This window comes from Cupressus sempervirens, chromosome 3 (genome assembly GCF_028749045.1).
Source record: "Cupressus sempervirens isolate cs-2001-9-10 chromosome 3, ASM2874904v1, whole genome shotgun sequence".
NCBI lineage: Eukaryota > Viridiplantae > Streptophyta > Pinopsida > Cupressales > Cupressaceae > Cupressus > Cupressus sempervirens.
Window position 1 is genome coordinate 838,107,350 of NC_143120.1, and position 72,089 is coordinate 838,179,438.

The 72,089-nt window shown below is 32.6% G+C and overlaps 1 protein-coding gene across 1 annotated transcript; it reads right to left on the bottom strand.

Annotated features, from left to right (window-relative positions):
* Window positions 1-30,974: 30,974 nt before the first annotated feature.
* On the bottom strand, window positions 30,975-37,442 carry LOC149569391 (cytochrome P450 720B2-like). The gene is made up of 9 exons (XM_089822111.1): window positions 37,083-37,442; window positions 36,381-36,708; window positions 33,292-33,441; window positions 32,964-33,200; window positions 31,929-32,012; window positions 31,741-31,819; window positions 31,518-31,639; window positions 31,288-31,406; window positions 30,975-31,163 (listed from the first exon to the last, which is right to left on the bottom strand). The coding sequence occupies exons 1-9, from the start codon at window positions 37,313-37,315 to the stop codon at window positions 31,076-31,078; spliced, it is 1,440 nt and encodes a 479-aa protein (XP_089678237.1). The 5' UTR covers window positions 37,316-37,442; the 3' UTR covers window positions 30,975-31,075.
* Window positions 37,443-72,089: the final 34,647 nt, after the last annotated feature.

Genomic DNA, 72,089 nt, shown 5'->3' on the forward strand with positions numbered 1-72,089 from the left:
TATCAAGACTGTTAGACTTCTCTATATTCCCTCTGCAATGCTCGAGATCCTATTGTAACATCTCTCTTTGGTATAACCCAATCACGGTCTACTCAAAAATTCTAAATCTCTAGTTGGCACTCCTTTAAGTAACTCTAGAGCCCTTTGATAACCTCCATCATCTATACCTTTGACTCTATATGCCTTGTCTATACTGGCACTGGCATCCCCTCTGCACCATCCAATATATCCTCCTCTATATCCATCATCAGGGCATCCCCACCTTTGTCATCATCTCCTTTTGACTCCTCTCCATCATCACTATCATCCTCATCATCATCCCCACCCCCATCATCTCCACCCTCCTCTTTATCATCCCCACCTTAACTATCTCCACCCTCCTCATCATCATCTCCCTCCTCCTCATCTCCCCCCTCCTCATGACCCTCATCATTCTTGTTATCCCCTTCCTCTGCATTTGTCCCATCCTCACCATCCTACTCCTGATCCTCCTTCTCCCCTACTTGGTCTGCTTGTGGATTCACCTACAGTACTGGCACTCTTGGATTTGTCAACGGCCTTGGTCAATGCTAAGCAAGCCACCTATCAAATGCCAATGTAGTACCTACATCCACCACATCTACTATTTCCCACAATCTAGGCTATAGCTCCTCCAACTATACATAGGCTACATGTGTCCTAACAGGTGCCCCCCACTCTCTAACCTCTTCTCTTGATTAGGATAATAGTGTGAGACTTGTAGGCACATCCTACCTATCTCAAAACTACCAATTTACTCTCTTAGGAAAATACATCTCAATGACCAAGTGTTCAATGATAGTCTTCCTAATCAAGTATCACTCCTATTTATAGTAGGAATGGTAGATTTCATCATCCTCCTACCCCAAAAAATCTCTATAGTGCCTCCATATGAATTGCCTCATGGTGTCTAGTTAATCTCTGAAGAACAAGGTGTATCCCAAAGGTCCTCTAAAGCTATATGCATATGGCATATCCTCTACCAACTCTCTCTCCATAAGAGTTCTAAAATAAGACTATGTGCTCATAAGCCCAGATTTGTAGCAATATGGCTTTGGTACAGAAGGACAACCTACCTCTATAAGAAACCTAGTGGAGTTAATAGTATAACATCGTTAGCATGCAAGGCCCTCATGCAAACATTGTCCTATTCATCATTATCTACTCTAAGAATTTACCACATTCAATGGGGAATCTGTGTCCTCTCCTATCTAGAATCATTAAGCCACCCACCTCCCAATATATCACTACAATTAGGTGTCATGTACTAGGACCTCCCATCCAATCTCATAATCCTTGATGCCTAGCTCCTCATTAGCACATCCAAATATTTGATGTAGGGAAGCCGACCCTATTGTGGGGTCATAGACAACTAAATCCCCATGTATCAGAATCTGCAGGATGCTCCATACATCCTCCAAGGTCATAGTAACCTTCCTCATTAGTAGATTGAAGGAATTTGTCTCTGAGTGCCATTTCTCTATCAATGTTGTCAGCAAGCCCCTATTACCCCTAATCTCAGGCATAAAGGTAATGTGGTATAGGCCAAGCTTAGATAATATTTTCTGCTTGTCTTAAATCATGCTATGATGCAATGATAGGCTTTGGAACCTATGTCCCCTTGTCCATAGTAGAAAAAGGTCCTCTTACATGATCATATAATGTCTATCAACTTTTCATGGCCTTCTACCAAGTTTGTCCTAAGTTTGACCTAGGTTTGATCTCAGTTTAACAGAGTTTGACTATATTTGACCATTTTTGACTAGGCTAACCTTTGATTTGAACTCTTTTTAAGGTTTGAGTGTGAACATCAAATTTTGGGCCATTTGGGTCTATTTGCATTGATTTCGGCCCCCGAAACATCTTGGGGTGCAGTTGGGCTTAACAATTGCACCTATGACACACTTGGTTGTGTCAAGTGTGCCAGTGGAATAGATGGTCATGCCAAGTGTTCCCTAGGCACACTTGGGTGCATTTTGGGTGCACTTAAGGTATTTGGATGCCTGAAATAGCCCCTTGGGCCTTATTTGACCCCAACCTAACCTAGAAATGCATAAAATTCATTATCTACACATATGGGCCTCGATGTACTCCGAGTGGTCCTATGTCTACCTATCATTGATGGGTACACACTCATTCTCTATGATGTTGCTCCCTGGGTAGCCCGTCCATCTTCCCTATTCTAGAGATCTTTTCTTCCAAATGTGAGGATGAAAATGACCTCCAAATGCCTCTAGAGCCAAGCTCTTTTATAGCTTTTTTTTTTGCCTAGGTGGATGTGCAAGAGGTATTTTCAAAGTTGGTCACCATGTTTTTTGCACTCTAGTCCTAATAACTTTTGCATTTGAGCTATAATTTTTGATTTGTCAGTTGTTATGGATATGTCTCTTTTTTTTTGACAACTTGATCTATCATATGCATTTTTTTGGTCAATTTCTCGAGGGGGCACGCATATATACCACCCCTACTTGAGCATATTTTTATGGCTTTTTTGTCAATTATTCTTTGACACAATACTCTAAATCACATTGTATCAAAGAGGGAAAAAATGTAGATGCTAAAAAATGGTTCATGTCTACTACTTAATCACATTCACATACTAACGTGTCCCATTTTCTCATTTGACTAATTCCAATCTTTTGGCAAACTTGATTATCATTCAAGCACATTTCAACAATATCCTTCATCACTCACTCTCCATTTTCAAATCAACTGTATATCATTTCAAAATCTATTCCTATTTGATCTAAATTTTTCATAACTAACTCTAAATAATTTAAACATTATCAAAATCTTGTCTGATCAACTCTCAACCATTTCTATATCATCAAAACCATCTCAAATCAACCCAAAATTGTCCCAAATCAACCCAAAACCATCCCAAACAACCCAAAATGATTTTGAATCAACCCTAAATGACCTAAAACATCACTAATTAATCATTAATATCCAATCCTAGATATTGTTGTGTCCATTAGTACCTTGTCAATCTATCAAACCTATCAAATATGAACTTGGCACTTCCATGTCCCTCAATGCTAGGTTGATGTAGTGCCTCTCCCATTTGACTTCTATAAGTCATTCTGATGGATGCAACCTTGTTGATATTTTGTTGTGATGGATCATGATTGTGACCATGAGTGGTCTACACCATTAAGGTGTTTGGATTTATGTTTCTATATTAGTTGCTTTGATTATGCTTTTGACTGATCTATGAGATTATGATATGATTTATGGTTCATTGAGGTTTGTGCCAATTCTTACTAGGATTGATGTGGTATCATGAGGTTGTTTCATGATTACTCTAAGATGTGTGTAGAGATTGCACTGTGTACTATTACCATGCTACATTGGACTAGGTTCCTGTAGCAGTGGATAGTCATGTTTATGACTGTGTTCACTTATGTTGTTCTTTAATCAATCATTATTAAATGCTTAAGTAATTAGAAATGGATTGTTCATGTTGGATTATTTGGTTATGTGCTGTGGATATTTACCTTGTTATATTTTGATCTGAGAGTTATGTGTTACTTCTGTGATGTTTTACATTTGAGAGGACCTGAGGGTTAGATGTTATACTTTGATTTTAGTATCATAGATGTTAGAATACTATGCTGTTCAGTTGATCATTTTGCATGATGATGCCATTTTGAGATGACAATGTGTTTTTTGATGATGTCTGGTAATCTGGTATTTGGACATACCTCTGATTATTTTAGGTGATGGATTTAATGCTATGGTTATTTACTTCATTCTTGTGTTGTTATGCTTTATGCGAATGTGAGTGATGTAAATAGATTATTTTAATATAATTAAATAAATGGTTAAATTAGGTGATTTAATGCATTTATTTCTTTGGCTATATTATTATATGCAATTGCACTTGATCTTGTTGTTTAGTGTGCAAGATTTATATCCCTGGCAGTGGCACATGGAGTTAGTGATTCAACCATTCATATTTTACCAATGTTGTCCTTGTATGGTCGATGTATCCTTATTTTAATTATTTTATTAAACCTTTTGGTGATTATTAAATCTAAACTCATTTGAATTATGTGATTAGACCCATAAGCGTGTCTGTGCATTTAGAGGTTCGCATTGTCGCGAAAGTTATTAAGAAAATTTATGTGTTTTTTTATTTTTCAAGCTTTTTAAATTGATTTATTTTAATTTTTGGTAGCTTTTCCATAGATGAATTCTTATTTATAGGAATAGCCTGTTTTCATTTGGGTGGATTCGGGGTTTAACTAGGTTGGCTGGTTATTTGCCCTAATCGATTATTTACTCAAAAAGTGAATAAATATCCAAAAAGGAATTTAAATTCCTCACTTCTCACTTTTATATTAGAAAGTTTGAGAGTAAAACCCAAAGTCCTCTTCATGAGGATTTACTGTTTTGTTCGTTGTGGGAGCTACGGGTGTGGGATCATGATGAGGTTGGGCTCGTTGGATCCAGCTCGAGAAAACCTTGGATTGTTGTGATTTTCAGCTACTTTTGCGAGCTATTTATTTTATGGTTTAGATTCTCATTTTTCCCTTTTGGCTGTGAGATATGGCTTTCCTATTTTATTGTTTCTGCTCCATTTTTTCTTCTATTTTTGGTAGCCGTTTGTTTGGAGGTTGAGAACTAGTGTTCCCCTCCATTTCTGTATGCTAGTTCTACCTAGTTGGGCAGGTATGAACATTTCCCTATTTTTCAAGATGAGGGTTTGGAGTTTTATGTCATTATGCTAGCCATTTTTGCATACAGTGTCCAAACTTGATTATTTTTGGATTTTTGGAGTTTTTGTACCCAAAGGCCAAATGGGTTTTAATTTTGAAGTTTTCCAAAATTTTGGGATTTTTACCTCGTTTTGCATGCTACCCTATTTTCTTAGGTTTTCTTGGCACAATGTGGGTTGTGGACCTTGATGATCTATTTGGATATCAGTAAGACCAATATTAAACTTTTATGTTGCATTGGGGTACATGTCGCATCCATACTCTTGACACTATGGTTGGTTGAGTGATTTTATACCTAGTTTTATGGTTTCTTTTGGACCTTTATTTTTGTTTTGTTGACACTAGGATTCATGTAGAATCCATACTCTCAAATTGAGGCCAGTTGAGTGAGTTCATGATGTTTGGTTTTGTTGCATCATTGGGATTCGTGTAGAATCCGTACTCCTAGATTAAGGCTAGTTGAGTGATTTGATGATGTATGGTTTTATTGGCTTTGGGATTTGTGTAGAATCTGTCCTTCCCATGTTGCTTTTAGTTGGGTGTTATCTTTTGCATTGTGTTCTCATCCTGTCCTTGTGTTTTGATCTTCATGATGGTGGTGCGCCACACATGAGTATGTGTGTGTACATTTTTCGGGTGACTTGCAAGGCCTGATCTTCCATGGTACTTTTGGAAGTTATGATCATTGGGGTTAGGATGGGAGTATGCATGTCCATAGGTACTTGTCATAGGATGAGCATGGGTAGGGTAGGGTAGCATATGGAGGGGGCTTCTATCTCGTAGCCTGGTGACCTCAGTCCCATAGGGTTGGCAGAGGAAGTTTTAATCAAGTGATAATTGAAAAAATTAAAAAAAATGTGTGACTGGTAATAAAACTTAAGATAATAAAATGTATGTGTGGGGCCCTCCGTTGAGGAGTTGAAACACACGATTTGAGCTTGGGATTTTCGATGCCAAGCAACTCTCCATGATGTCAGCCCCTACTTAATAGCCTATTGAGTGTTTGACCAGGACTTGTACTCCTTGCATTGTCTTAGGTTCTTTGTTATAGCCATCATACTGTCTGGCATGAGTGTTAGCCATGGATGTTGTTTTATGTGTTTGTGGTTGGATATTTATCTCCATTAGGATGACAGGTGTGGACCTATGGGTTCCACATGGTTAAGACGCATAGCTACCTTCACCATTGCTAGGGACTGGTGTATAGAGATGATCTCTTATCCTAGTGTGACCATTGCTGGATGTTTTCACTTGATGCTTCAGGTTCCAGAGTATGCTTTCTTGTGATTTATGCTTTCATTGGAATGCTTGGATATCATGTTTAGCTGATGTTAGTTTATTTGATGCATTCCCATATTATGATGTTTAGCATATGACTAGATGATGTGAATTGTTGTATTGGATTATCTATTGTTTATTGGTTAGCATGTTAGATTTCCTTATTATGCTGATTAGCATGCGATAGGTGATGTTATCTACTTGCAGATTTATCTTCTGTTGTACTACTAGCATGTTAGATTTCCTTATGCTTTTGGTTATTAACATGTTTAGTAGTGACGTCTCTATTATGATAGTACTAACAATTTGATCAGTGTCTTGGGATGTTATGTGTGGGGGATGGCTAGGATCCATGATGGTCTTATGATGCTATTGATAATTGAGAGGAACCACGTACTTAGTTTGGTTGTTTAGTTATTGTGATGTTATTTCTATAGATTACGATGCTATTTATGTTCACTGTGATGTTTCTTTCAGTACATTCTATTTTTCCTATGTTTTAGATGGATAGATGTTCCTCCTTCTTGATTCCTTGGCATATTGTTTATTATGCACTTGAGTGTTCGCTCCTCAATCTATGTGGATCTGGTACTCCCCAGTGTAGAGGTTCTAAACTCAGTTTTTCTCTATTTTTCCCCTTTTGTGTTTTCCTTAAGTGTTTTTGTGTGTCTATGGGCGACATTTTATCAGCATGGTGCGACACAAAAATGTATCGCACGCCCATTGAAACTTTTTTGTGTGTCCCCTGATTCTATGGCATGCCTCTTGGAGAAATATCGTGCAATATTGGAAAGTATCACACCTACTTATGAGAAATGTTGTACAACACCCTTAAAGTGTCACATGCCTTTGGGATAAGTATTGCCCAGTCCCTGAAAGTGTCACCCTCCTTCTTTACAAATGTCACACGATAATTTTCTATGCTATATTAAAGTATCGCCTGGTTTTTGTAAAAACCTACGCGAGCGGGCAGCGGGCACTTTTCGGTCTAGTTCAAACTTTTTGAGAGTTAATTTGGATACCCTCTTCAGTATTCTTCAACCCTATGGTGTTGTCCTTTTTTGATTTCTATTGTGTCTGTTTCAGTAGTCTGTCTCTTGGGGTTTAAAATATATTGTTTAAGTATATTGGTTTAAAATATTTTTAATTCCTTATACTTAAGATATATTTTAATATATGTGAAAAATATTTTGAGATAGGTTTCAGACCTCTCGGAGATGAGATAAAGATTCTAGGAAATTTCAGGGCTTCAGAAATTCAGACTTAGCCAAATTTCAAGATTCTGCATTCTACCCCAGCTTGGTGTTTTGTTGATGTGTGGTTGTTTCTTCGAGCCCTCATCTTGTGCATGGTTGTTGTTGGCTTTTGTTTGCTTGTGTCAGTTTGGTAGTGGCATTTAGAGATCCATTGGTTGCTAGGATTGTGGCGAAGTCTTTTGTTGCGATCTTTGTGATCCCTGTATGATGTTGTCATGTGCAATCATACTTCTAAAAAAAATAAAATCTTGGCTTGTTTTGAATCCTTGTTTTGAGGATTTCTGAGCAGGGCATTACAGTTGATATGTCATCTTTATTATCCAATCATTGACATTTTTGAGTGCTTCAGTGTCAGATCTTGACTTTATCCAATCAATTTAATAACATTGACAATGTCCATCAATGTTATTATGATCAATCTTATCAATCAATTTTGATCTTGTGGCATTTACAATGTCTATTAAATGTCACACGTCCTTAATCCATGTCATATGTCCTTGAAATGTTATCAATCCTAATCATCCAATCAATTTGATCATGGCTTTGATTTACTCACCATCATCCTAGTCGATCTACATAATCACCACACTTCATCAAAAGATTAATCGTACATTTATTTCTTCTAATTTCTCAATCACTTACGAATTTTTCCTATAAGATTAGTTAATCCATAATCTATGCCTTTATCATTATAATCATTTTCATCCCACTTTATCCCACTTTACCAATTATTCTTATCAACCAATATTCTTAATTAATTAATATTTATTGATTAATTATTTTCCCATTTTAATTTCTAATTTACTAATTTCCATTTGTGTAGAATTATTAATTTTAGTTTAAGATTCCACCCAGTCCTAACACACGACCATAATTGATCATAGACCCTCTTTCTGCACTTGGCTAATATGTGTTATATTTGGCATACATTATTTCTTACACATGACTATAATAAGCCACATCCATCATAGATTCTCTTCCACTTTTAGCCATGTTGACTTGTATGTGTCATAGAATCCTATATGTGGCATGTTGCATCATATTTGTCATAGATATTCCAAGGAATATTGTTCCATGTTGCACACTTGAATTGACAAATGTCCATTTCCTCATTCATGTCTAACCTCTTGCATCTTGGCTAGAAATTGAGCCATCTTGCACTCATTTTCTCCTTAGAACCTTTTAAGAATCTATTATGCCAAACCACACTTCTAGTATTCTTGATAACATCCATCCCATCAATTTTTCATTAGTCTTTTTCTTTCAATTGTGTGTGCATTATATGCGATTGGAGCTACATCAACAATGGAGAAGAAAGAAGGACATGGGAATTACAATTGAAAAGGGGGTTTTGTCATTTTCAATCTCCTTATTTTCAATAAGTTTCATGGCAGATTAGAATAGATTAGAATATGTTGATTGAGTTTGTGGTTGTTTAGAGCATGCTATCCCACCTATTTTCTTGTCCTACACCTTGATTAAAGGATTTATACATTACAATAAAGTGAGTACTCTTTTAGGATATTTATAATAGGCCTGATAAGACTACTTTTTAAAGAGATTTTCCCTAATACACCTGTTAGAATATAACAAAACCTTGATCCTTTGGTTTTCACTTGAATGTGGATGATATATCTCCTCGATCCAAATTGATATAACCTAAATTTGATTGATATGCAATATTCTCCTTCAACATCGCATTCATACATTCATCATGCACACAATAAGAACTTTTGGCTTGAAACCCTTCTTTTATAGACATCTAAAACATCTTCTAGATTTAGATCAATGATTAGGATCCATCCTTTATGCTGCTTAGTCATTCCTATTTTCTAATTGGTCCATCTCTTTATATAGGGATTAATGATGCATTATTATAGGCAAAATTACCTCCTTGATTAGCACCTTAAACTTAGAAACACATTTCTAGCTCGACAAAAATGGTTTACATTTGATTTTGTGCCATTCCAAACTCAAATTCAAAACTATGAAACTTGACATATATGGCTTTTGGCACTCAATTATGCTCATTCATCATGTTGTCCCTCGACATGAACTTGTCTTGGCAAAAGCTGATTGACTTTCTTAATTGTTTGACATATGTTACATCCTAAATCACTTGGGAACAACTGAAATCCTTGGTGATTATAGATTGCTTAGTGACTCTTATGTGAACTTGGCAACTACATCCACCTCATTACATACTAAACTTATTTACTTCTTCATATTATAGCTTGGCCTATATGGTGGCTTGCTCGTAGTGGTGATCGACCAACCCTACTTAGTAAATGACTAAGTGTTTTTCACTTATACATAATGGCCTTTAAGGTCAATAATTGTATTTATGTGCACACTTATTTATTTCAGAATTATAAGTTATTATGGTGATTAAAGTTTTAAATTGCAAAATTAATATTATATTGGTTCACTCCCCTCTCAATATAATTGTGTGCTCTTTGGAAAGAAGTTAAGTTTGATGTCGGAGACATAGTCATGGTTACGTTGAACAAGGATAAATTCAAAAAGGTATATTGAGAAAGGTGCAAATGAGAGGATAGTCCTGATAAGACTCAAAATTGCATTCCCATTTTGAGTTCCATTCCAAAATTTTGAGTCAAATTGAGCCCTATAAGCGCATTTTAATGCTTGTGTACCCGGTTGTCCTTTTAAGGCCTATAAGGTGTTTTATGTTTCTAACACCTTACATTAAATATATCCATACATCCTCTAATGATAAAGTTCCATTCTGAGTCATTCCACAAAGTTTCATTTTGAGTATTGCTTAAATCTGCATTTTTGCCTAAGTGTCAAACACTGACAAGAGACCTAGTTTGTATTTGAATATCTTGCACCTAGTTAAGTTTCATGACTCGCCGGTTTGGGAGTGTTTAGGATGGATATCAAAAAAACCTATGTTTCAATTTTTAAGTCATTCCAATATGTTTTGACTAGGTTTTGAATCCCTCAAAGTTGGTTGTTTACTGTTGTCATGCTGATGCAAATTGCCCTAAATTCTAGGAGGCCATGTTTGACTAGTTATAACTTTGACCTTTGACCAAAATAAAAAATTTCCTTTTGAATTGTATTCTAGAAGTCAGACACTTTCTATGTTCTAGATTTGAGCATTTGATGAATCTCTTTGACTAGTTTGCAAATGTGATTCCAAATGCAATTTGTGAAGTTTTACTAGTGTCTTAAAATGTAGATTGATCAGTATCTCTATTTGGGATGTTGTAACTTTAAATCCATGATAGATGAGATCAAATAGATTGTACCACTATGTTCTACTCAAAAAATTCTTTAAGTGTGCTAGTTTTTGAGCCTTGACCAATCCATCTGCACACTTTCCCAAGTCCATTCCATTTGATAAAATCAATGTCCAACTAGTATTCCCAGTTCTATGAATCCAAGTTTGCCACTTTGAATGCTCGCCAAATTCATCTAGTTATTCATCATGAGCCCAAATCATAGATCTATATTCTCTGAAAATGAGATAGTTCCCCTATTTTTGTGCCCCCAAGTATCTGTTAGACCTCTTTTTGAGGCCAAACCAAATGCATTTTATGGTTTTCTAACATGTTTGTTTGCAAGTAATTTTTAACTAAGAAAATTTGATAGTGAATATCTTCTGAACCAGATGTCATCATGAGATGAGATCTGATAGGGTGTGAGAATGTGGAACAAACAATCAACATGTCAGTTTTCAAAGCCTAGTTAGGTGTTTTGGTAAGTTTTTAAAGCTATCCTATAGTGCACCTGGGCAGAAGATCATGGTTTGCTAAAATGTTAAAATAAATTTTGAATAATTAGTTAATGATCATTTCTAATCCAGATCAAATCCAATCAGTTCAAGAGGTCAAATCATTTGGTTCTAGGAATCGGGTGTTTTAGTTTGATTTTTTTTTTTTAGCTGGACCCACTTTGGTGCCTAACTAATTCCATCAGATCAACTAGGATATTTTTTAGTGGTGAATGTTTGTAATTTAGTGAATATTGAGATTTCTTGGTGTTGATTTTGGTGATTTTTGAGCCATTACATGGTGGCCCAATCGCCTAACATTATCAGGGTTAGTGGGTCATTACTCCTTTCAATCAGCAAGCATAGATTCCCATTTGACTTCTTCGGTAAAATTATTCACCTTTCATGTAGCTAACCTGGTTATTCTAATCGATGAGATGTTCACTATCCCTTAATCCATTAGATTTGCATGTGCATGGGTAGTTTGCCCAATGTATTTAATTTTAATTCCCTCCAGTTAGCCCATTTTGCCAATAATTTTCCATTTTGCATTAGATTCATTGGCACATTTCACCTCTTGGAATTCAGAAGCAACTGCTATAAATTCCATTTTGCCTCATTTTTTTCTATCCCTAATTAGTGATTGGAATCTTGATATAAACTTCCATAATCCTGACACATGATAATAATTAATCTTGACTTTGGCCTCTTATAAAAAAAATGAATATTTATGTTTTAGGACCATATCTAGGTAAGTAAATAGATAGGAATGATATAATTTTTTTAATTTATTTATTTTGTAAGAATTTATTTTATTGTAATATTATTATAAGATTTAACCATATAATTGTAATGTATATATTTTATGTTTAATATAATGAATCAATTCGCCCACAAAATTAATGTTTAATTTTGAAAAAACTATTATTTGTCAATATATATATTTTATGTCTAGTACAATGAAATAATTCATCCACAAAATTAATATTTTAATATAAAATAATTTTTATTCGCCAATGCATATATTTTTGCAGTTTTAAAAATAACATAGTTTGTCCATATTTTACACATTGTTTGAGAGACTATGAATGATTCGCCAATAGAGTTTATTATTTTTTCTTTGTACATTGATATTTTTCACCAAAAATTTAATTTTTTTGTTGAGTGTTTTACACCTTTCCCAAAGGGAGGGTTTCTTAAAGAATACCCTGAGATCAACAATATGCTATGGAGTATGAAATGCCTCAAAAGGTTATAATGACTATCATCACCAGGTTTGCATTCATTTTACACATATTGTCATTAATCAGAATCCAATGAGTATGTGGAATGAGTTACAAGGAAGTCCAAAGAAATATTGATTATTAATATGCTATTGTTAGTGTGGAAGTAGGTATTTTCAAAATGAGTTTTAGATCAAGGAAATGTAGCTTACAGTTTTATAAATACTTTGAGCCTATTGAGCAGATGAAAGTTAGAAGAGATGTAAGGAATATTCTACATTATTGCTTATGTTGATCATGAAAAGACAAACTTGGTTGATGTAATAACTCAAGCAAGAAAAGGTGTTTCATGAAAACCAGTTTGTTCAAGTAAGAATCATGAATTCTAATGATCTAAAAGGGGAGTGTGGGATAACTATATTCAGCTACATGATATCAAGAAGCATAGATATTTTATTTTGACTACAACAAGAGAAAACATTGAAGAACAAACATGAGTTATAAGAACCAATTGTATTGCACTAATGTTACTCAGAGTATGCTTGGAAGAAAATCTTTGGAAACCTAACTTCACCAGACTGAAGTATTACAAAAAAATCAAAATATAAGCCAATACACAAGTTTTGAAAATCTTTTCAAAATCTTGTGGGCAAACCATGAAAATGAGATAAGCATCCAATATTTAGGAACACTTGAATTGAAAGATGATTTTGTAAGGCATTCATACAATGTTACAAGGGGAGCTAATCTAGATAGAAATGTTGCAAATTTTGATGAAAGTGAACAAATTTTGGAGGGAAAGGGCAATAGACAAGATCTTGAGGATATGTTGAATATAATGAAAGCTCGTAGCTATCATATGTGTGAAAGCCACAACATGAAGTGGATGCAGGGCTGTCGACTTCATCACGTCATAAAATTCTAGATCATATATATATATATATATATATATATATAGATATATATAGTTATGCCCAAATTAACAATGGCAATAGATGCTTGGGATCCTCGTGGAAAGAGAAATAGAATAGACATGACAAGGGAAGGCGAGAGTAGAGGTCCATGTGGGAGGATATAGCCAAGGGAGAATCTTTGCCTTACGATTAAAACTGATGGAAAAAACCATAGTTTTCACATGGGAGAATGATGGAGGAATGGCTACATAGAGGTGAGGAAACTTGTTTCTAAATCTATTGTTTTTCGAGGATGTGGATCAAGTGGTTAATGAAGAATGAGGCACCTTCATTCCTTGGTGACTGGGTGAAGTGAATGCAGAGCAGTCCATAGGTTTTGCAAAGTAGCCCACGAAAGAAGGTAGGAGCAACCCTCACTCCAATCCCCCATATCAATGAGATGATAATTGCATCTACAACAGCTGAAGGCCCGAGCTGAGAAGTAGCACTTTGCATACGGTGATGGGTGTGGAGGTCCTATTGGACCAATCTTATTTTGACACTGTAAAAACATCTCAATCGCATCTAGGTGGTACAAATTCGTAGTGTGGCAGGGAGGAGAGTGTTCTTTATGAACTCCTGATTTCTTATTTTGATCAAGCCATGGTGAGGGAACCCCTCACAAGGGGACACATGAGAAACTGCAAAAGGATGCGAGATATTTTGTCCCACATGCAATAGACATGGGGTTATAAAGTGTTGTTTTTACAACGAAGACACAAAATATGGGTTTCTTGAAGACAACACTTTGGAGATAGATAGAGTTTGCATCGATGGGATCCCCCGACCAACTGGAGGAAACTCGAAGTCAATGAGAGGTGTCAACCTGGGCAACTCAAACAAGTTTACAAATGTTTGAAATTCATCCACAATTTTGACTAATTAGGTGCAAAGTGATATGTGAAACATGGCATCATTCTGTAGGGGATATGTGACATGTGGCAATGTTCAGTAGGCTGTCGTGTGATCAAGGAGGAAGTGAAATTAGAGTTACGATGATACGACCATGTCGTGAGATCAGAAGAAGCAAATATGAGAGGTAAGATGTTAAGACATTGGCATATGATCGTAGAATGAAAATTTGAAAGTTAAGATCCCACAAAATCCACAAATCGTATAGTTGGAGGCCATAATCAGAAAGGGAAAAGTAGAAAAGCGTGGAGGCTAAGATGCTACAGGAGAGGAGAAATGGGAGGTTAAGATGTTATGGGAGAGGAGAAATGGTGAGATCATATGTTTGAAACTTTAATGATGAGATGATGAGGGGAAGACTACAAAATTTTAAATGTTGTATAAGTGACTTGAGTTCTGCTTGGACAATTCACCTGTGACAAGAGGATTGGTAGAATGCAAATTCTATGAGAGAGGAGAAATCATGAGATCATATGTTTGAAAATTTAATGATGAGATGATACAATTCGGGAGGGGAAGATTAACAAATTTTAAATGTTGCATAAGTGATGTAGGTCTTGCATGGGCAATTCAATGAATGATAAATGGACAAGTGACACCTGTGACAAGAGGACAGGTAGAATGCAAATTCTACGGGAGAGGAGAAATTGTGAGATCATATGTTTGAAAATTTAATGATGAGATGATATGATTGGGGAGGGGAAGATTAAAAAAATTCAAATGTTGCATAAGTGATGTAGGTCCTGCCTGGGAAATTCAATGAATGACAAATGGACAAGTGACACTTGTGATAGGAGGACAAGTAGAATGCAAATTCTATAGGAGAGGAGAAATCATGAGATCATATGTTTGAAAATTTAATGATGAGATGATACAATCGGGGAGGGGAAGATTAAAAAATTCAAATGTTGCATAAGTGATGTAGGTCTCGCTTGGGCAATTCAATGAATGACAAATGAACGAGTGACACTTATGATAGGAGGACAGGTAGAATGCAAATTCTATAGGAGAGGAGAAATCGTGAGATCACATGTTTGAAAATTTAATGATGAGATGATATGATTTGGGAGGGGAAGATTAAAAAAATTCAAATGTTGCATAAGTGATGTGGGTCCCGCCTGGGCAATTCAATGAATGACAAATGGACAAGTGACACTTGTGACTAGAGGACAGGTAGAATGCAAATTCTATAATATTTAAAGTAATATATTTTCAAAATGAGTGCACATCTGAGGTTGAAGTTGAAAATTTAAATGAATTTGATGATATTATATAGTTTTGACAATATAGTTTTTCAATTTTTTCAATTTTAATGTTAGTTCATGGCCCAGGGCTTGGTTTTTCAAACCAGCTTTAGGGTCACGATTTCTATTATAAATATACAGTATAATATACTGCCGAATTGGGAGAACCTAAATTTTGCATTTCTATAATCAGATTTTGCATAGGTCTTGAATGAAAGAAGCTTCAGGTAGTTTTGTGATTTTGGGGCATTCTCAACAATAATGTAGATTTGATGTTTTTAGATGGGAAACAATCAGGTTATGATCAGATTTGAATAGGATCAGATTCACTGGTGACCATCAAGAAAGAATTGAATACTTTAAGAGAAGTAGATGTAGAGGATAAATTTTTGTTAGCAGAGGTAGTTTAGTTTGACGATTGAGGGTAGTAGAGGACAAACAAGATCAGATTGAAACATCTGTATAATATTGGGTATGTATTTGATATCCCATCAAGAAGGGGGTTTTCCCATTACTTTATGGAAGATATTGCAAACATTCTATAATAGTTGTAATGAGATTTGATTGCTGGTAGATGAGACAGAAGATCAATTCTATAGTAGAAGAAGGAAGAGTTTTCAAGGGACACTTGGCAAGATTAGATCATATCCAAGCATCTCTTCCTGTCTATATATCTCTTTTCTTTTCTCATCGTAAGGGTTCCAATTTTTGACATTTTTCACTGTTGTGTGATCACTTCATTGGATCCAGTTTTTGTTGAAAAATCCTTTCAACTATTGTGATACCATAGTTGGTTCTAGTTTTATGATTGTGATATCATTCTCAATATTTCTTTGTTATGAACAACAATGTAGTTTCTTGTAAGCATCTAGTTAATATAGTTGTCCATTATGTATTCTCTAAGTCTCTGTAGACATTTGATGTGTTGATTTCAAGGAACTTAATATAAAGCTTCATTTTGGAATTTGTCTCCTTTTTGTGGGTTTGTAGTTTTCTACGATATATGCCCAAAGTGATTATTGTCCATTTGTAGTTTGTTTTTTGAAGATGTATGCCATTGTGTATCTTTCTGTTGGGTCAAGGACTCGAGTACATTGCTTGATATGCATTGACAAAATTACACAGATCATAGGAGGATCTAATAAGTATGAATTTCATTGAAAGATAAATGTCTATTTTCAAAGTGAATAGATAAATTAGATATCTAATTATATGAGTATATTTTGGGTATCAATGTGTATGTTTCTAACTTAGTTTATGCTCGATGGATAAGGAACTGATCAGCTTGGAGATTGCATGTTCTTGTTGTTGCATACCTGGGTTATGCTGATATCCAAATCTTTAATCAAAGTATTTTCCCTTTCATGTTGAGGAGTTGAAAATAATTTTCCCTCACTTAGTTTATCACATTCGTAGGTTATGTCATTAGCTATTTCATATCCATGATTGTTTGCATAAAACTAGAAGATTCAGGGGTTTTTATCTGTTTTTATAGATTTAGTTATATGCTTTGATACTGATACCATATAAAGAATTTGAGGTCCACCTACCTACGTCTTGCAGAGCCTGAAGAAGAAGAGAGTAAATAGCCTTATAGTTGGCCCTAGTATTTGAATAGGTACATTAAACTAGGTGTATGTGTTTTTATCACTAGGTTATTCAAAAACTATTAATTCAGGAGCCAACAAATCCCTTCCAAGAAACTCGCCAAGTATGGTATAAATGCCTATAAGATAGATTTACTAGAAGAATTGGAACTTACCCCCATTTTCAATGTGTAATAATTGGTCAAGTATAAGGGTCCTATTATAGAGAAATATAAGTAAGTTTTTGAAGTTGCAGAGGTAGTGACTAACATTCATTTTCCTCGCAAAATAACACCACAAGAAAAAATTTCCTTGATTCAAGGGTGAAGAAAAAGACTAGGAATGGTACATGTATGGAACATATAAATAAATGTAAGAACCTACCTGAAGAAAAGGCTACCTAGATTGCTGAAAATTATTTTGAGAAGTTTTAGATTGATGTTGCATTACTATCACCTGATGTAACCTAACTATCTTCTTATAGGGGGAGAATGGTGCAGGAGCACCTATGGTTTAGTGCCTAACACAAATAAATTTTGGTTTGTAATGACCTTATCTAGGTCATAATTGAAATAAGTACCATAGGAAGGTCCAATATATGGTTTTGAGTAATTTTAGAGGTGAATATGTGAGTGATGCAACTTGGGCAAAAGGTTGTCAACATGTAGCCAAAATGTTGGTATGTAGGAAAAATTGGGCACAATAGGTGTAATGGCCCAAAAATTCTTAGAATAGGTTGAAATTATGTTAGAAATGTTCTAGAGATGGTTCTAAGCCATTTTTTACAAGTTGGAGTCAATTTTGTATAAGGGAAGGAAATTTTGCTAAAATTATCATGACAATATTTGTAGTTTTGCAAGGTTGCATGAAATTTTTTGTATAGAAGTTGCATCTTGTGGAGGAACAATTACCTAACCAGATAAACTTGGAAACATGTGATAAAAAAATATTTAAGCCTCTCCAAAACTCATTGTAAATGGTGTGTTGAGTTTTTGGTGTGGAATTAATAATGAATAGGGTATATCTTCTGATAAAACTATCATTGGCACCTTTGCAAGTGGCACAACTCATATTGCATGAATTGAAACTTCAAAATTTTCATAGTAGACAGATAGAATAAATGTTTTTATTTGTTCTGATGTTTTTGTGTGAGCAATTGTACAACATAGCTAGGTTATATGATTTTGCTATCTACCAATTTTCAAGCCTGTATAGAGTTGTGTGCAATAAAATGAGTCTAGCTTGAATCCTCATCATAGGAATTTTTATGGCCTTTTGATATCAGCTTGTAGACTCAATAATATTTCTTTTTCCCCTTTTAGAGATTCAAAAAATGGACTTTGATAATTTTTATACCTTTCCATAAGCAAGTCTAGCAGTGACTTGGCTAGGTGAACAACGTAATAGCTAGGTGAAAAATGCAATGCTAGATTGGTAAATGCAATCTAGTGGCATGGAAGTGTTGAATGGAGAAAAAATAATCTCTATGTGTGAAGTACAACTCAATTGAATAAATTTGGAGGATTAACCCACTAAAAAATTGAAGATATCCTAGTTCCTTTGTACTTTGACCCAAATTTGGAAATAAATTGGTGGTTAGCTTGTTGGCTCTTTTGGTAAGTTTTTAAATTATTGGGCCAAAACCTAATTAGGAGGGCTAATTTAGCCTAATAGGGCTACAAGACCTAAAACTAGTGAATTTGGAGATTGGTAAGAGGAACTTGTTAAGCTCTTACAAAATGGAATCAAAGGTGATTGGAATAGCTAGTCTAGAAGCCAAAATCTCTTGCAAGATGGTGGTGAGTGGCCAAGATAGTTGTAGAGTGAAACTATCTCAATGAATTCAAAGAAGTAGATGCAGGTAGAATAAGTAGAGATACTCTAGTTTGTATGGGAAAATGAATAGGATTTACTAAGGAAATAGACCTAAAGAGAGAGAAAAATCTAAAAGGTCTAGGTGTAGCCTTAGTGAGGAGTTCAAAGGAACTTAGTATGGGAGACTCCCTATCAGTCTCCTCTATGAGCTACCACTGAAAATGGTATTTTATTGATCCATGAGTTAGTGGATATGATTCAAAATATTATGTAATGACTTGAATGCATTATTCCACTTATACCCATGTTGTAGGTTTCTTGGGAACCTTTAGAAGTGATGTTAATACTTATGGTTGTGTGTGAGCATGTAATATTCGTGATGTCATCTTTGACATTTTTTTAATTGTATATGATTTGGTTGAGTGATGCACTTGATTACATATTGTTTATGTTTTTTTCATTTACATTTCAAATTTTATTTATTAAGTGGACACTTTACCCTTTGGTTCCAGTGGTTCCCCAGTGGGACATTACAAAGATTACCTAATAACTATCATTTTTTTTAAAGATAAGGACTAAATAATACAATTAGACCAATTTTTAAATTGAAATATTGAGATTGAATAACTACAAAAAAATATTCACATTGAACTATTTTGTCATTCCGTAAGCTCATATTGCCCAAGGTTTGTGATAGGATGCTTTTTCCATAAACAAACTATTTAAAAAATGATGCACAAATAACACTAATAAAATATGAAATCCCACATAAAAACTTAAGATGAATTTTATGGGGTTTATTCCCATTCAATATAAATTAATAAAAAGTGTTGGAAACTACAATTGGAACAATTGTTATGTTGTCATTGATGTCAAACCTAATGGTAAGATAGAGTATCAAACTAGTGGAGAGACATTTACTAACAATGTAGAGCACCATATCTATTGATTGATGGAGAGGATTTGAAAAGAAGAGAAGAAAGGAAAGTTAGTGATATTGATGAGTGATGTGAAGTTAAGTATTATAGAATTATAATGGGCACTTGATAAGTTAGTCACTAACAAGATAATGTGTTGTTTAACAAATGCATAGAGTGAAGAAGATATTTTAAATTGATGTATAAGTGAAATGACAAGAGTTGAGTTAAACTCTAAGCATGTTTGAGTGTCAGTGTTGGTCAATCAATGAAGGAAATGGAATAGAAGATTGAGTAAATTAAGCATAAGTTGAATAAACAATTCAAGTCGAGAAATAGTTATTGCTAAGAAAGTTGATGAAGGAATGTTAGTAGTGATTGAGTGAGCTAGTGAATGCTGAAAAAAAAGAAGAGAATGTCGAGCTACACAGTGATCAACAAGAAGAAGAACATAGTGATTTCTAAGTGACAAAAAAAGGTAAAATTTGTGAAAGAATCAAGTTTGAGGCCAACACGGTTGATTTTTTGGATGAGTCAAAGAACGTGGATGATAAGTATTGATGAGTTGGGTATTTAATGCACAAAGAGAGTATTTTATATGATCAAAGGAAATGATTTGATCATAAGTTTCTAAAAAGCACCAAGAAGGATGAAGGAGAACAAAATGATGGAAGAATTTGATGAATCTAATCTAACCCTAAGATTTATGATGATGTTTAAGTGGAAAAAGATCAAAATTAAATATTTAAGAAGGCATAAGAGATATTTTCTAATGCTAGTTCATTGTTTATTGGCGATCTTAAGGAAAAGTTGTGAGGAGCAGAGCAGTAGACGAGAAGTGTGAAGTGATTAGTGAGTGATGATTACTTGAACGGATACCAATAAAATGAGTGATGGAGATGATAATGGAGGCTAGTCAATGAACCAATAGATAAGTGAATGGAGATCTAAATTTGTAACGTGAGTTGTATGTTTTACACATCAAACCTATTGTTACATTCTAATCATTATGAAAGTCAAAATCCTTTAATCAAGGTTGACTAAACAGTCAATTTGTAAATCCTTTGATCAAGGTGACATTCTAATGGAATGATCCAAAGTCCTCTAACTAGGCTACTCCTAATTGGTAGCATGTTACTTGGTGGTTTTTCCCAAATTGGGTTTCCTTATTAAATCCTGGTGTCAAATTAATCTTTACATGTGTGGATATTTTTTTATGCATGTTATTTTTATAGTTATTTATTTTACTGGCAGTCGACACATATAGGAAACAAAGAGTTAAGTAATTGCATGAAAAGTTGATTTTCTGATGATACGATATATGGATAGAGATGTTTAATGAGATTGTTTAAAGCTATCAAAAGTTGAATTGTTACATCTAGACCTAAGAATAATTGATAGACCCCTCTCTCAGTTATTCTAAATCATTCTAACAATTTGCATTAGAGCATAAGTACTTGTAAGGAAAGTTTGAAGAGACTTATAGCTAAAGATCAAGATGCACAAAAGAGAGATACCCTAGCTGAAAAAGGAGAACTTCCAAGCATCACAAAGACTAATGAGATTGCACTTATTTGGTATTGGATATTCCACATCACACTACCTAAAAAATGAATACATTGAGGTACCAAGACCTATCATAGTTGAACAAATGAAAGAGAAGCAGGAGCACAATAAAATGATGATTGAATTTGCAAAAGCCCTAAGTTATGATGAATTTGATAATGTGAAGGTTTGAATTACTTAAAGAAAATTTGACATAATTTGGAAAAAATCCTTGGAGGAAATTAAAATTTGTTGAGAGCTAAAGCATAAAGATTGAGAGGAAAATTTGATGACATGAGAATGAAAGAAGGTGAAATTGTTGCACATTGTTGTGGCCAAATCAAAGAGTTGATGAATGCTATCAGATGAGATGGAGGAGACATATTTGATGAGGCTATGATAAGTAATGTATTAAGGAATTTACTTCCCATCTATGCAATTAGATTATTTTCAATTCAAGAACTAAGATGTACAGTTGGTAATGATATGATCTTGGATAGTCTAATTGGTAGAATCACTACATTTGAACTATTAAATTTTGGTAATTATTCCCCTACTAGTGTTGAATTTTCATTTAAGGCACAAATAACCCTTAATGGATCTAAGAAAAATAAGAAGAGAAAGTATGTAGAAATAGATAATGGATCTGATGATGATCTTGATGAGATTGACACATTATCGGCCAGAAGATTACCTAAAGGAAAAGGAAAACACAAAGAAAAACTCCCTATTATTATTTTTACATGTGACAAAGTTGGTCATATTGTTTCCAGATGTCTTGACAGAGATGAGAAAGAGGAAATGAAAGAAATCAAGTACAGAGGAATGAGAGATAATTGAGAAAACCAAGGTAACAAAGGCTACAAAGATAAAGGTAAGAAATCTTGCTACAATTATGAATAAGATGGTTCTAATATTAATTTAGATGATCATGATGAAGAAAATATTCATGTTGCAATGAAAGATGATTCTGACGAAGATGAGAAAACTACACTCATTTCACATGTGAGTAAGAATGATAGATGGATAATTATCTAATGGTTGCTCACATCATATGACTGGTGATACGAGTATGCTTGAGAGGCTAGAATACTATAATGGAAGTAGTGTTAAGTTTTGAAATGATGCACCATGTTATATGAAAAGTAAAGGATCAGTTATATTGAATGATAATATTAGGTGTGATAATGCATATTGGGTTGATGGTTTGAAATATAGCTTTTTGAGTGTGGCCCAGTTAATTACTTCAGGCTATAGAGTTGATTTCCAAAAAAAAGAGGCAAAGATCTATGATGTTACTGGTGAACTAATTGGAAGTGGAGAGAAAGCAAGAGGTAATTTGTTCTATCTAGACCTATCTGAAGATACTTTTCTATTTTTACAATGTGAAGATGTTTGGTTATGGCATAAGAGGCTATGTCATGTGAACTTTGATAATTTGGTAAGAATTAGTAATATGAAAAGAGTTAGAGGGTTACCAAGATTAAGAAAACTTGATAAGTTGATGTGAAAATAGTGTCAAATGGGTAAAATCACAAAAGAGAAAGACTTATTATTTTGATGATATTTTGGAGTTGGTTTATATTGATTTATGTGGTCCTATTGGAGTGCAAAGCTATTATGGTGAAAATATTTCATTTTTTTGTAGATTACTTTTCTAGAATGATGATTGTGATGTTTCTTAAAGAAAAATCTCATGAATATCAAATGTTTAAGTGATATTTGGCTAGAGTTGAAAAAGAAATAGTAAAGAGTTTGAAGTGTTTGAGATCAAATAGAGGAGGTGAATTCATATTAGATGAGTTCAACATATTTTACAATGAAAAATGAATCACGAGACAGATGAGTACACCTAGGGATCCACCAAAAATGGTATAGCTAAAAGAAGGAATAGATCAATTATGGATTGTGCAAGAACTTTAATGATGGAGAAGAATGTTTCATAGAAATATTGGAGAGAAGCTGATGAGAGCCAATTATAACCTATTTAATTCCATATTTTAATCCATTTCATGCACTTTCCTACTCACTTTCCTATTACATTTCCATTCCATTCCATCTCATTATTACCATTTTATGTTGCATATGGTTTAATATAAATAAGTAGTATTTAATATTTTTTTAGGATTAAAATATGGAAATTACATTAATTGATTTCTTTTACTAATCTTTATTATTGCAACATGTTCACTAATGGGTGTAGATGTTCCTGTCACCTATTTCACACTTTCTTCTTGTTACTTGTTGAATAAGAACCAATAACACTCTCTACCATTCACTATTTTCTAATCATTGGAGGATACAATGCAATATGGAACCTTCTTGATATGTGCCACTAAATTATACCATTTCTTGGTAGATGTCATTATGAAAAAATGACTTCTCACATAATACGTGAGCCTAATATTCTTTTATGGACTCCATATCTCCCTCTCCACCAACTATATTGTAAGCAATATTATCAAGCCAACCATGAATAGCGTAATACCTTAATGGCAGAATCTCCACATATAATATTTGTATGATGATTAAAATAGACAAACTCATTTTAGAGATGTAACAAAAATAACCAAACTCATGCTACAGGAAACTAAGCAGTTATTGCTACTAAGGAGGTGAACTCACCATTTCCAAGTCTCATGTGAAAACAAATTGCATTAATATGATTCTTGCAAAACCATTTAAAATCCATAATAGATGCCGACAACGATACTGGCTTTGTGCATCAGTTTCTGGATTAGATTGTGTGACAATTTTTACCATCAACGTTTCAAATCACACTACGTGATCCATCATCAGGATGAGAGAGCAAGAGATGTCAAACAAAATAATGATAACAAACCATTGTCTACTCTTGGCACATATTTGATTTCTGGTATTATTTGTATGGTGATTAAAATGGAGGACTTCATACATGGTAGGAACCAAAATTTTTATTTCCTATTCTCCACTACAACTGCCTACAACCTGTAAATATTCTTCTACATTTGGTATTGTTTGGTTTTCATTATCTCTATTCTGCTCTAAATTATTATAAGCTGCATCTATATAAGCAACAGGAGATAGAAGTAGGGATATAGGTATAGTCCTATAGAACACACATCATTGTACATAGACTGTTATTATTATTTTGAAATATACATTTCATATTTGCATGATTTTGGAGGTGCAAAACTATTATTTTTATTCACCAGTTAGCTAAGGAGGAAGGGCCCACTCTAAAGTTACTCGGTGATTATTTTCTATTAGTTATGTTTGGAGTGCATTAAAATTAGTTTTCATTTGTATGTTAATTAGCTTAGCATTACATAGTATGGATTTAACTGCAATATATTAGTTTATGTGTTTAATATCGTTATTTGATTATATAATCATATTTCATATGAAATAGATTATGAGTTGATAATTTCTTAAGAGTTGTAGTTATGTTTATTACAGATTAGTTTTGTTGAGTTATTTCCATTTCTAATGTTCCTATTGCCAAGAAGTGACAGTTCTTGTTGCTGAGATTTCTTTAGTTTTCCATAGATTCAATTTTGTGTGTTTTAGCTGGATTCATAATCCATCATTTCAAAATTATCATCCCTTGATGGTATACTACTCGGACACCTTTCACAAGCTTATGCTCTCGGTTTGACACATATAGACCAACTGAACTTCATCATAAAATTGCTAATTGTTTATTATTATTTGCCCTAGTGTTTGGCCTATCAGAAGCTATAAGTAGTATAGTTTATACTGTGAACTGAGTACAAGTGAAGAAAGGTACAAAAAAAACACCTTTTGAAATTTGGTATGGATATGCACCTAATGTGAACTATTTCAAAGTTTTTAGACACAAGTATTACATATTGAAAAATGAAAGAAAAGGTAAACTTGATGCAAAAAGTGATGAAGGAATATTTCTAGGTTATTCCACTAAAAGAAAAGCTTATAAGTGTTTGAATTCTAACACTAACAAGATTGTGGAAAGTGCAAATGTTAGAGTTGATGAATTTTCAGAAAAGAATGAAGAAGAATGTAAGAAAGAATCTAAAGACTACATAGATTTTGTCTATATCTATGACAATGAACCTAGTACGTTACTTGAACTAGAAAAGATGTCAAGCATCAACAACCAGACACTATTGAGGATCAACATAAGAGTTTTATTGAGCATCAACAGGCTGTTGAGCATCAAGCTATAGTATTTGAGTCATAGATAGACACTTTTGACCATTAGATAGAGGAACCTAAGTTGTATCAAGAGATAATTGAAGAAGAAAAGCCTGCTGAATCAAGTAAACAATAACAAGAAGAAATAAAACCTGAACCTATTTTGGGAAAGTATGTAAGAAAACATCATGTACTAGATCAAATATTTGGAGACAAATATTTAGGAGTCATGACAAGAAGAAGACTAAAGAATGATACATGCTTAGTGTGTGAGTTTGAACCTAAATCAGTCAAAGATGCTTTGGAAAATGAAGACTAGATCAAGGAAATGAATGGGGAAATTGAGAAAAACAAGATATTGACATTGGTACCTAGACCAAAGGATAAGAACATGTTTGAAACTAAGTGGGTTTTCAGAAACAACCTAAATGAGAAAGGTGAGGTCACAAGGAACAAGGCAAGACTAATTTTTAAGGGATGTGCACAAGGAGTTGACTATGGTGAATTTTTTTTCCTAGTTATAAGGTTGGAAGGAGTGAGAACTCTTCTTGCATATTTTTCTTATAAAGGGTTCAAAGTGTATCAAATGGATGTCAAATCTGCATTTCCAAATGGAAATTTGGAGGATACAATAAAGAGGATACTGAGATACTTGAAAAATAACATAAGAATATGGAATATGGTAAAAGAAGATTGAAAAGTTTGAGTTGAAGGTGTACACAGATGCTATCTAGGAAGGAAATGTTGATGACAGAAAAAGTATGAGTGGAGGATCTTTCTTTCTAATAAAGAGATTGATTTCATGGACAATGAAGGAGCAAAACTGTCTTTCACAATCTATAGCTCAGAGGTTGAGTATATTGTTGCAACACTAAATTGTTCAAACACAGTGTAGATCAAGGAATTGTTAAAAGGTATGAAGGAAGAGATCATTGAACTTGGACTTTTATTTATTGTGATAACACAACTACTAAAAACATATCAAAGAACCTTGTGATGCACACAATGACTAAACATATTGATATCAAGTATCATTACTTGAGAGAGTTGGTATAAGACAAAGAAGTGAGATTGGAGTATGTGAACACAAAAGAGAAGAAAACTGACATATTCACAAAGGTATTACCTAAGGATGATTTTGAGTATCTAAGAGGTAAGTTAGGGTTCATTCCCCTACTTGAAGAAAATTGAGAAGAGATGGTGCATTGCATCAATTGTTATGAACAAAATACTTTGCAAGATTGATGTAGGAGCTCACACTTTAGGCACTACCTAAAGGTGTGAAAAGAAAGACACTGAACTATGAACAAACAAAGCTATAAGGAGTTTTGAAATGACATCTCTATATTATTCAGAATAGTGACATGAAGATGTTATGTATGCGAAGAGCAAAAAGATGAGATGCATGTGAATGGTTGATGTCTTTGGCATTGTTGTTATCAAAGAGGGTGATGTGTGGTAGTTACCATTCATATATTGAGGGAGATGTGTAGTTACTATTCAGAGGGAAAATCTATATGAAGTGATTACTTTCAAGAGGAAGATATGATAGAGACATAGTATGGGCTAAAATGATAGAGGGAGAATCATATAGTTGATACTACTACAAATTATGTTAAAGGGCGCATCCAAAGAATGCATTGAATGAGAATCAGAATGAAACTAAGAAAGAGAGAACAAACAAAGAGGGAGATGACTATATGAAGATTTTGGATTGCATGGTAACTAGAGGTGTTCCCATCAATACCAAAGAAGGATATTATTGGAAACTACAATTGGAACAATCGTTATGTTGTGATTGATGTCAAATCTAATGGTAAGACAAAGTTTAAAACCACATGATAGATATTAACTAACAATGTAGAGTGTCATATCTATTGATTGATAAAGAGGATTTGAAAAGAAGAGATAGCAAGGTGAGCTAGTGATGTTCATGAGTAATATGAATTTAAGTCTTATGCAATTACAATGGGCACTTAATAAGTTAGTCATTGACAAGATAATGTATTGTTTAATTAATACATGGAGTAAAGAATAAAACTGAAATTGATGTATAAGTGAAATGACAAGAGTTGAGTTAAACTCTAAGCATGATCGATTATCAGTGTTGGTCAATCAATGAAGGAGCTAGAATAGAATAATAATGAACTTAAGACAAAGCCGACCAAGTAGTTCAAGCTAAGAAATAGTTATTGCTGAGAAAGTTGATAAATGAAGGTTAGTAGCGATCGAGCATAGTAATGACTGAGCTAGCTAGTGAATGATGAGCAAAATAGAGTAGTGAATGTTGAGCTACATAGTGATGAGTGAGCATAAGGAAATAGTGATTTCTGAGTGAGAACAAAAGTTATAGTTTGTGAAAGAATCAAGTTTGAGGCCAACATAGTTGATTTTTTGGATGACTCAAAGAATGTGGATGATAAGAATTGACGAGCTAGAGTATTTAATGCACAAAGAGATTTTGTTATATGATCAAAGGAAAAAAATTGATCATAAGTTTCTAGAAGTATCAAGAAAGATGAAGGAGAACAAAATGATGGAAGGATTCCGTGAATATGACCTAACCCTAAGATCTATGGTGATGTTTAAGTGACAAAAGATTGGAATTACCTATTTAAGGAGGGATAAGATATATTTTGTAAGGTTGGTTCATTGTTGATTGGTGATCTTAAGGAGAAGTTGTGAGGAGCATAGCAACATAGGAGAAGTGTGAAGAGATTAGCGAGTTATGATTTCTTGAAGGGATGCCAAGTGGATCAGTGATGGAGATGATGATGGAGGCTAGTCAATGAACTAGTAGATGAGCTAATGGAGATCTGAATTTGCAAAGTGAGTTGTATGTTTTACAGATCAAACCTTTTGTTACATTCTAACCATTATGACAATCAAAATTATTTAATTAAGGTTGACCTAACAATCATTTTGTAAATTCTGTAATCAAGGTGAAATTCTAATGGAATGATTAAAACTCCTCTAACCAGGCCACTCCTAATAGGGTGATTAAATACTTGAAAGGGATGACAAAAGAATAAAAAATTAGTAGCATGTTATTTGGAAATTTTTCCCAAACTAGGTTTCCACATTAAATCCTTGTGTCAAAGTGTTATTTACATGTGTAGATGTTGTTTTATGCATGTTATTCTTACAGTTCTTTATTTTACTGGTATACGACACATATATGAAACAGACAGTTAAGTAGTTGCATGAAAATTTTATTTTCTTATGATATACTATATGGAAAGAGATGTTTAATGAGATCTCTTTAAGCTATTAAAAGTTAAATTGGTACATTTGGACCTAAGGATAACTAATTCACCCCCCTCTCCCAATTATTCTAAATCATTCTAACAAAAAGTTTCTCATGATTAAATTCAAACCAAAAGAAAAGTGTCTTAATATCTCTTTAAAAGGAAGTCTATGTGGATAATATTTCCATTAAATCACCCACTAATGTGTATTAGTAATAGGTTCCATGATTTTGACCTCTTCTATAAAGGAGACATTGCGCAATGATAGGATTTCCAATGTAAAAAACAAAAAATACTATAGTGATGTAGACATTAAAGCATCCATAAAAATATTATATTTTAAAATTCATAATAATTTCAAACATAATCTTTTAATTACAAAATGGTGACCATCAAACTATACCATGAGATTTCTATATACTACAATTAGTGTTGCATTAAAAGGAGTGTTATTTCATGGCAAAGTGTTATATCAAATATTATTGTAATGTTGATAAATACTCCAACCACACTATCACTATAACAAACCATTCTATCAACTCTTATATAATTGAAAATTCCATATAGATGCAAATTAAATGCAAGTGAATCTTGATCTTGCAATGATACATTATTACAAGATATAAGTTTATATTGTATATATCGAATATCTATATCTTGTGTATTATATAAATGACAAGATCTTAATGGATTTTCAATGGAATCATTGGTACGATATTAAGCCCCTTGCTAGTAACATAATGAATTGGACATTTAATTCTAATTGGATGTAGTATCAACATGTATCAAATAATAAGATGACAAAGAAATAACCACATGAATAAAATAGAGCCCAATAAAATGTTAACTATTAAGGATAAGTGTAAATAACAATATTTGATAATATGCTATTTTCTACAAAATGTATTATATCCTATGAATCAAATGACCATCATTGAGAAAATGTCATCAATTTGTATAATGCACTCTCACACATATGATCACTAAAGGCAAATCAAATGCACTATCACACTGAATCTACACATATCAATTGAGTACCATATCAAATGATAGCACACCAACTAAATACATGTATTATATAATGTTTTCTGTCTTTGACATGAAGGAAAACAACTAGGGGCAATATATCCTAATCCCATGAACTATACCATCAATTTATGCATGTGAAAGAGGGGTCTATATGAAGAGATTTACAAAAAACTTTTATCTTAATTCTAATTAGTTAGACAATCCCTACACAATACATCATTATTACTTTAGAACTAAGTTGCAATAAAAAATCTTACTTCTAAATTTAACCAAATGGATTTTTTATTAGCTCCATATACAAATTGGCACCATATTGTCAAACACATCAATATAGATGCAATTATCTTCATTCTCCCCATAATAATAAAATCAGAGTGAAAACATTAATCTTTAAAAAATAAATAAACCACTTTCATTATCATTTCTCAACATTTATAGAAATTATAATGTGTAGATGTTTCAAAAATAATAATTATATTATATGTAAAGTTTAATAGATCTTAGTATCTATGTAATACAAAATAAAAATAACACTCAATATTGCATTCCTTGTAGAAATTAAAACATAATCTTGATGATTTAATCTCTTTATCAAGTCACAACTTAGTTAATTATCGTTTCTCAATCTTTATAAATATTAGATTGTGTAAGAATAAGAAATTATTGAAAAGAAACTCAATAGAACGTAACATCTAATAGATATGTAATATGTGTAACACTAAATAAAATTAAAAATAATGCCATGTCTTCTAGGTCTCCTAGATAATAAAATCCAAGTTTAATATTAATCTCTATATGAAGTCACAACTTGGTTCAATATCATTTCTCATTCTTTATGAAGATTAGAATGTGCAGATGTTTCAAAAAGGAAAAAAACATGTTATATAAATTATTTAAAAAGATTAATAGAGCTTGATATTTTACAATAATTTTTTAAAAAAAAAATGATACGTTTTTTCAATTAATATCATATAATAAAATAATTATATTAGTTGTTTATTCTAATATTTTCATACTTAGGATGAAAGTAATAAATATTTCTTTCTTGAATTTTCTTTACTATATATAGAGGAATGCTCTAACTAGAATTTTTCTGTATTTTCAATTTTATTAGCCTAATTATAATTAATAAAATCACTTATTGATATACGACTCAATTTTCCTCAAAATATAAAATAAAGGACCATATCTAAAAGTTAATATTCATTGCAATTCTTCGTGCTTAGTAGAAATGTAAACATTTTTTGGTGGTTAAATAAAATAAACCTAGAAACCTAGTTAAAACCATGATTTCAACTAGAGCACGACCATTGCATGCGATTACAAATATTATAATTGGTGTCTATAATCAACATTATAATTTATTATTTTATATATTTATATCTAACAAAAATTTAAATCTTATGTCTTAATGTCATCCACTTATAATCACATAATTAATGATCATATAAACGAATTGGAAGGTGTTTTACTAAGGCAGGGGCTGGAAAGTAACAAATTCGATCATCTTCAACTTGTTCCCACCTACATGCACATACCATCACAACTCAAAGTTAGTCATTCCTTCGAATTTTACTTTAAAGAAGATGGCTTTTCTCAATAATGTTCATATACCACGTGTATTTTTAAAAAGAATAAATAACTTCACCTAAATTTAGTGACAAAGATATGTAGGAATAAAGCAATTTCAAATCTAGCCAAATGGAACCCTGGACATAATCGAGCACCTCTCCCAAATGGCATAAACCATGGATTCTCAGACAAAACCTACAAATTAATCAAACATTTTAAACCAAATTAACATTATACAATATATAATACTATCTATAATTTTCAAAAATTCATAATTAAACAAATGAGATTGACTCCTTGACGTACTAGGGGAGATTCATTTTGCCAACGCCATGGATTGAAAATGAGAGGTTCAGGATAGTATTTCGCATCCAAATGTGTGCCAACTAGGAGGACAAACACTGTCCAACCTCTGGGAATGAAAATATCTACATTTGCACTCAAATAATTTATAATCGTATAATATTAAATGTTTCAAATTGCAATTGAAGAAATATCAAAATTAGATTAAGATTGTCTTAAAAGGTACCTTTAAATTTGATATCATTTTTAGCTTCTCTATAAACCCCTAATCCAGCATTACCCAGTCGAAGAGTTTCTTTTATCACCTACAGAGAAAACCAAATTATATACATTGAAGCAACTTTACTTGTCTAAGAAAACAAAATGTTATGAAAAAATAAGAACATAAGAAAGAATATTGAATTATTTACTCACACAATGAGTGAATTTCATTGCTTGATAGTCATCCCATGTCAACTTTCTATTCCCCTTCTCCTTCAATAAAGAGTCATGTTCAACCTGTACAATGCAAACTTGAATTAGGTATCTTACAACATGACCTATTTCATGAGAATGAAAATATGATCAAAATTATAGGAGTGAGAAGAGTACATAATTTATAGTTTAGGTGCACTAAATTCTAAGACATGTACAATCTTTCATAACGACATATTTTCATGAAAATATGATCAAAATTATATTAGAGTGAAAAAAGCATACATTTTATATTCTAGGTACATTGAATTCTAAGACATGTAAGATCTTTCATAATGGTCTATTTTCTATAAAAAATGATCAAAATGATTAGGAGTAGTCTATTATATTGAATTCTAAGACATAAGTTGTGTGCCCTATATTTACCATCTAAACTAGCATCCAATGCATGCCTATTTTCTAAAAATTATTTTTAATACTTTTTGGAAAACTTAGATACATCAAAATAATTCCCATCTCAAAATAAATATTAGAATAAAAAAATTATCATGTTAAATGTAATATATTTTATTTTGCGATGTTGCTATCAGGAATCAACTTTTGTAGTTTTTGAGTCAACTCTTTGACCCATGTTTCATGACTAGTTGCTCACAAGAACCCATCTCTCATGATAATGAATGGAACACTTAGCACTCATTGCATCTTGGTGATTCTTATAGAGGTTAAGCATTGGACCTTCATGGGACCTCACCCATCCCATTGCAACTCCAAATCAAGTATACTTAACCACATAGTGTTCTCCAAGGTTAAAGTCACTTATCTTGCTACCCCATTTTCAAAACCTTCAACAAGTGTTATGTCTTATGAGCCATTCATATAGGGATCCTTTAGCTCATCAACTAAAGAAAAAACTGCACGCCGTATCTATTTAAGCTCTTTTTTTAATGTTACAACCCATCTTAGTACACTAATTATTCTTAGGCCTACCAAGTATTAGTTTCTATAGTTTAATCTTTAACTAGAAGTGTTACTCACCCTTAGTTCCTCCAATGCTTGTGGATTGTCTGTAAGAAATTTTATTGCAAACGCCATACTTGTGGAAGAAGTCTCATAACCAGCAAACATTATAAATAATAAAAGATCAACAATAATTTCATTTGACCATGATTCTTCTTTCAAAAGTTTGGTTAAGAAATCGTTACGAATCACTTGAGGATTTTGTTTCCTTTCCTCTATACATTCTTCAATCTTTCTTTTGATTGTTTCTCTTCCCTGCATTCATCAAAACCCAACAATAACATCAATATTATATCTAAATACATTTCTATTCATCAAACAAACATCAATGAAATAAGCTAGACACCTCAATTCCTTTTGCATAAGTAGATCCCGGGAATTTGATTGGGATAGCAATAATAGCCGCCACATATGCCTCAAAAGCCTTGAAGATTTCTTCTGTCCCTTTAGAAGGAGATAAGTCCAACAACTTTTTGCCCATTATTTTGAGAAGAACCTATATATTTAAGAAGAGATTATTAATGTCAAACAAGTTCTAATAATAAAATAATTTATATAATTGTAAATTTGAAGAAAATACATGAGAAACTATAAAAGTATTTACAAAGATAAAGTAGAATTAATTACTAATTATAGTAACTCATAAATAATAATATATTATATAACTACAAATTAACAAAATCATATAAATGCTTAAGAATTAGGAAGAGCCCAAATGAAATCTTACTTAAAATTATAGTATATAAAAAATAAATAAATAGACCAAAATTCAAATATAAGAAAATTTCATTTTCGTGAAGTATAAGTATTTAATATTTAATATTTATTAAATGTATGTAAGTTGTTGCGTTGTTATCCTTGCCATCCAGGTTCAAATCTCATGGGGATGAGGTCCCTCGTTTGTGGCCTCATTGGTTCATAGCTCCAGGTCAAAGCGTTGGTGGTACTGGTGGGTGTGTCGCGCCAGTGCTACCGGTCACGTTAAAAAGTTTACCAGGCGCATTTTAAAAAAAATTAAAAAAAATTTCAATTATCATTTTATATGTCAGAAAGAATAATATATTTTGAATATTTTATCACAAATGATGGTATAAGAATCATATTTTTTTGCCTCATTTTGTGATTGTCTTTTGTATTTTATTGAGAAGTTATAATATTTGGTCAATAGTTATAGCATTTTTTATAATAAAAAATAAGCACACTATAAAATTTGTATAAATATGCAATCTTATATGGGATCTTTTTTAAGAACAAGAAGATTCCCACAATCCACAAGATAAAAAAGTAAGAGAAGTACCAGACTCAACCATGTAAAAGAGTCGAGAGAGAGAAATGAGAGAGAGGGGAACGCCAAGTGGCATTGAAAGGACAAAAGTGCCAAAAGGAGCACATGAAAAATAAAAATAGAAAGGTCAAAGAGAGAATTTAAAAAAAAAAAAAAAAAATGAATGTGTGTATGTGTGTGCGCATGTGTGTATCATAGTAACAAGGGGACACACCCCCCCACGTCCCAGAGATGGGGACATCTAGGGACTTCGTTCCCTCATCCCTAATAACTCCACCAAATTTCACCACCTCTGCCAAGGATGAGGGATGTCCCAATGTTGACTATTTGTTGATTTGATAATTTATGTTCAATGTTTGATGATCCAATTCAATTCAGTGTTCAAATATTTACTCTTTTATATCTTTATATCTTATAATGCAATACATCTTTTCATAACTAGCATTTTAAGTACCATATCTATAGTATATACAACCCCTCCTCTCCCTGCCACTATACCCCCATCGTCCCCAAATTAAGGCCCCTCTATCCCCTTGTTCTGGAAACTTGTCCCCCCATCCCCCAAGGCAATGTTACTATATATATATATATATATATATATATATAATTTGATTTACTTTTTATTTTTAATATAGTTTGTTGTTCTTTTTTACGTTCTCTCTTTTTTTTTTTTATGTATTTCTTTCGGCTCTATGTCCTTGCCCTTTCTTTACCACTTGACAGTCCCCCTTATTCTCTCTTTCTCACTCTTTCCTCTTTTACCTTGTTGAGTCTACTACTTCTCTCACTTTCTAAACTTTTTATTTTCAATAATTTTATTTGAAAAAGCTACCAGAGATAATATCTATTAAATTATAAAATAAATTATTTATTTATATTATTATAATTAATATTTCTTAACTTTTTATTTTTTAATGATCATAACTAACTATTGCTATTTCAAAATTATTCAAAGCTAAAATGTCTCGAAGGGTAATTGATCAGCCAACCAAATTCTTAATTTATCATTTCCAAATAATAATCATCATGAGTAGTGATTCAAACGAATCCATCTCTCTTACTTATCAATTGATGAGCTTAAGTGGCTTTCTACTGAATGGTTCATAAGGCACAAAATTAGGTGAAGGACGAATCCATCTCTCTTACTTATCAGTTGATGAGCTTAAGGGGCTTTCTACCGAATGGTTCATAAGGCACAAAATTAGGTGAAGGACGAATCCATCTCTCTTACTTATCAGTTGATGAGCTTAAGGGGCTTTCTACCGAATGGTTCATAAGGCACAAAATTAGGTGAAGGACGAATCCATCTCTCTTACTTATCAGTTGATGAGCTTAAGGGGCTTTCTACTGAATGGTTCATAAGGCACAAAATTAGGCGAAGGTTTTACAAATGACATTACAATTAGAGTGGGTTTAACGGTGGAGGAAACTCTGTCATTAGGCGTGCTCTAGTTGGACTAGTACTAGGACGGGTGACCTCCTAGGAAGATTATCATGAGAGGTGAATTCATGTCCATCACTACTCATGAAACATGAGTCAATGAGTTTGACTCAAAAACTACACAATTAAACCCCAATAGCATATCACAATTTGACTTGCTATAGAAAATACCTCCTACTTATCAATTGATGAACTTAAGAGACTTTCTAATAAATTATTTATAAAACACAACACTAAATCCTAATAGCAATATCACAACATTTTAAAAAAAGAAAAAAAGAAAAAAAAGAAAAAAGAAAAAAAGTTATATATATATATATATATATATATAGCAAAACTTTATATTTATATTAATAATCATTTGGTTCAAAAGGGCTCCTAAAAAAAGAACCATGAAAGAAAATTCTGTTCATAATCCATTTACCAAAAAAATAGAATTTATCTGATCCAAGCCTTCAATAATATTATTCTAATAAAATTGGTATGTTGTGTGTGAAAAGGAATAGAAATTGCTAAATATAGGTAGAGGATATTTGATAGGGATATCACAACATCAAAGATAAACTAACAATACATTGATAAGATACATTTTGGTCCCTACATAATTTCTTAAAAAACAAATAAATAGAAATCATATCTTCAACATACATTTTGGTCCCTACATAATTTCTTAAAAAACAAATAAATAGAAATCATATCTTCAACATACCTTATTACATTCATCTTGAAGACGGATGACGCCCTTCTGCCGCCATTCCTGCATATCTGCAAGCAGGGCACTTTGAATATCATCCATGAAGTCTGAGACGAGATTGTCCTGTTTCAACAAATTGGCAGTAACCGCATGGAGCCTCTTTTGAAGATCGCCATGAACAGTGAGTAAACCATATTTTCCAACTAGATCTCTGAAAGATTGTGGATAATTGGCTTCAAAATATCTGCCCTCATTTTGCAAAACATATCTATTGAACTCCGGATCAACCGATACAACCATCCGCGATCTTCCGAACAGATTAATTCTAAAAACTGGTCCATACCTGAATTGAAAATGATCTTCAATACCCAAAAATAAAAAGTACCCAAATCTTAATAAACCGTATTACATCAAAACACAAAAAAAACAAAAAAAACAGGTGCCATGAAGAACACAAGAATCTAAGAATGCTCAGTAATGGAACTGCTGAATTGGGTAAAAATCAGGAGAACTTAATTTTTATACGCATAACATCTATAATACAAACAGATTGAGTTGGGTACATGAAGAACAGAGGAATCCGAGACTGCTCAGTAATCAAACTGCTGAATTGGGTCAAGATCAAGAAAGCTTAATTTTTATACGCATAACATCTACAATACAAGCAAATTGAATTGGATATAAGATTGAATTGGGAATAGAGGATGAATTTAGTACTTTTTCTCATGATCTTGGATGAGTTTTCGTGGCTCAGTGGATCGCAGGCCGCGATAGAAACTGATGGATTCTCCAATGAGCGGCCATCCAGTAGATCCTCGCGGCAGATTTTGGGCACTTCCTCTTGAACGCCACAGTGTTTTCCACACAAGAAGCGTCACAGTGAGAATCACTCCCGTCAGAAGCCATTGCTCCCAAGATAAATGCCTGCCCATAATCAGCACTTGCTCCATTCTTCGGTAGAAGTATTGAATCAGAGCACGCGGTTGTTATATAATGAAAATTTAACGAATGGGCAAAGAATGATATATTTTTTCCATTGAGGAGTTGATTAATTCGTCGAGAAGATTTGATTAAGGTAATGGGACTTTCTTTATTGTCTCATTTATTAAGGTCTAAACATTTTTTAGTATAGTTAATATCACGTGGCCAAAGATATTTTTTGAATTATTATTTACAAAAGATAAATCGGCAAGTTTGACTTGAAAACTACATAGTTGAATTTTAGTAGCAATATGTAATATTTCTTAAATTGATCTAGAAAATTACATAGTTGAATCTTAATAGCAATATCATAATGTTTCTTAGCTTTTTTTTCCAACTAAAAGACTTTAAATATTTTCTCAACTACCAACCATTTTTCTTAGCTTTTTTCTCCAACTAAAAGACTTCAAATATTTTCTCAACTACCAACCATTTTATTAGTTATGTTTTTATCAACATTTTCAAAATGATGATGTTATTTTAAATAAACATATATATTTTAGTTTGATTTTTTTTCAAAACTTTGACATAAACACATCTATCTAAAACATAGTCCAATGCTTTTAATTATTTGATTGTTTTTAGATAGATGTATACATATATTAAATGCATCCATTTGATTTTGTGTGTGTGTGTGTGTTTAAGACTTTTTCATTCATGTTAGCTCTTGTTGAAGAGACATTCTCATATACTTACTGGAATAATATCTACCACGTAGTCTCTTTGATTCTTGTAGAAGCTATATCATATACCTATTGGTATAGTAGTTACCACTCAATTTCTTTGGCTCTTTGTCAAATATATATCATCATAGACTTTACTAGGTAGCAAAGAAGAATTTTGGATGATTTAAAATCCTTCATAATTTTTTTTTGTGTTGGTATTTATTAACAATGCATATCATAAAGTCTTTTTTTTAAATTTTTATTAAAGAGTATAAATCAATTTTTTTTTTCAAATGATGGTATTTATTTTCTCTAAGTCCTTGTACCAAGAAGAAGGGTGAAGGCACCATAGATAACAAGATCTTGTGAAATCAATGCAGAGAAGAATGCCCAATATTATAAATATAGAGTAATAATATGATATTTTGCTAAATTAGAGTGCAACATATGAGGGAACTAAGATTTAAAAATAAGAAAAGCACTCAAACAAGAACTAAGGGGTACATATGAGCCTCACTAAACCCAACAAAAACAATCCTAAGAATTAGAAATGCTACATGATCATGTGAAATGAGTCAAATCCCCTAGTTTGGAGTTGAAGCTCTTGGGATTTAATATAGTAAGGTGGTCGGGGTAATTCAACTACCAAGTAGAGAAGGTATTCTTATGGATAACATGTGAAGAATCTAAAGAAAAATTCTTAATAGAAAAGTAATGCATACAATGAATAAGGATACCATAATATTCTATAGATTTGGTCCAAGACTAGTCATTTACTCACAATTTAATTTCCCTAGGAAGAGCATTCAAGAAGCTAGTGTCCACTAGTATATAGAAAAATGAGTTATGACAATAGTTCAACATAGTTGTGTGAACCATAAGAAAGAAACCTCTATACATTTTCCAATGGCTTTGAAATATCACAAGTGGACAAAAACTAGAGATAAAACAAGACAATATAACCTAAATTGACATATTATCAATAGAATTAGTTAGAGTTAAAAGAAGATGACTAAGGTTAAAATAAAAGATAACAATAGCCCCATATAGAATGCAACATTCCTAAATTTTGAAGTATCAAATGCCACCATAAAACTTTATCATAGGGATTAATTTCCACTCTCTCATTTAAGATAGATAAATAATGTTCTTTAAAAATAGAAAAATATAAGCCTTTATCATATTTCTTACAACATTCTCCTTAGAAAGTACATTCTTTTGGCATAACATCTTAAGAAATGATTATTGATTTGGTTCCACAACTCTCACCACACACTACTACTTCCTCAAATTTTTATCTTTCATATTACACACACACTCCAAATATTTTACAATAAATTTGGTATCGTCTAAGTCAATTCCAAATGCTAGTAAGGTCATCTAGAATGAGGTACAAGAGGTAAACCCAACTAGTTGACCACCAAAAAATAATTTTAGTAGAATTGGTCCTATAAAGGACATAGAGAGGACCTACAATAATATTACATAACATACAATGTAATAACAACACAAGTGATTGACACACATCATATGACCCACTTGCTAAAACAAATTTCCTCAAAATTAACTTTCATTAAATATGGGAAACTTTATAGATAATTATTATTTTAATGGCATATTAGATGCAATTTTGATGTAAAATTTAGCCTAAGATTCTCCCAAAAAATGTTTCTCTCCAAATCTAAAAATAGGCCCTCTTTCTAATGAAGAAAGATCTCCCTAAAATGATTACTCAAGATGCTCCAATGGGTATGATACCATGTAATAATTTTTATTTAGCAATGAACCACTCAAGATATAGAGGCCAATGAATATTACAAGAGGGATATAAACTATTCTATTTAATTGTAATAGATAATTTTTTTTTTATAAGTACAATTTAGGAGTTAATTCTTAATAATGCAACATAATAAGAGAACATGATAAGGAATTAATAGGTTACCGCCCACAATGGATGGAATCAAATGTGCACAAAAAGTCACCCATCCTCCATTATGCAATCAATTATGTACAAGAGTGATGGACGTTAGTGTAATACGTACATTAAAGGCATAGATGACTCATAAAGAGCAATTTGATAACAACTATCACCACCTAAAGTGGGATTTATACTACACCATGTGAAAATAAAGGTGGAAATTCCTTAAGTATTTTAAATGTAAACTACTATGTATGAGTTATCTTAAGTTAAGTATAGTTAGTGAATATTTAATGGCACCAAAATAGATATTTGATAATGATGATTAAGACTATGTACCTTCATAGATTATCATATTAGAGTTGTCTTGCATTCATCATGGCTTCCATATTTCATGACAATTACAAGCTAAATCAAGGTGGTGGATGCAAGTCATTATTCCTTTAATTAGGTTGTATGAGCCCTACCTAGTGACTACAAAGTTGCAAACCCTATTTAGAGGAGTTCTAGGCATTAACAATGGTCATTAGGTTAGATAGGAGGCACAAATGGCCTCAAATAAATGTACACAATGACATGATGGAATAAATCTTAGAGAGATGGCATGTGGATGCATTGTCTTTCCATATACTAACTAGAGAGGTGACTATCACTTTATTAGATTTTTGAAGGATCTTATTGTACCTATTCATAGTATTATTATAGATGACCAACAAGAGCATATAGATTACTACATGGACTGGACATTCAAAAGGAGGATGCATAGGGTTCTTTATATGAGTGAGAGTGGAGACCAATAGTGGATAGGGGATACTACCATTATCATTATACTTGGAATCAATGATAAGTGGTAGGATGATGCTAGTCTTGCTAGAGCATGGATTTGTGATGGGTTGGGTCTGTGATCTCTACATTGTGATGGAGATTGTGACCACGCATTTTAATGGCTATTTCATATTGGGGAAGTTATATAGCAATATGCATGTATGTATATCAAGAGAAAAAGAATATCACGACATGTGTTACTCTAATATAGTATAGGCCTAGGAGAACATTATTGTGTTTCTTTAATTAGATGTATAAGATTAGGAGGCAAAGGATCCCTATGCATGAAGATACTAAGGGGCACTACACTATTCCATACTAGGATCCATATGATACTAGAGGTGGATTTTGTATGAGTTATAGGATTTTAGATGGATACCATACAAGGATTTTGAGGATTGGGGTGAAAAGAATATAAATTATTTGTCATACATGTAGTCAAATTGTTGGTTATTAGAGTAAATATTCATATGGTGGAGAGGTTTAGACCTATTTGGGTTATGTTGTAGTTTTGAATAGTTTAGGATGTAGTGAGAGATGGAATATTTTTTCCACATGTAACATGGGAGGTGGGAATAAGAGGTCAGTACGTAGACCTTATTTCTATACAATCTAGTTGGTTGGGGATGACATTGATGACATGGTTTCACATGCTAGATTTAGGAAACTTGTTGGTTGTGATATGTTTAGCTTAATGTACTTTTCTACTAAGGGGTTTTGCTAAAGTTCTCCAAGTTCCTTAAGAACCTTATTTTACTATAATAAAAAAACTATCTTAATTTTCTTTGCTAGGTTTAGACATTACTAATTTTATGGAAAATAAATTGGTATCTTCTTAGCCCCTTTTGTTCCTCCATCTCAATGCACTTACCCTAACATCACATAACAAAATCAACCATAAAAATCAATTTTCAATGTGTGTTGTTGTAACTTGTTGCATAATGCTGAAATCTAAAGATTTTCACAATAATATGTGCATAGTGGTTAGGAACATGACTAATAGATATGTAAGCTTCCTTATGGCTAAGAAATAATTTATTTATATAGGCTTCGTCAGGTAACTCCTAATTTAGGCTAACTTCCAAGGTTATATTAAAATATTATGATAGGATAAAAATGAAAATAATTGAAATTCACATGCATTTGAATTTGGACCCCTCTTAGAGGGTTTAAGTAACTAGACAACAAAACCAAACAAGAATAGGGTGTTAACGCACACTATATTCCATTAGGATTAGGGAGCCAAGTGTCATAGTCTATTGAGAAAGGGATAAAGTATAGGTCATTACAAGTTATCCAATCCCATGACATAAGATCAAGTCATTATTGACAAATGGCTTAGGTAGACATTGGATGTTGTCATTTATGGCAACATATCTTCAGTATGAAGAAGGAAGACCTTGAAGATTGAGTTATGACATTCATAGTTAGAAAATTGTCTAAGTATCATACAAATTATCTGGTAGATCAGATACAACTTTGGTTGGTGAGCTTCACATAAGTCATATTGGAACATGCACACTTGAGGAATGATAGTACAAAGTATGATGATGATGTATGCATGTTTGTAGGTTAGTATGAATAGAGTTATGGACAAATTACTAGATATGATAGTATACAGGAAAAACAAAGCATATAAGAGAAATGGGCATTTTGGGTTAAGGAATTATTTTTTTTACAAAATAATTACTTAACTAATTGGAGATGACACCCTAGATGTTAACCCTAACTTGGCGAGTTATAATAATACATTTTGTAAAGTGTGTAAAAGCATGAAGGCTAGCTGGGCAAAAATATTGTAATTGTAAAGGTATAAAGGAAAGATTGGAAATGCAAAAGTTAAAGTGTGATATAGATGCAATATGTGATATGAGAATTCTGATGTATGATTAGAGGAATGCAAACTAAAAGTTTTGTGTTGAGAAACAAAGATAATATCAAATATTGAAGATATCAACAATAGTGTGAAAGAGGTTTTTGTATATAACTCTTTGTATTAAGGAATGACATTATAAATTGCATGTTTGGGAAATGGGCTCATCTTGCATACATTTTGTATTTGTATATAAAAACTCCTAAAAGGGTTGAGGCTTCTAACAAGGCTTAAGTCCTTTTACAAGGACTGAGACACTATACAGATGTAATAGACTCCTAACAGGGTGAATGTCTTTAACTAGATATTTTTCATTAGTGAATCATTTTGTGGGTACCATCCCCACCAAAGTTTTCCATTGGCTAGGGTTTCCCTAATTAACAAATTATGGTGTTATGAGATCTCTTATTGTATGGTTATGTTTACTATTCAACATGATTAATTTACTTTCGTATGGAAGTTATAAGGTTATTAATAATATCTAGTTTTGGGCTAAAAATTGTGAAATACTTATTCACCCCTCTGCCCTCTCATTATTTCCTATTTCAAATAGTCACAACAATTGAATATGATGACAATTTTGATGAGAAATTAAAAAATAGGCTTAAAATAAGCTATGAAAGAGCACACTAAGAAATGACCCAAAAAGAGTGTGAAATTGTAAATAGGTTATAATATTGACACACAAGAGTGGTGTAATGATATATGTAAAGGGTATTAGAGGTGTTTTTACTTTAGGATTTTATAATGGAGGCAATGCAATGCCCTTTAAATAAGTCCTTCTAGTGTTGATGCATTAACATGACATGACTGAATAAGACCAATCACATAAAACATAATTGAATGTAGGTCGTAACTTACTACTTGGTAAGTGCACAAAGTTGTGTTACCAAAAGGGGGGTATAAGTGGCCACTTTTTTTCTTTTTCTTTTTTCCTAAAATCAACAATTTCTAAACTTTGACAAGAATTTGAAGATAGGTATGCTCAAAATTTTAAGATATGACAAAAATAAAAGTAGTAGTCCTTTGAAACTAGTTTCTAAATAACTAATTATTTTTCAAAATGGTTTAGTTTTAGGCCCTCAAAAAAGAGGCCATAGAAAATGGTACTATTTTTTTATAGAAAAAACATAATATAATGTAAAATGTGCCCCCCTAAAATTTTAACTTTTTTTTGAAATTCTTTAGTCACTCTAGTCAAAAGTTAACATCGTATAGTTTATCCTAAAATTTTTGGCTAATTTTATAATATGTATTTTTTTTTTAATGGATTTAGTAAGTGGACACATCCCAAAAATGTGAAATATTAGTGTGCTCCTCCTAGAAATTATTGAAAATTAATGCAAAATAAAAATTTCATTTTTTCAAAGTGTGTTTCTTGGAGTCTAGTTTCTAAAATACTAACTTGTTGCAAAATTCAATGAATGAGCTAAAATCTACACCCCAACAAGTACATGTTGGTTTTTGAGAGAAAATGGACATACATTTAAAAGAAATTATAATTGAAAGGCTTGAAATAGTATGAATTTGAAATAAACTATATGGTTATATAGCTAAGACGGAGGTCTACAATATAATGTAACTTGATTTTATTGATGCTCAACCACAAGGAAACTTGAAGGAGAGCACAGTAAGAAAAAATAAAGCATTTTTTTTAATGCTTGCTGTAAAACACATCTTAGACCAATTTAGAGCCTCCAAAACTTTGGGTTGGACCCCTACGAAAAATCCAAGCTTTAGGCTTGCTAACATCCAATTCTTTATATAGTGCATGTGCGCAATAGCATGTACATGCAATAGTGTGTACGTGCAATTTAAAGAATTTTTAAATTCAAGGCTTAAATAACATGTGCACGTTATAGGGCACACACACTTTGTAAGCCTTGTATTTCAATAGAGAGGATGGATAGGGAGAGAGGGAAGGAGAGAGAGGTAGAGAGGGTAGAGAGTGATAGAGAGTAGAGGATGGGGAGAGAGTAGGGGATAAGATGTAGACTGAGGGAGAGAAGGCTAGAGAGAGAGAAGCGAATGGGGAAAGAGCATGGGATAGGATGCAGAGAGAGAGAGAGAGAGAGAGAGAGAGAGAGAGAGAGAGAGAGAGAGAGAGAGAGAGAGAGAGAGAGAGAGGAGGGAGGGAGGGAAAAAGAAATGGAGAGAGAGGGGGAGAGAGAGAGAGAGAGAGAGAGAGAGAGAGAGAGAGAGAGAGAGAGAGAGAGAGAGAGAGAGAGAGAGAGAGAGAGAGAGAGAGAGAGAGATTGGGTAGGGAGGGGGGGACAAATGGAGAGAGAGGGGGAGAGAGTTGGATAGGGAGGGAGGGAGGGAGGGAGGGAGGAAGGGGGAGAGAGAGAGAGGATTGGTTGAGGAGGGAAGGAGAAATGGAGAGAGAGGGGGAGAGTTGGGTAGGGAGGGAGGGAGAAATGGAGAGAGAGGGAGGGAGGAAGGGGGGGGGAGAGAGAGAGAGAGAGAGAGAGAGAGAGAGAGAGAGAGAGAGAGAGAGAGAGAGAGTGAATAGGGGTTGTTATTTTATGTGATTTCCACAAGCCTAAGCCTAGGCTATTGGAAATTTTGAAGAAAAAAAGGTGTCATATTTTTGGCACCACAATTTGGTGCATTCGCCCTACTCCATAACACTCATATCTAAAAACTCTTACTCAAAAATCTTTCCTCAATTATTAAGAACATGATTACTAGATAGAAGACAACTTATGATTAAGAAATGATTCCTTTAAATAGGGTTCACACAATATTTCATAATTTAGGTTGACTTCCAAGGTAATACTAAATTATTTTGGGATTAAATCACTAATAGATAAGATTAACACTAATACACATTTGATTTGGACACATTTTGGAGGGACTAGTGTACTAGACATGCTTGTCCATTAGGACTAGGTCACTAGGAACCACAGTCCACTAAGACTAGGGCACTAAGCTCTATAGCTCACCTAGAAAGAGACAAAAGTTAGATTGTTATAAAGCATCCCATGGCATAGAATCATCTCACTATACTAACATATGGTGACGATTTTGATGAGATTGCCCAAATATGCTGAAAATAAGCCACAAGGGAGTAGACTAAATCAATTACCCCCAAAAAGTGTGAAATTGTAAAGAGGATACAATTTATGACACATAAGAGTGATGTAATAATTTATGTAAATTGTTTAGAGGAGTTTCTATCTTAAGATGTTGTTGGAGTTTTACTTCACTTGATAATTTCAAATTGTAGGTTTGAGAACCCATATAAATAGCTTGCAATATTTTGATGTGTTGGAGGCATGAGAAAGTGATTGTAATAATTATATTGGTGTGTACTCTTTTAATGTTAATAGAATTTTAAATCTCTTTAAAGCTAGTGTATTTTTTTATATAAAAGGATTTCTTTACATGATGTGGTTTTCATATTCTAAATTTACATCTCTATTTTTCACTTCATTTTATTAGCTTAACTTCATAATATTTGATAGAATAAATAACTTCTTTGGTAATATTTCTCTTGCACATCATATGCCATATTATTTAAGATAGATATTTGTGTGAACCAAATATTCAAATTTCTAGATATCCAATTTTCAATTTAAGAATATATATAAGGTGATCAACTAAAAAAAGAAACTTCTAGTCGTGACTTTGACTACCATTATTGCATCTTGATGTGGATATCCAAGACTAGCAAGGAAAAATATTTAATTTTAGATATTCAAATATAATCCTCCTCCCTCTATACCTAGTCATACAATCCAATGACTTTGAATATAAGTAAATTTTAATTGTTTTGATTAATTTCTCCTTAAAAAAAGCTTAAACAATGATATAGACATTTTTATTTTTACACAATTACATAAAGTCGATTTTCAATGATTATAAATAATGAATCATAATACCTATAAATTATAAATGGTCCACCTACAAATCTTGTTTTGAATTCATCCAAAACCCACCTCATACTAATGAAAGAAAGTCTACGATCAATGTTTCTACATTACAAACTATAATGATTGCATTTAAAAAAAATTGTAGATTTTGTCAATTAGGTGCATGTAATTATACGTTTAATTAAGATATTTGACTCTTGAAGATGAGGAAGGAGGGGGGAACTTTATAAGCAACAGTTTTCTTGAATTACATAGAATACATTTTCATTGTTTCTTCATCCTACAAACTTAAATTATATTATAATCACGACCATTAGTCTTGAATATAGGTGGGTGCTCGCCGCCCATTCTGATTGCTATTTCGTCGTTTACCAATAAAACAGAATACACAGCAATGGAGAATGCCATTTCCATTCGAATCTTTGACTGCTTTTGTCCTTTTCGAACAAAACAGAAGTGACCTATTCTCCATTACAATATTTCTTCAGAATGACATTTGTATTTATCAGCTATCGACTTCATTGGCTTCTAAATTTATAATTTATTTTAGTCCCGCCTATCTATAGGCGAGACTTATATTTTGGATTAACCGATTCTAGTATTAGTTTGTCTTCATAGCTGTGCTCAAACAAATATTAAATAAAATCTTTAATTATATTTTTCTTTTTTCTTTTTTCTTTTGTATGTCTACTTTTTTATGATTGGTCTTTGTCATTTTTGTCGGCAGTATTTTGTTTTTTCCATTTAAACTTTTCTATTTTTCTTCTTAGCCAATAAAATTGAGCAAACAAAATATCCAGCAGAAAGAATATATGGTAAGTATGGTTTCAGTTGAAAACATGTGTTGCACTATAATTAATTTGATCGTGCATAGATATTCTATTGTTGAAAGAAAAAACAAGTGCCACTTAGTGGCTTAGTACTTGCCTTTAGTTTTTATATAAATCTAATTCTAATTTAATAAATTTATTATACTATGTTAAATTTTTTTATTAATAAATATAATTATTGATATATTATAAATAAATTATAATATGAAAATGGTAATATTTTCATAATAATAATATAAAATAATATTTCTTGAATAACTATATAATATAAATAATAAGAAAATACAATATTAAAATATAAAAATCTAAATCAACATACTTACATTAAAAAATTATTAAACAAATATGAATCACATTAACTTAATAAAAAATCAGTCTTAAAAAGTATTAGTTTTAAAATCTATTGGGCCAATATAAGAGGTATATGAGTTCACCCAATCAAATTGTAGAAAAATATTTTCTAAAAATTGTAAAGTTCAAAATCTTGCATCTATAATATGCAATGTAATAGTTTGATAAAGAAAATTAAAGAATGATTAATTAGAACATGTAGAAACCAAAAAATTTAATCACTGGTTAAAGTATAAAATCCAAAATGTATCACAATAGTACTTAGCCTACCGAAAAGTACTAATAATAAATATATATTTTCAAGAGTAATTTAAGTTTATTTAAATAAGTGATTATCAGTTAGACCTATTTATATGAGATTAATACTTTTGCATTAACTATTTTTCTTGGAAATCTATGTTTAATCAAATACTAGTTTCTAAACTTTAAGTCTTTAATTTTTTATTTTTAGAATATTAAAATATCTATTTCACTATTGGCAAGATTAAAATTAACTTTGCATTTTTATCAATGCAAATTAGTTGGTAACTTGATTTTTATGATGATTTTATTTTGACATTGATAGTGCTTAGGGTTTGGTGTGATAGCAATTTCTTAAAAAAGTTATATTTAGATTTTAACATAAATTAAAATAATTATGTTTATACATGCACATGAAAGAAAAAAATTTAAAAAGAAAATTCATCATCATAGGTCAAAAAAAGTAATAAAAATAATAATAAGATAACTAGTTAACATCAATTTTATACAACTTGAAACTCAATAAATCCTATCATTTTAAAGTTTTGATTCTTGTTTTTTGAGCTATAGGTTTCATAGTATCAATGGAAAGTGTTTCTCAACACTACAATAGCTACAATCCATACAAGATTGTGTATGTGACAATAACTTTGAACCATTTGAAAGAAGGCCTTGTAAAGTGTATGCCAAGGTTTGCTAGATAAACTAAATCATCTTGTTTTCATTATTTGTTTCTCTTTTTGTTGCCTCTAATTCTAAGTTGAGAATTTGTATAAATTAAATTGTGAACACTTGGCAACATATGCCTCCAAAGCTACTTCCATGTGTTGAATAATGAGTACATTCATTAAATTCATTTATAAATTAAACAAAGCATCTTTTGTATACATAAATTGTACCCTATTACATGTTTATTTTTATACTTTTCTTTATTGGTATGACCCTTAGATCTCCTTCAAATACAAGTATTGGTCATGAGTTTTTAATATTTTTCTAACACTTTAGTTCTTGCCTTGGTTGAGCAAATAGAAGTTGTGTCCACTAATGCAATAATGGAAATGGTGAACAATTTGCAAAACCTAGAATTGCTTTGAAACAAAAGTATTCCTTCTTGTGGGGCCTCCTTAGTGAACTAGATCTTCAACACATTTTAGTGGCTCTTCTTATCTATGGATCTAGATTTTATAGAGGAAACAATAGAAGAAATTCAATGTCATGGAATTCAATAGCTCGGTGTACAACTATTCCTTTCAGGTATGTTCTAATCAACACAGTTTCTATTATTCTTCTATTCATTAATCTAATATCTTAAGCATATTTCCTAAACACCTAGTATTTATTGGAGTATAGTGTGACTTTAGTATCTATTATAAATATACATATACTCAACCTCTGGAAACCCTCTATTATCAAGCATATTAAAATCATTTGTACAATATAAATATTTGTGTTAACAATCGACATGCAATTGGTTCAAGATAATAGTCATTGGAAACCTCAACACATCTGAAAAGGCCTTGATTGTTTAACACAAAAATTGAATAATTTGTATAATTCACCAATTATTTGTTGTCTTCTCCATCTTGACCCACTGGTGCTCTCACTAACTTCGATGTTAAAAATAATACAACCAATATCTTAAATTTTAGACAGCACGGTCCACCTTGAATAATTTATTTCATTGTAGATGTGATAATATTTAGCATTTCTTCATGGTTCACCCTAGCATTACAATTCTATTTGTACTTCAATGGTTTTATTTTATTTCTTATTTATCTAGAGCTCCTAGTTTCTCATTTAGCTTTATTAACCATAATTATTGTCACACTTTTGTTTACATTTAAAATTTAATTTTTTAACATCTTAATTTGACAAAAAAAATGAACTTGCTCTAAATTATGGTGTTAGCTTTATGTGAATACTTCCTATCTAATTCTTTCCCTTGGTCCAACTTAGTAAGCATACTTTCAACCTTTGCAAATATGAACTATTTTTACATAAGGCGAGACTCTAATTGTAACACAACTCTTATTTATGTAATAGTTCTCCATTCATACTTGGTAGTGCAATCAATAGGATAAAAATTAAAAGAGTGTTTATTTATATTTTATGTACATGTTTATTATTATTTTATTATTAATTTTGATCTATCAATATATATTTTAGAAAAATTGTATCTAGGATTATTTTCATTTGCTTTGTCAATTTATATAGTTAAAAACAATGACATTCTAATTGTATCTAATTTCTATTTTTTATTTAGTTAGTAACATTGACATCTTATATAGACTAATCTATCATTATGTTGAGCCACAAATATTAGTAGTTTTTTCTATTGATCCAATATCATATAAGGACATAAAATTATCATTTTTCATTATCCATCAATAATGCTTAGACTTTCATCCTTAAATCTATGTTTTACAAATAAGTAGCAACAAGAGGGTGTTTACATGTGATACAATAGCAACACTATTAGAAGCACATTAACGACAACAAGAATATAAAGAAAATTAAGATTCATAGTCACAAACCTTCCTCTATCACAGACTAACTTCTAAAAAGCACTAAATAACCACATGTTTGGAAATCATAGTTCAACACACTAAGCATAATAGTACAACTTGATTAAATTGTAAAGAGAGTTTAAACATCAGATCATGCCACACGGGGCTAAAGTCTTAGTTGAAACTAGTATTAGCAGAATCGTTAAAACCAAAACCAAAAAAATAACCAAAGGGCTAGCAAACTTATCATTGTGGCAACACATAAGCAACAACACTAATTTCCTTTCCCCAACATTTCCCTATTCATTGTTCAGGAACATAAAGAGTTCCTTTGCATCATACTTCTTAGTTAAGTCGCCACCAGAAGGTTTATCCTACGCTAGACAGAGAGTAGTAGAAGCATGCATATCTTGAGAGAAAAGTTGCATACGTCATTTAGGCAGTTTCTTTTGAAAACCATTTTCTTCTTCGTCTTCTTTGTTGACTAATAATTTGGTACTTGAGGGTGTCCATGATACCGCCACCAGTTTTTCCTTTCCCCGGACTACTAACTGCAACATTGCTTAGCTTCAACAGGGTCGACGCTGGAAGGAGATGGGGGTGGGTGTGTGTTGAAGGTATTCTATAGGGGTCAGGGGGAAGGGAGATTATCAACAAGAGTCAAAGAAGGGTCCCTCATGGAGCTTTGGGTCTCCTTACAACAGGAGTTACCCGACTCACTCTCAGCATAATTTTTTCTTTCACTGTCCGCCAAGATCTCCTCTTTTTTAGCTAGGTCTTTGATACATTTTTACTCCTTTCCTTAGCCAGCCTCTTAGCAATAGGTTTGTCACTACTAAGTGTCCTCATGACTATCATAGTCAAGGTCGAGGGTAGTTTTCTTTGTTCTTCTTTCCTGGGCATGTTTCTTGGGATTCCAAGGCCCCTCTTCATTTTTAGCACCCAAGTTACCAAAATGAGGAGTCATCAAGAAAAATAGGTCTCACATTGGGGGTAGCGCTGAGGGAGAAGGGTTAGGTTACTTGTGGGTGATGGAGATAATGTTGCTGGTGAGAGTGGGTCATAGAGAACATTGAACTCATATAGTCTGAACATAAGCTTTTGATGGAGGATAACTAGTTTTTTACCTTAGGCCTTGGCTTCAAGAACATTAAACATAGTGCTTTCAAAATAATGGAGCAAATAGAAAAGGATGGATGTTGACTCCTTATGTCTAAGATGATTTAAGAAAGGAAGATGGTAATAGTAGAAGACCTTGTATCTTCCCTCGAAAGGGAAGTAGTTAATTAGGATCTTGAACATCTTTGACTAAAATTTTGGGAGATCCTTCCTGTTGTAACCACCTTGCTTCTAGGTATGCTTCTCCTTAGGCCCTATGAAAAAATATTCCATGCTTTCCAAATTAGGAGTCTTGCTAGTTTTCTTCCATTTGCATAGATTAACTGTTATCTCAGTAGCTTTCCTAATGAGCTCCTCGTTGATTTCAAAGGTTACAATGACCCATCTATCACTCTAGGAGCTCACAATTTGATGTAAAATAATCTCATTGAAACTCATCATACACTCCATGAATGGGAGAATTCCTTCTTCTTTGTAGAAATACATGACCATAGGGTCAATTTTGAATTCATCTTCAATTTTATCAAGCTCAATCTTGTGTCGTTCACCCACATATTTAGATTAGCAACAAGAAAGCTAGAAACACTAAGACATTTATGAGCAAAAATCCCACTATAGGTTTAAGACTAGCTACAATAAAAAATGGCAAAGGAGAAATTAATGTAGAATGAAGTTTCTAGATTCCCAAACTAGAAGGCATGTGCAACAAATGCAAAGAAATGATGTAAAAATTATGAAGAAAAGCCTTAAATCCAAGGAAATCACTATTTTAAAGAATATTTCCCAAATACATCTTTTTAATATGATGGTAGTATAGCTAAATACAATTTTGAGTAAAAAAGTACAACCACATATTCCCCATGAATTTAAATCTTTCCAGAATGATTTGATGGATGTAAATATTTTTATTTCGGTTCCAACTTATCCCCATAATGGGTTCCCAAAGGCTAGGTGGCAAGTATGAATATTAAAATTAAGAGTCAAAAGATTACTTCCAAAATGAATATGAATGGTGGGCCTACCAAAATATAATGTAGCATACTAATGGAAGAGGTGAGCCTGAATGCATGTGGTGAAACCATCATGATAGTACATAGACAAATTCCATGAGTACAAGTCTAGCTCAACTAGCTCATGGAAACAAGACCCAAATCAACAACCATCTTGAAGGGGTGGTCCATGATAACACTTATATTTAAAAAATAATGACACCAAGGAGACAAGGCCCCATCACGTTGGGTTTAAGGTAACCCAAGCTACAAACTTTAAACATCATGATGACTAGTATTGGGAATACCCTCATCCTACCTTATAAGTTTTTGGGTAAGCTCAAGAAGTAGATTGATCAGTCTCCAATAATTCAGGTTGACAAACACTAGACCAAAAAATACCATAGAATATGTCACCAAATTCTCTTGCCTATAGGAATGGTTTATTTTTCACCCCATTAGAATTGCCAAAGAGGTTGAGGATGTTGCCGAGGATAGTATCCAATTTTCACCCCACCTTGGAATAGTCTTTAAACACATCAATAATAGTTTTATAGTCTTTCTAAATTTCCAAATTTGTGCAACCCTACTCAAGGGAAAATTTTAACCCCCATAGGAGGGCCATACCCTCCCCTTGATTGACACTATGGTCCTTGAGAGGACTAGCATACATAGCTATAGGTTGACCCCTTACATTGTTGATTAATCCTCCCCCGACCTCTTTCCCACCACTCACACCACCAAAAAAGTTAAGTTTGTCCCATAGGATTTTTGGATGTATCCATTTAGTTTCCTTTATGATGAGGATTTTAGAATGATCGTGTTTCCTAAACCCTTTATCAATTTTTCAATTCTTAGCAATGTGAAGGTTAATAATATGGTGGGGAGGGGGAGGTTACTTGTTAGGATTAATGACACATAAGTAGTAATTACATGCAAATATAACCAATATTAGAAAATTAATAAATTTTACAAAAGAGAACACAAGATTCAAAGATTTAACCTGGTTCACCCAATCCTTGAGCTACACCCACCAAACAACAAGTCCAATATTATTGTTATCTATTGATTACAACCTTATTACAATTTGTAATCCCTTATAACTCAGTACCACCCCAAGAAGCTACAATCTCATCATACATTCTAAAATCCCTATCCCTAAGACTTTTTATACAAGATTTTTCCACTTACAAAATTAGGGCTAGAATAAGTTGTCCAATGGAAAAATAGCAATTGACACCTTTTACAATGATAAACTCAGTTGAAGACATTTACTAACTACAATTGGAAACTACAATCATCATTCAGATCTAGCTCTACCTAGGACCCTACAAGGGACAGTACCCCTAAACCCTTGTAATAAAACCTAGGGGAAATCTACCCAAATAAATTACATAAAAATTAACCTCCAAGTCTAATTAGCCAACTCCACATCACAATAGTGCTTGAGGCTCTTCCAATGGGAAATTGAGAGGCTTGTGGTTAGGAGCTTGGTTCCAAGGTGAGAAACCTGAAGATGATATTGTTCAATGTCCTTGAGGATCCTGTTATTACGCTCCTTTTACACACTCCAACAAAAAGTGGATAGAGGGAATATATTACCAAAGGATCTAGAGAAAAGGGTATTGGGAGGAGGAATGCTAGCTAATAATGAATTATTGCATTATCTTGTTGAATACCCAAGAGAGGATGAGCTTTTTGAGGATGAACCACAAAATAGCAATGGAGAATCCATAGTGCAAAAAGAGATGGTTTATGCTTTCCTCTTCCTTAAAGCAAAGGCTTCCTTTTTTGGCCAAACTAGACCAACATTTAGTTAGGTTGTCTAGAGTAAGAGTTTTACCATGTAACATAGTCCACGATAAGACTTTCAATTTGGGGATGAGCTAGTTTTCTCATACCTTAAGAAAAGAATAGTAAGATGACTTGACAATGTACTCTCCATTTTGCAGGAGGGATCAAACAATTCTATCAAGTCAGTCAAAGATAGTATTTCTAGCATTATGAAAAAGAGCATCAAGGTTGGTAGCTAACAATGCCAAGTTAATTCTATTAGCCAAGAAAGAATTGAGATCCACCCAAACTCTAATGGAGATGTAGCTACCTATCAAATTATCCATCCAAAGGAAGAAAATATTCTAGGGGGCCCAATAATCTACTAGTGCTATGGGAGAGGTTATGAAGCCAGATATCTTCCCAAAAGTGGGTGTCCCTTCCATTGCCAATTTTTTAGCTTATCCTTTTATCTAGAATTTCTTTTTTCATTTTAAAATATGTCTCCAAATTTTGGATTCCTATGGATGGCCATTATTCACAAAGAGCTTATAGAAATGACCACATTTTAGGCATTTGGCTTCCATGATTTTGCACTAGCTAATAGACCCTTGAAGAAGATTCCAATAAACTTTAGACAATAGATCTATATTAAGGTTCCATATGTCTCATAGGAAAAGGTCTCCAAAGGACATGGGAAGGTACACCTAATCTCAACTAACTAGAGATACACTTTTATTTTCCTCACAGCCAAACAAGAGAAAAGTGCACTAGATTTTTTCTAACTTATCTACCATAACTCTAGTGATCTTGAATATGGATAGAAAGTAGATGAGAATTACATAAAGAGAGAATAAAAGCAACTAGAATTTCCTCACATTACTAAGAAGCTTTATCTTCAAGTCAACAACATTTTTTTGGGTATGTCCCATAATAGAATTCCAATAGTTATTTTTGACATCCTTGATGGTAATTGGGAGCCCAAGGTAGGTGGTTGGGAGAATTTTTGATTGATAGCCAGGGATATCAAGAATTCTTACCTACATCTTAGAGTCAATATTGAAGAAAACAATCCTACTTTTGTAACAATTAATATACCAACCAGAGGTAGAGGAAGAGGCATAGTCATTAAGGAGGAGCTTTGACTCCCTAGCCTCAATAATTGAAGATGCACCAAAAAATAAAGTGTCATCAAAAAAGTGTTGAAGAACTAAGGAGGATAAGGTGATGGTTGACATAATTCCATGTATAGTTCCAATTTTGGCAAGATGCTTCATATTGGAGCCAAGCATCTCATCCAATAGAATAAAGAGGCAGGGGGAAAGAGGGCCCCCCTATTTCAGCCCATGAGCTAGATAAAACTTCCTTCCAAGTTTCTCATTCATGAGCACATATAACCTAGACATCTCTACACAATCCTTAGTAATATTGATAAGTGATTGGTTGGATATAAGGTGAGAAGGAACTTTATATAAGAAGGACTAGTTGACTTTTTCATAATATTTAGAGATGTCTAGATTGAGCACCATACCCACAGTTTTTCTATAGTCAATATAATAGAGATTTTTATGTGTTTTAATGGAAACATCTATTATTTTATGACTAGGGAAAAACCTTTTTTGGTTGGGGTTAATATTATTATCAAGCATAGGTTTAATTCTATTCACTAGGATCTTGGAGATAATTTTGTAGAATTTTTTGCAAAGACTTATGGTTCTGAAGTCCTCCATTGTAGTAGGATCCTACTTTTTGGGAACCATGAAAATGTAAGTATCATTGAGCCACCTTAACAACTTTTCTATTTTAAGTCTCTAGTAGCCATAGTAATGTCCAAACCAATAATATCCTAGAATTTATGAAATAAAGTTGGAGGGTGTACATACCAAAAATATAGAGCACTTCTACAAACCCTTATATTTGAAAGACTCAATGAATTTTAATCCTCAAATGGTAGCTTACAACTTCCTAGTCATAGTATACAAAGATATAATGATGATAAATATGGTTCTAAATGAGAACAAGAAATACCCTTACAAGGAGTAGTATGGAATGGAAGATTCAAGGAGATTACGTAGAATGAGAGTGCAAAAATCTAAAGATCTCAATGAATGCATTCATGATAAGAAAATAGAAAGCTAAGATAAATGCAAGTAAAATCTAAACTAACATGGATGGAAGATTACTAATATATACTAATTAAGCTAGATTATCTAAGATAGATGCAATAAAAGATAATATAAAGATAAATGATCATGCAACACTCTCAATAAGTGCTCAAGAAATAAAATGACAAACCAGTTGTTTGGTGGTAAAATAGAAGCACTTTAATAGGGTGTAGGCCTCCATTTTATGAGGCATTGAACCATTTAAATATGCATGTGTGAGGGAAAGAGGGGAATTTTGAAGTATGATTTTGTTTATGATCTGAATTAGATTAGCTAGGACCCAAAGGAAGAAGGGTTCTAATACTAAATATAGGTTGTAAAGAGGAATGCAATACCAATAAATTGACTCTCTTAGGTCCTAATTGATAGGATAATGTGAATGTGAAATTAAACTAATTTTAGGAAATATAAATCTAGATGCTATGTCAATACAATCAACACAATTAAGATGAAAATCTTGGGTAAAGATATGAAATGAAATGAAATATAAAAGACACCTTGAAATACATATACAAAGATGTGTTTATGCTCAATAACTTTTGGACCTAAAACTTTCTAAACTTCCATCCACAGATCTTAGAATTAAATGACAAAAGGAAGAAAACCCATAAATCTCCCTAGAGTCCAAGATTGAAGGACTAGGTTGACATGGATGGGTGTCCTACAACTAGGTTGACATAGTCCATTACTCTAAAACTGATGACTCTAGAAAGGTTACGGACTATAGGTTCCAATTCTATAGTTATTTTCCATCCCAACCTACAAATCAACATATAAAAGAAAGGTTTAGGGTCTAGGGTTTGATGAGGGCTTGCCTTGGTCAAGCCCTAGGTTAAAGAATTAATCATAAATGAGAAATGTAAATGTAAAGGAATGTAAAGAATAAGATAAATTTTAGGATTCACTTTTCATGTGTATATGTAATGTAGATCTTGAATTAGGGAGGTAGGATATCTCCACACTTTGCAATGGATCTATCATAACTCCATCATGGTACCATAGATATGGATATGCATCAATGAAGATGATGAATGCTTCAACATGGATCTCCTCCCTTGATGGAAAATAATATGCCAGATCTTGAAGAGGAAATGATCACAATGGATTCTATAATGCTAGACAAAATAATCTTCCTTGGATGCTTGAAAAATGCTTGAATGCTTGAACTTCTTACATGCAAAAGGCTGAAAATCTTCACTAGAGAGCAGATCTTGGATAAATGAATGATCTTTAATGGTCATGATATATGAAAAATGTAGCCTCCAAGTCACCTTATATATGATTTTTTGGGTGGGAAAACAATACAGGCCAACTAGATAATAGTCAAAAGCTAATTAAACCCCCAAGGACTTTCAGGCTCTAAGATCTAGAACCGTCAGAGACTGAGTTGACCTAGCTTGACTTAGTCTAAGACTATGTCAACCAAGGAGAACTAGGTCAGCTTGGGTTGACCTTGTCTAGATTAGGTCAACCTAGTTTAGGAGGATAGGGCTTGGGTGCCACAAAGAGCTAGTGTAGATATAAGAGAGATAAGGTGGAAATATGGAAGAGAGAAGAGGAAAAGATAGTGAGCATGAGCATATCCATGGTCTGAAGAGGGAATCATTAAGAGGAGGGAGCTAAATAGTCTTAAAAGGCAAGTTCATCCATTTTAAGATAACATAATTGTTGGAAATATAAGAGGAGTAACTGAGAGGTGAGGGGCGAATCAGTTACCACTAAAAAAATTCCAAATCTCTTATATCTTAATACAATACTCTCCTTTTAGCTCGCAACTCAATTATAACTAGAAATCCACTGTAGCTTGGTTAACAAAGCAATATTGAAATATTAATGTGCATTAACCTTTAGTAACTTAGTTGTAGAAAGATAATGTAGTAAGAAAATAACATGAACACAAGAGACACCAAGATTTAACATGGAAACCTAATTTGGAAAAACCACCAATGCAACTAGTTACAACTTTTCACTCTTCTGAAGTGAGCCCTGTTAGGAGCCAACCTTGTTAAAGGTTACAAAAAAAACTATTAGGTGTGGTCTTGTTAAAGGATTTAAAAAACCTTATTAGGAGTGACCTTGTTAGAGGTCTTAAGACACTTCAATCTAGAAATGCCACCTTGTTAGAGGATTTACAAAAATGACCGCCAAGTCAACTTTGTTAAAAGATTTCTTCACTGCTATCATTGTTAGAGAGTAACAATAATTGATCTAATTGATGAAAAAATTGGATTACAAATTAAGATCACTATTCTAGTTTATCCTCTAGATCCTTCCTAATAAAACTATTCTTTTCATCTCCTTGGATATTCTCCGCATAATAAGATATCCTTCTTATTTTGCATATGACCTTCTTTTTCCAACTTCTATTTTTTCAACTGACAACTTGGCCTTTCATATACATGAAATACAATATCAAGTGTTCTTGAGTACCCTTACAAATAAATAATTAACATCCATTAAGTCAACTTGCATAAAAAAAAACAAAAAAAGTTATTATGATTCAGGTTGGCTTGAACTGAAATTGAGTCACTTGGTTATCACTGAGTTCCTTGGTAACCAACCTAACTCAATTTATAATGAAATTATAACTTGGTTACAACTAAACTCCTTTGGTGACTGACCTAGCTCAACATCAACTAGATCACTAAAATTTTCTTCTACTTGGCTGATAAAGGAGTCTTCTAAGCTTGATTCCAATTGATAATGCTTGGTTAGAGTATAACATTTGTGTAACATCAATGACAATATACAATTGAATAATTTTTATAAAAAATCTCCCTCTTTGGCATTGATGGCAACACAACATGTCATAAGAAAATAAAACTTTGAAGAAAATATCCTTAGTTTGATTCTAATTCTTCAACCATAAGAACTCCCTTTGAGATTCTCCCTTTGCCATCTTATCTTTAGACTCCATCAGATCAAGTTCTCCATTTTTCTGATATACAAATCATTTCCTCTAATTCTTCTTTGAATACATCAATCTCACCCTCAAATGAGTATATGACATGATTCAATATCTCTCTCTTAGACATCACATGCCAAAGACTTGATATAATGTTTTTATAATGTACCTGATGTATTGATTCATATGCAATGAGCTCTAACTACTTTATATCAACTTGATAGATCTTCAATATAGTTTGGTTGATGCATCACTAATATGTAATCTAGTGAGAATTAGATAGGGGAATGACCCCTAGCTTTCCTCTTAGATAGAAAAATGCATCCTTAGTTAATGGTTTCTTAAATATGTCAGCAACCTACACTTTTGTGTTCACATATTCTAGTTATACCTCTTTATCTTGAACTAATTCTTTTAGAAAATGATACTTGATTGTAATATATTTTTTCTTGGTGTGCATATCTGGATTTTTGGATATGTTGATTGAACTTGTGTTATCACAATAGATAACCATTGGATCCTTTATTTCTTCCTTCATTCCTAACAACAGTTGATTGAACCACATTATGTTTGAATAATTAACTACTGCTACGACATATTCAACTTCAACTATAGACTAAAAGATGCAATTCTACTCTTTGCTTGTACATGATACTAACCTCTTTCCAAGAAAGAATGCTCCTCCACTAGTGCTCTTCCTATCATCAATGCTTCCAACCCAATCACCATTAGTAAAGTATTTTAACTCAAAGTTTCATCCTTTTTTATACAATAGACCATAGTCCTGAGTCCCTTTTAGACATCTCATGATTCTTTTAATTGCCATCATATGATTTTCTCTAGGATTTGTAGAAAATCTTTTAGCTATACCAACAACTAATGCAATATTAGGTCTCGTGTCAACAACATACTGAAGTTTCCCAATCATAGATCTGTAGGTTGTCTGATTTACCTCCTTAGAATCATCATCCTTGGATAGTTTATGTCTAGTAGACATAGGTATTCCAATTGGTTTGGAATCTTCCATTCCAAAGGTCTTCAATCTCTCCTTGATATATTTTGATCATATAATATAAATTCCATCTTTCATTTGATGAACTTGTAAGCCAACAAAGAATTTTATTTCTCCAAACATTGACATTTCAAATTCTTTCATGATTTCCTTAGAGAATGACTTGAATATATTATCATGAACTATGAATAGGATATCATCCACAAATATTTTTGCTAACCAAATCTTGTTCCATGGTCCTTCTTTGATATACAAACTATTATTATCTTTTTTTTTTGGAAACCAATCTTTACCAAATATCCATGTAGTCTCTCATACCATGCTCTAGAAGCTTGCTTTAGACCGTATAAAGCTTTGTGTAATTTTTATACCATGTCTATTTTATTTAGATCAATGAAACCTTTAGGCTAATCGATGCAAACTTTCTCTTTTAGAATTCCATTGAAAAAAGCTGATTTTACATCCATTTGATATACTTCGAATCCTTTAAATGCAACATATGCAAGTAGTTTCCTTACACCTTCAAGTCTAGCAACATGAGAAAATATTTTTCCATAGTTTATAACTTCTTCTTGAGCATATCCCTTGCATACTAGCCTTGCCTTATTCCTTGAGACTTCTCTATTTTCATTCAAATTGTTTTCAAATACCCACTTTGTGCCAATTATATTTTTTTCCTTGGGTATAGGAACAAGAATCCAAATTTTTTTCCTTTCAATTTGTTTAATCTCTTCATTCATTGCCTCAATACAAATTTTTTTATTTAATGCATCTTTAATAGTTCTAAGTTCAAACTTAGTAAGCAAACATGTACCTTTAAGTTTGTTCCTTATCATTGTGCCTTCTATCTGATCTCCAATAATTTTCTCAAGTGCATGATGCCTTTTGACATATCTATCAAGTACATATTCCTTCTTTTTAGATTCTAGACTTGTTTCGCTTGGTTCATCATGCTTAGATTTTCTTAGATCTTCTGATTTCTTCTCAGGTCCCTCTATCTATGACTTGGGTTCCTCTGTCTATGACTCGAGTTCCTCTATCTATGACTCAGGTTCCTCTATCTATGACTCAATTTCCTCAAACTATGACTCAGGTTGCACAGGATACAACACAGGTTGTACTAGAGATTTTGGGGACTTGGGTGGTGAGGTTTACTAATTTCCAATTGTATTTTCTTGAGCTATATGTAAAGTATCAAGATCAAAGTAAACAAAGTTTATGTAGTCTTCAAGTTCCTTGTTTCTTAGTTCTTCACTTTGTTCTACAAACTCATCAATTTTTACATGTGCACTTTCTATAACCTTGTGAGTGGCAAGATTCAAATATTTATATGCTTTTCTCTTGTTGGAGGGTATCTATAGGATCATGGTGTGCCAAAAAGTGAATATCTAAAAAATATGTAGTTCTGAAATGCCGCAAAGCATTTCAAAATATATTTCAACTTTTTTCCCCACCCATCCTGATACCAAACCAAAAAATTAATACCTTTATAAGACCTAGTATATCTTTGGATAGAAACCCCACATGGTCAACTTAAAAAAAGTCCTGAAAATGTATTTTTGGCCTGTACTTGTGTGTTTTTTTTAACTTACAAACATGTATCTGATGACTTTTTTTTCACCCAATTTTGATGAAATGAAAATTGTTTTTTAAGAATGTTCTTATCTTTCTATAGATGTAATATCTTTCAAATTATGAGTTTAGTAAGTAATTATTACTTATTTTCTAATGGAGTTATGTATAAAGTGTTAATTGACACATTGATTGAAAAACAACTATAACTTTCAAATGGTACAACATTTTCAAAATCCAAAAGTTGCATCACATTATAGTTCTTCTACTATAAGTAAAAAAGAAGAAAAAATAAATTTTGTAGAGTTTTGAATTAGTTAAAGTGGTCACACATGAGAGATTTTTTATTCCAAAAATACTATAGTAGAAAATTCATAATTAATTTTTTATTTAGAATAAAAATACCCAAAAATATGCAACACATCCGGACATGAGTCTAACTCTTATATATAGAATAGTATTAAAAAATATTATCATTTGATTTTGATTAAGGTGGTTAGATATATACCTACTTATTTTTGTCCTAAATTTTTTGTACTATTACATTAAAATTCAATTTTTTGACCAATCAATTTTTATTTTTATTTCAGATAAGGCCTAGTAGTTTAGAAACTAAATTCAATTTCTTAGAGATTCTTTTGTCTCAATTTTTTTACAGAATGTTCATAACAATTTGAAAATTGCATATCAAGTTGACATAACCTTGATTTGTTGATTCTTCATTGCCACTTAAGAGCATAGTTTGGTTGACCATGATCCTGCACATACCTTGGAGTACCCTAGGAATATGCCTTCATCCCTTTTCACATCAAACTTTCCTTTCCTTGTCTCTTTTAAGATATAACATTTTCTTCCAAATACTTTGAAATAATAGACATTAGGTTTATAGCCATAACATAATTCGTAAGGTGTTTGATCTATACCTTTCTTTAGTTGAATTTTGTTCAAGGTATGGGTTGTTGTGCTGATTGCTTCCTTCTTGTATTTAGTTGCAACATTTATCTCTATCATCAGTTTCCTTGCACAATCCATGGTGGATCTATTCATTCTTTCTACTATGCCATTCTACTGAGGTGTACCAGGTGTATATACCTATCTTTTAATTCATCTTTGATTTAAGAATTCATTGAATTCATTAGAGATGAATTCTCCTTGTCTATCTGATCTTAGAAATTTTAACTTCCTTCCTATTTCTTTCTCAACTCTAGCTAGATACCACTTGAACTTTTGAAAAGCTTAAGATTATTCTTTTAAGTGCATTATTTTCACCATCTTAGAATAATCATCAAAAACTAAAATAATTTTTTAATCTCCAGTGTAGCTCTCTGTACTTATTGGTCCACAAAGCTTAGTACGAACTAGTTTCGAGACTTTTTTAGTATTGAAGTTCTTACTTTTGAAGCTAGTTTTACCCATCTTTCCAATCTGACATTGTTTGCATGTGGCCATTTTAGGTTTCTTGATATTTGGAATACCTCTTACTCTTCTATTCTTAGTTATAGTAACTAGATTATCAAAGTTTACGTGACACATTCTTTTATACTATAACCAACTTTCCTTTACTTGTGCCAATAAGCATGAACTTTTAGTGAGATAAAGATAGAATAAATTACCTTTTGTTTGATTGCAAGTTGCAACTAGGTTTCCTTTACCATCCAAAAGCCTAGCCTTCCCATTCATGAATTCTTTCTTGGATCCAATGTTGTTCAGCTGTGCCACACTTAGAAGATTTTGTCTTAGTCCTTCAACCTAGTAAGTATTGTCACATTTTAGTTCCTCAATTAATGTAATGCAACCTTTTCCCTTTACATAACATGGTTTATAATTTGCAAATTTAACACTTCCACCATCATAGTGCTCCAAGTGTTCAAAGATAGTTTTATCACCAATCATGTGATGAGAACAGCCACTGTCTATTATCCATGTGTCATTCTTGCTTGTTAGAGAAAAAGGTTAATTTAATTTGATTAAATAAATTACCTTTTCTCCCTTCTTAAGATTTCACTTTATGCACTTTTGCTTTCACATTTAATAATTTATTAGTAATTATTAAATGGTATTTACCTTTTAGGTTACTCTTTGTACCTTTTAGGTTACCCATTTTGGGTTTTGATCTCATTCTATAAAGATAGATCATTTGTAATTATCTTTTATCTTTTTTTTTCTTTTTTCTGAGAATACAATTTGCATACTTTTAGAACAAATCCTTGCCTCTTCTTGTCTTTTTCTTCTTTGTGACAGGTTTTCTACATGCAGGTATTCAAGGGCTTTGTGGATTTTTTTTACATATTTCTCAATTCCTTCATGGTATTAGAGCATACAAAGGTCTTTTTTCAATCCAAAAGAAACTTTGGAAAGTTGGTTGCAAGATAGAGACAATGGCATAGGAATTTTTGGGTATTGATGTAGTTCATTTTCCTATTTGGGCAGTCAAAGTTAGGTGATCTATTTTTTACTTTGGAGGGCATATCTTGAGCATCCCAACTCCATTTTTCAAAAACTTTATATTTTTAAAAGCTTGTTCAGTTCTCTTTCCAAAAATGCTAGTTTGTCTTCTAGATTATGCTCCAAGCTCCTTCTATTATGTTTTTTTCTTTATTTTACTATGGTGGATATCTTGGGTGTTTCAGGTATGGGGATCATTTTTGTGGCATGGCATTTCTTCTTTTGGGTTGTACTATCTATTGTAACAATTCTTTTCCCTTTCTAATCATTGTTGATATCATTTGTAAGCATTTTTATGCAAACACACTAAGATAAAGTGTCACTCCTTGCATTTCGAGAACTTTCTCATCATTGTGACTTATTGTACTCGCACTACATTATAAAGTGCCATGGGGGATAGTTTTTTTCCTTTTAGTACCATTTTCCTTTGTCAAGTGAGTGTCCATTACATGACATTAGCTCAATGATGTGTCAATGACACATGCCTTTATAGGTGTCACTACCTCTTCCTCACTCTCGATGTTCTTGGTTCTTTCTATTTTGTAGGAGTTATTGGCCCACTTTCTCTGTTGCCTATCACCTCACCCTTATCTACATTAGAGATGGTTCTTTTTTTGTTTCTCATGCTTCCTCAGTTTGATTGATCAACTCTTCAAGCTTTGGTGTTTCATGCCATCTATATTTTTGAGTTCAGTTGTTTGCCTTTGTGTGCCTCTTGATTCGATGTAGACTATAGTCTTCTATACCTAGTTAGGTTCTATTTTAGAGGAGGTTCTATAGATCAACAATTTCTTTTTGACAAAGTTTGTGACTTCTTCATGCTTCACTAATGTTTCTTCATGATCGCTCTTTGTTCTTATTTTCTAAAATATTCCTGTAGTTGGAGGCTTATGTAGTCCTTCACTAGGTTTTCAACTATCTCTTTTTGAAGTATAGTTTTTCCCACTGGGTTTTCTCTATTTCTCCATTTCATAGAGATTTGCTTGTGACTAGATACCTTATCAAGCCTTGTTGTTGGGATCCAAGTTTTCTTTCAGTATTGCATTGTAGTTTCCTTGCTCTGTCTACATTGTTTTTAACTGCATTATTGCTCATCATAAGGCGGTCTTAGAGAAAAAGGTTAATTTAATTTCATTAATTAAATTAACTTTTCATCCTTCTTAAGATTTCACTTTATGCACTTTTGCATTCACATTTAATAATTAATTAGTAATTATTAAATGACATTTACCTTTTAGGGTACCCTTCTATAAGGATAGATCATTTTAAAGTATCTTGTATCTTTTCTTTTTCTAATAATACAATTTTCATATTTTTAGAGAAAACCCTTTCTTGTTGTCTTTTTCTTGTCTATGACAAGTTTTTCTACATGTAGGTATTCGAGGACTTTGTGTATTTATTTTGCGTATTGCTCAAATCCTTCATTGCTAACATGAGAAATGAGTGCCATCTTTTCATTATCCTCATCATCCTCATCATCTTTAATAGAAATATACACTATTTCATCTTCATCATCACTGCCATAATCTTTAGCAATGTAACTAGATTTCTTACCTTTGTCTTTGTAGGTTTTGAAATCTTTCTTGCCTTTGAACTTGCTGAATTTTTTGTCATCTTTTCTTTCCTTGTTTAGACACCTTGTAGCAATGTGGCCAACTTCTTCACAAGAGAAATAAATCAATGAAAATTTTCCTTTATATTTATCTTTTCCTTTTGGTAACCTTCTTGCAAGTAGGGCATCAATAGCTTCAAGCTCATCATCAGATTCTTCTTTTTCTTCTTCACTCGCAGATTGTTTGCCTTTTGAGTTTCCTCCCTTTCTACCAAGAGTTAGTTTGGCTTTGAAACCTGATTCCATGTTTTGAGATCTAGGATGATAGTTATCAAAGTTATCTAGCTCAAAAGTTGTTAACCTTCCCACTAATACATCCAAAGTTATATCATTTTTGGGATCACATCACATCTCTTGAATAGTTGAAACTCTAATTGTATAAATAGGAAGAAGAGTTCTTAATACCTTGCTAACTACTGTCAAATCATCTATTGTTCCTCCAGAGGCTCTGATTGCACTCATGCTTTGATTCTTTTACTATAATTCAAATATTTTCATCTTCTCTCATCTTCATCTGATCAAATTGGCCTATTAGACTCTCTACTTTAGCTCTCCTCACATTGTCATCTCCTCCATAGATATTTTTCACTTCTTCCACATTTCATGAGCATTAATACAATCTTTGACATAATCAAATTCAAAATAATTGAGAGTAGAAGCGATTTCAATCATCATTGTGTTGTGATTCTTCTTTTGTACCATTTGATCCATAGTCAAAGAATCAGGAGGCGCCACATACTTGTTGTCTAGAAGCTTTAGGCATTATTCTCCAATAGTCTACAAGTGTAGCTTCATGAATTATTGTCATGCTTTTAAGTTATCTCTGTTCAACTTAGGAATCTCTCTTTTGTAAGACATCTTGATCTTTAGCTTAGGTCCTTGAAACTTATCCTATAAGCCCCCGACACTCTGATACCAATTGTTGGAAATATAAGAGAAGTAACTCAGAGGGGAGGGGTGAATCAGTTACCACTAAAAAAATTCCAAATCCCTTAGATTTCAATAAAATACTTTCCTTTTAGCTCACAAATTAGTTAGAACTAGAAATCCACTATAACTTGGTTAACAAAGAAATCTTGAAATATTTATGTGCATTAACCTTTAGTAATTTAGTTGCAAAAAGATATAGTAAGAAAATAAAATGAACACAAGAGACACCAAAGCAACTAGTTACAACTTTTCACTCTTCTAAAGTGAGCCTTGTTATGATCCAACCTTGTTAAAGGTTATAAAACACACTATTAGGTGTGACCTTGTTAAAGGATTTAAATCACCTTTTTAGGAGTGGCCTTGTTAGAGGTCTTAAGACACTTCTGTCTAGAAATGCCACCTTGTTACAAGATTTACAAAAATGACTGTCAAGTCAACTTTGTTAAGAGATTTCTTTACTGCGACAATTGTTGTAAAGAATAATAATGATTAACCTAATTGATCTAAAAAATAGATGTAGATTTAGATCACTATTCTGGTTTATCATCTGGATCCTTCTTGATCAAAATATTCTTTGTAGCTCTTAGGATATTCTTCGCTTAATTAGATATCCTTCTTAATTCACATCTTATCTTCTTTCCTCAACTTCTATTTTTTCAACCCACAACTTGACCTTTCATATATATGAAATACAATGTAAAGATGGCTTGAATACCCTTACAAATAAACAATTAATATCTATTAAGTTGACTTTTAGAAAAATAAAATAAAATAAAGAAAGTTATTCTGATTTAGGTAAGATTAAATTGAAACTAAGTCACTCAGTTACCACTAAGTTCCTTAGTAACCAACTTGACTCAGTTTACACTAAACTTCTAACTTAGTTACAAATGAACTCCTTTGGTGAACAACCTAGCTTAGCTTCAACTAGATCACTGAACTTGTCTTTTTCTCCACTGATACATGAGTCTTCTGGGCTTGGTTCCAACTGGAAGTGCTTGGTTAGGGTATAATATTTGTGTAACATCAATGATAATATACAATTGAATAATTGTAAAATAATATCATAACCTTAGCAAAAATCAAGATACGATATGAAAAGATGAGAATAGAGCCTCCTTTCAAAGATTTTGGAAATGAGCAAACACTCAAGATGAAGAGGAAAAAGAATGAGAAACGATGGAGAGGCAAAAGAAAAGGATAATATGAAGAGGTGAAACCAATGAAGGGTTGGGATATAGAGGAAAACACCTTTTGATGAAGGGTGCTCCCTTTTGTAACCCTAATTTTTTCAAAAATTTAGAGTTCTACGTACATAGTTAGAGGAGATTTTTCATACATAATTATGTGCAATTCCTATGCTCGAACATATTTTCACATTTTCATTCCCAAAAACCTATTGGGATGCAACTATCATGAGGTTGATTTCAAGGTATATACATTTTGGTGAATGGCGAATCAACCTAGGTATACTCTCTTGGAATCCTGATTTATTTGTATCTGAATATTTATTTGTATTTCATATTCAAATTGAAAGTTCTATTTAGGTAGATTTTAATATGTTTTCCTAATAATCTTAAACCCTCTTAAAGTGCAAATAATTTGAAGAAATTAAAATGTTGTGATGATGCACTTGATATTTTAATATTCCAAGAAAAAATTAAGAGCAATTGAGTCTAACATAATATATATCAAAGATTTCAAATATATTTTAAAAGAGAATGAGTTTATGATGCACAAATTTGAATATCAATATAGCATAATAGAAACTAAAATTGCATGCATTGTTCATTCAAATATTTTAAAACATGATTGTAAAAAATTATCAAAAAGAGAGATTTATTTATGAATATACTTTTGGCTCAAAGTATGGGGTTCTAATACATAAATTTAGTTTCATTATTATTTTGGGGACTTTATAAATGTTCTAAGTGACAAATGGTACAATGATTATTTTTCTAATTTTTTCTTTTTCTATATCATAAAGGGAAGAGAATCCATCTCACAATGTAGTGAAATTGCACAACCACTGTGAATATGAACTGAATATAATCAGTGGACTAAATTTGAGAGCATTTTATTAATCAAAATAAAGGAATGATAGTAACATGAATTGAAAAATAGTGACATATGTTGGAAGCATGATATAATTTCATATTTGTTGCCTGAAAGTGAAACTCACCTATTAAGTTGTGCACTTTTGACAAATTGTTGCTCGAATATTGAATAGATGATATGTTGGAGGAAGGAAAAAATGAACTAATAGAATATTGTGCATCTACTATATACTTTGCATACAAATAAATATGGGGAATAAGGATTCATTATTTCACTAGTAAATTTGGATCTATTGAGGGTTGGCTGATATTTTGATAGCTAATGGTTGAAACATTTTGTCACTATAATTTCATTAAAATTTTGACAAAAGATAGGGCTATCTATTTATTGATGAATAACCTATTTAAAATGAGCTCAATCTCTGTTAGGCAGGTGATGTTAGACGATAACCAACAGATGTCAAAACTTTGATGATTAAGAGTGGTTTTCGACAAGCTTGCCATACCATTAATGACTGGCCTCATTCAACCAAACTTCATTGAAATCTTATAAGATTCCAACATGTTTCTATGTCATTGAAGGATACCATCATTGATAGATTGATAATAAGTCACAAGATATCATTCACAATAGACTAATGATCTAGCAAAATGCAGAGCTTCAATGCTAGGATTTGAACCTATTATACCCATCATAGTCGATCAGTGATCCATTTTGGACTATGATGAATTATAGTCACAACCTAGTTAGGACCCAAAAAGATTTCTTTGTATTATAGAGGTATATTTATTACTACAAGGATGAAATTTGTGCATCAAGAAAATTTGTTGGAGTTGATCAGTCAAGTGTGAATACCATTATTTAATTTTTCTCTAATTGAATCAACATCATATTAATTATGGTGAAAGATGCATGTTGAAACATGTAAAGGGAAAAAAAATTGACCCTCTAAATGTAAAAGGTTTGATAAAAAACAACAACTTCTATGTAGCAACTAAGACAAAATAGTGTCGAGTTGGTCGAAACTAATAGGACCAAGTTTCTCAGTCCACACAAGGAGCTCGACGGTGATAGGGACTGAGTTGCTCAATCACCAAAGGGAGGATGGGTTAAGATAGGGAAATCAACAAAAGTAGAGACTGAGTTTCTTGGTCAATGGGAGTTGATTTACTGGGCTCAAACAAAAGTCAAGTGATGTGATGAGAAACAACATTATTCTAGAAAATGCATTGACAGAGTTAATTGTTTCTCCTCTATTTTCCAAGGCTACTAACATGCATAGTGGAATGTGTCAATGGAGAAAAGATCATAAACATAATGGATTGAAGATTGGAATTTTTCTTGCTTTCTTTCTATTAACTGAATCAAATTGATACAATTTTGGAGAATGAACTACAAACCCTTGAAGAAAAAATAAATATAAATACTTAAAACAAACTTACATCAATGTATGGCTACGTACAATAAGCCTGGAGCAATCATTGCTCATATAGGAAAAACCCTCACTTTCACAAAATCTCAGAAAGTCATTTACCCATTCTTTTGTTGCACTTTGATAAAAGCTTTTTGTTGCCGCTACTGTACTGAATTCTTCTCAGTCTCAGAATGTTTGAGATATTTTATTTAACAAATAAAGCATTCCCCACTTTTGTCTCTTGCTATCCACACAAAATTTTCCTCTCATTTTTGAATTCAAACTAGCCTACCACATTTAATGTCTTTGGCTATTGGAGCTATAGTGTCTTCTGACGAGTAGGTGAACTAGAGGCTAATGGGACAATAGAAAATAATGAATATTCCAACAATCCCCCTTTTTCCAGAGCCAACAATAAAAAGATCAGTTTTGATCCAAGTCAACTATACTGAGACATCTTCTTAGGCACACAAAACTTGTTATGCCTAACTGCTTAGTGAATATGTCTGCTAGCTATTGCTTGGACTTACAATATTCCATCTTAATTTCACCTTTCTCAACCAACTCTCTAATGAAATGATACCATATTTAAATGTGCTTGCTTCTTCCATGAAATAGTGGATTATTTGATAAGGCTATTGAGGAAATATTGTCACAATAGATTGTGGTACCATCCTCTTATTTTTCCTTCAAGTCTACCAAGATTCTTCTCAGCCAAATAGCTTGACATGCTACTGCATTTTCTACTATATATTCAGCCTCTGCTGTAGATTGAGAAAAAAATGGTTGCTTCTTAGATACCCATTAGATTGTACTTGAAGCCATATGACATACATAACTAGAAGCTCTCTTCCTATCATCCATACTTCAAGCCCAATCACTATCTTTATAACCAACCAACCCAAACTTATTTTCTACAATATACAAAATACCAAATCATTTGGTGCCATTCACATACCTTGGGATCCTCTTTCCTTCTTACCAATTGGAATCCTTTGGAGTTTCCATAAATTTGCAAATCAAACTTACTAAATGCATCATATTAGGCCAAGTTGTTTTCAAATACATCAAGCTTCCAACCATATTTTTATACAATGTTAGATTCACATTGCTATTGCAATCTTCCTTTCTCAGATTCAGACCTATGAATGTTGGTGTTGGGGTTGCCTTACTATTTCATTTTAAATATCTCCAAGATCTGATTTGCATATTTTTCTTGAGAGATAAAGATGCCATCATGCATTTTTTTTACTTTTGTGCCTAGAAAGTACTTCAGGAGACCCAAATATGTCATCTCAAACTCACTCTTCATGGCTTCTTTGAAATCATCAATAAGGAAATTATCATTTCCAATAAAAATTAAATCATCTACATACAAGACAACAATAGAAACTTTACTATCAGCTGCCTTGATGTAGAGTGTGAGCTCACCATTGCTTTTGCTAAAGCCATTGCTCATCAAATAAGAGTTAATCCTACTATACCATGCTTGTGGAGCTTCTTTCAACCAATAAAGAGCTCTTTTCAGCTTATACACCTTGTGTTCTTCATTTCAAACTTCATAACCAGGTGGCTACTCCACATACACCTCTTCTTTGAATGCTCCATTCAAGAAGGTAAAATTCACATCCATTTGAAACACCTTCCATTTGTGCTAGATTGCAA

Coding starts and splice junctions, on each gene's coding strand:
- LOC149569391 (XM_089822111.1), bottom strand. CDS start 37,315: ATGGAGCAAGTGCTGATTATGGGCAGGCATTTATCTTGGGAGCAATGG. Junction 33,442..36,380: donor TTCAAGATGAATGTAATAAG/GTATGTTGAAGA, acceptor TTAAATATATAG/GTTCTTCTCAAAATAATGGG. Junction 32,013..32,963: donor AAGCATTGGAGGAACTAAGG/GTGAGTAACACT, acceptor TGCATTGTACAG/GTTGAACATGACTCTTTATT.